The sequence below is a fragment of the Centrocercus urophasianus genome, unplaced genomic scaffold, assembly GCF_019232065.1.
Source record: "Centrocercus urophasianus isolate 14NV4802_14NV808 unplaced genomic scaffold, USGS_Curo_1.0 seq_7, whole genome shotgun sequence".
Classification (NCBI taxonomy): domain Eukaryota; kingdom Metazoa; phylum Chordata; class Aves; order Galliformes; family Phasianidae; genus Centrocercus; species Centrocercus urophasianus.
The window spans coordinates 3,696,710-3,768,123 of NW_024885310.1; the positions used below are offsets into that span (position 1 = coordinate 3,696,710).

Here is a 71,414-nt window from a genome sequence, read left to right on the forward strand (position 1 = left end):
GAGGATGGGGGGGAGCAAAGGGGAACAGAGGGAGCAGACAGGAGCGGTCTCCTCGCTCCGCGGGAGCGGGCTGTGCTCGCTCATCTCCCGAGGCCGAATTCGTTTTGTGTGTCCTCACAGAGAGCAGCAGCTCCTTCAGACTTACGCAGCCTTTAGTATTGGCAGAGAAACCTTTCGCTCTTATCGTACGCGCAGATTTCTGTAACAAACGCGTTTATGTACACATCAAAGAGGGCGATTTAAAAGCGATTTGTCTGAAGACAGCCTGTGAAAATTTCACTAGTAGCAGAACCCTACGGATGTTATTAATCTGTGTAAGGACAACGTGAAATTACACTCGGTTTCGCCAGTAACGGGCCGTTTCGATTTATTTTGTTGCAGCATTTACGCTTTCCAAACATCGTTTGGAGGTCGGCGGTGCTTCGCGGTAACCTTTAACGCCGCGGGGAATGGGAACGCCGCAGCGCGAGTTGCCACCGCAGGACATCGGGGCCCACCGCCGCAGCGGCAGGTAACCGCTCCTCGCGGCGCTTTTAGCACCGCAGCTTGGGGGAACGACTTCTCACCGGGACCGCGGCGCGGGGCTAAGAGCGCGGTCGGCCGGGTGCGGAGTGCAACTGGAGCGCAGCCACTCGCGGCCCCGCGGAGCTGTGACACGCGTGCCCTAGGGGCTAAGCCTTCCAACGGCCCGGTCGAGTGCTTCGGGAGGAGGGGGCGGGATCCCGCGCTCGGTGAGCCTCTATCGGGGGAGGCGGCAGGCTCTATCTGCGGGACGCCGGGGTGCGCCTGGCCGCGGCAGGCACGGCCGCGTCCCGGGGGCCTCGCCGTCCGCCCTGCCGGTAGGGGCGGGGAAAAGGTGGCGGCCCCCTGGCTGCCGGGAACGGCCCCCTGCCCGCCGAGTTGCCCGGGAGGGCCGCCCGAGATAATGCGTGAGGTGCCGCCGGGTTCGTGCTTCGGAGCCGCCGTCCGGGTTGGGTAGGGAAGGGAGAGTGCGGGTCTTCCCCGGAGCCGTGCCGGGTGAATCCCCGAAGCGGGCGCTCGTTGTGCCCGGTCCTCCCGCAGCAGCCCAGGCGCCTCCTCCCTTCTAGGCGCGGGCTGCTCGGGCGGACGCGGACATCTCCCGCGCGGGGAGAGCACCTGGAAAGACACTTTCCCTCGCCGGGTCGGCTCGCCCCGGGCCGGGTCACTTCCCTCGGTCCTGCAGGGGCGGCGGCTTCTCCGCTCGGTGCCCGGGACTGCGACCCCGCCGCCCTCGGGGCTCCCGCGGGAAGTGCGCGGGGCTGCGGGAAGCGGCGCAGCACGTACTTACGGGGCCGCCCGCATCCCTCTGGCGTTCTCGCCACGTCTCCCAAAGCGAAGGGATGTTAGGGTGAGATTTAGTGGCGCTTGCACCGGAGGAAGGGTGGGAGGGATGCGTAGGGAAGATATATTCTCCCACACTAACCTCTCCCACTCCGTCCCCGCGCCCCCCCCCTCGTCCCCCTCCCCCGGCTGGCCCGGGTCGGTTCAGCAGAGCGGGCTGTGGGCAGCCCCTCGACGAAGGTTGTGTGAATGGAGGATCGTCGCGGCTGACTCCTCCTCCCCTGCGAGCGCCTCTATTTGAGCTTTGCAAAGTTGAGGGTGAGCAGGCAGCCGAGGTGAGGCGTGCGAGGCGGCCGTGCCCCCCCAACCCCCCGGCACACACGGACAGACGGACAGACACACGGACACGGCCGCGGCCTCACGGACACGCGCGCACCCCGCCCTGCGCTGCGAGCGGGCGCGGCCCCGGAGGCGATCCTGGAGAACAACCTTTCCCTGTCGCTGCTGCCTGCTCCCGCCGGGCTGGACCCGGGGAGCTGCGTCGCGGAGCAAACCTCCCCCAAGGGGCTGAGCTCTCCGGCCTGGTGCCTGCAGCCGGAGCCGGCCTCCGGCCTGGCGGGCAGAGGCCAGGTGTCCTGGAATAAGTGCGGCCCGGGAGGAGACTGGCTGCCGAGCAGCAGGCAGAAGGTCTGCGAACAGATGGGGTCAGACGTCCGAGACCTGAACGCGCTGCTGCCCTCCGTGCCCTCCCTACCAGGCAACAGCAACTGCGCCATGCCGGTGAGCAGCGCTGCGCAGTGGGCTCCCGTCCTGGACTTCCCCCCGGGGGCCTCCTACGGCTCGCTGGGGCCACACTCCTTCATCAAGCAGGAACCCAGCTGGAACGGGTCGGACCCGCATGAGGAGCAGTATCTGAGCGCTTTCACCGTCCACTTCTCTGGGCAGTTCACGGGCACGGCTGGGGCCTGCCGCTACGGGCCCTTCGGCGCCCCGCCGCCCAGCCAGCCTCCCTCCGGCCAGGCCAGGATGTTCCCCAACGGGCCCTACCTGCCCAACTGCCTGGAGAGCCAGCAAGCCATCCGCAACCAGGGTAAGGGCGGCGTGCCAACCACCCGGCCTCGGGCTCGGCCCCGCGGGCACCACCGGAGCCTCGCCGGGCTGCGTTTGCCCCATGCACGGAGCCCACAGCCATCATGTGGGGTTCGTCGGGCCGGCTCCTGCCGCCGCCGCGTCCCTCCGGTCGTCTCCCCGCGGGCACAGTGAGACCCTGGCCAGAGCAGCCTCCTCTCTTCTCGGGGCCGTATTCGGACTGCGGACGGTCCCGACACGGAGATGGGGCCGCCGCTCCGAGCTCGTTCCTCCGCGAGCCACGCACTGGAGGGGTGGGGGTAGGGTAGTTTACCTCTGTGGGCAGCCCCTCGACCCGGACGCGTTGCTGCTCTCCAGGCGCTCGTCGGATCCACCTCGGGAGCGCCGGCTCCCCGGGCCGGGATCGCACCGGGCGGCTTCTGGTTCCCTCCCGGCGGCTCCGCGGCGGGCTGCGAGCACAGCGGCCCCACGGTTCGCTCTGCCCCGAGAAATTCGCGTGGGTGCGCGGCTAACGATCGGTCAGCCCCCGCCTACGGAACGGGGTTATCGCCTAATGGTTTTTCTTCCAGCGGCCGCAATGTAAACATCTGCCGGCGCTAAAGCGAGCAAGGAGGGAGAGCGCGGAGCTCTCGCTAGGGATCCCCGGGCTGCGCCTCCCGCCGCGCTCCGTCCCCGCGCTGCCCGGCCCGGGGGAAGCGGCCCGGGGGAAGCTGCCCGGGTGCGGCGGGGCGGCCGGAGGAGCGGGGCCGGAGCCGCGCTCTCGCAGCCGGCTTCACCAGAGAGGCTCGGGGCCGGCTCCGCGCTGCCGGCGGGCGTTCTGCCCTGCCGCGGCCCGACAGATAGCCTGGGGCCGCGGGCGTGGTGCTGCGGGTGGAGGGTCCGCCGGCGTTCTGCCATTTTGGGGTGCCTTTGCTCCCGGGCGGGCAGCGAAAGGAGGCGGGCCGGGGGAAGGGAGAGGAGGCCCGGACGTTGCCGGTCTGCTGTGTCGAAAAACTGGGAGCGGTGCGCGGGACCCGGCAAGGCTCGGAAGCTACACAGCATCCCCAGAGGCGGCCGTCGCTGCACGGAGCCTCTGGCGTTGTTCGGACACCTCAAAGTATTCTAGATAGCTGAGATGGTTTTAATGGCCGAGCAGAAGTCATACGAGAAGGGAGAGGGGATGAGCCTCGGCCTATGCGGGTGGGTGAGCGGGTGTCCTCTGATTGCTGAGCCCCTAAAAGCGAGGGGAGCCTTTAACGCTCAGAAGCGCGGCACCCATCCTGTCTGCGGCCTTAGGCCTGGCAGGGCTCCGCAGCTCTCGGGCACACCGTTGTTCCCCCCAAGGCAGCGGGCGGCAGCTCCCGCACTCGGTGAGCAGGTGTGTGCGTGGCCGTGCCCTGCTGCGGGGGGCAGAGCTCGGGCAGCGCGGCCCCTCCCTCCCGCTCCGGCCCGGCCGGGTAGCGCTCCTTCCCTCGGCGAGGAGGAATTCGGCGAAGGGTGCTCGTTTTTCTATTCGCTGATTGATTTATTTTCGGCGTCGGATAAAACGTTCTTGTTTTCGTTCTCCTCAAGGTTGAACTCCCGGGCTTATAGCCTGTTCTTCCGACCGTGGGAAAGACGTTACCTTGGCTCTGCGATGACACTTCAGCCGAGTCCGGGCCGGGGCGTGGGGGTAGGGAGCGAGGCTTTGGAAGCTCTGCCCAGCTTTCCCTTTCTGGGCCGCCCGTCTCTTTCACCCGTGCTGGGCTCCTCCACAGCCAGAGTCCTCGGTCGGGCCCCGTGCTGCAGCAGCTGTATGGCTTGCAATTATTTTCAGCACCTTTTAATCGGGCCCGGCTCTGATAACGCCCTAATTAAAGAGACCTCGCTATCGGCAGCTCGGTTCAGAACTCGGCTTTCTTATCACATTCCTGAAGCTTTGGGTCAGGCAGCACCGGAAAATGCGGCCAAAACATCGTTCTGCTCCGAGCTGCATTGTGAAGGTCACCAAAAGTCTGCGCCGGGCCAAAAGTAATGTAGAAAGTGTCAGTGTTTTCTGAAAGAAAAAAAAAAAAAAGAAAGAAAAAAAAGGCAGAGGGGAAAGGGAGTTGAAGGCTGAGCCTCTGCCCCGAGGGCCAAGGGAGGAGATAAGGAGCGAGAAGCAGCTGCGGGCCGGCAGCCCGCACGGTACCGCGCTGTCAGCGCCGCTCGCACCGCCGTGAGCGGCTCCGGGCGTGGGGAGGCGACGGGTCGGGGCGAGTGAGCCCCGCCGGGCCGGTGTCGGCTCAAACCCGTCGCGAAGGTGAGGGCTATAAAGCCTTAGGATTTTTCCCCCTCTCCATCACTCCCTTAATTTCTCCTGCGCGGTTCTGCAGGTTGATCAAATCCCGTGTTACGGCCGGGTCCAATTTATTGTCTGCAGAGACAATCAACTGCGGAAGCGGCACGCGGGTCCCTGCGTTACCCCTATGGGAACAGCTCGGAAAAGCGCCTGTGATTATCAGCCGGGCACCCGCGCCCCAAGGCAGAGGACCCCGCGGGGTGCTCGAGCGGAGGGAGCAGGATGAGACGCGGCGGGGCGCGAGAGCGGCCGCTCGGGCCGGCCTCGTTCATTTTCCCAGCCCGCGCCGGGCTTTCTGTTTTGTTTTGTTGGAAGAGTGACTTCGGAGCAGCTTGGTTCTGGGGGTAACTGCTGACGAGCCGAGAAGCCGCCGAGATAATATTACTTTGTAATTACTTTCTTAGCCGAAGTTGTTTAGCCAGCTCCAAGTCATTAATGAAAGTCGGTGTCCGAGCACCTGATTTACGGGCTCGCGGCGGCCCGGGGTCAGCAGAGGTGCTCGCGTTCCATCTGAATCTGCTCGGCGTAGGAAACCAAATCGGCTGTTTGTTATTTTGGAGAGCAATTTTCGCTGAAAGGAGGAGTTTTAGTTTTGCGTGTAACATTTTTCATTGCAGACTCCTCAGAAAGCTGCTCTTAAAAAAAAAAAAAAAAAAAAAAAAGAGATTAAAGGGTAACTTCTAAATTGGAAACGGCAGAGGAGTATACAGAGCAGATGGGAATCTTCCTCTTTAGTATGAGCAACAATTAATGAAAACATCCTTTTTATTACCGAAGCCGATCTGTTCTCTTGAAACGTGAACGAGACTTCCGACTTTCCGCCCTCCGGAGCGGGCTGCTTGCCTCGGCCCTCCCGCAGGGCCGCCCCCCTCACCCCGACGGCCCCGCACCCGACGGCCCCGCACCCCGCGGGTCACACGGCTGCGCCGGGGGAGCGGAGGCCGGGAGGCCCCCCGGCCGCGCCTCTCCCCGCGGTACCCGGGCGCTGGGGCTGCCCCGGGGACGTCTCTCACCCGACGGCCGCATGGAGCCGCAGTGCGGGGAGCGGGTGCGGGCCGTGCGGCCCCTGAACCCGCGGTGCTCTCTCCCGCAGGTTACGGCACCGTGGCCTTCGATGGGACTCCGAGTTACGGCCACACGCCGTCTCACCACGCCGCGCAGTTTACGAACCACTCTTTCAAACATGAGGACCCCATGAGCCAGCAGCCATCTCTAGGTAATGGGCACCGACCGGAGCGACGCGGGGCTGGGCGGCGGCCGCGGCACGGGCTAACCTGTCCCGCTTTCTCCGCAGGGGACCAGCAGTACTCGGTGCCCCCTCCGGTGTACGGCTGTCACACCCCCACGGACAGCTGCACGGGCAGCCAGGCCCTGCTCCTGCGGACCCCCTACAACAGGTACCTCCGCCTCGCCCCGTTCCCCCTCCCCTCGGTTCGCGCCGGCTGCTGCTCGGGCAGCTCCAGCGCTGGAGTGTTGTGCCGACGGCTTTCTGTAGCAGCGGGAAAAGAAGGTCGTGTCTGCCTTCCTCTTGAAACAAACAAACAAACAAAACCAAAACAACGGCATCAACAAAAAGGAAAATAGGATGCACGAGTTTAAGAAAGAACAAAAACTGGCACTGGCCCCGCACCCCAGATCCGCGGCGTCTCGGGCTTTCCCCGGCTGAGCCGGGCGCCTGGCAGGTGCCGTTCCCGGGCCATGGGGGCTCCCCGCCGGCCGAGCCCGGTCCAAGCGCGCCCCAGAACATCCCTCTCTGCCCGAGGCCGAGCCCGGTGCCTGCAGCCCCCCGCTCGGCGGCCCCGCTCCGGTCCCACAGCGCAGCCTGCGCTCGGCACGGCCGGTTCCGGGCACGGCAGTGCGGGTGCGTGCAGAGCATGTGCGGGATCGGGCGGTTGTACGACAGTTCCCTGAAAGGTTTCGGCTCCACTCCCTGGAGATGAGGGGACTGGACCACAGAGAGGCGATTTTTCGAGAATGGGGCAATATGAGGGCAAAGCCTCGGATTTCCTTGCTGGGAGAAAAGCATATGTGGAGTTTTGCTCCCGCGAACAGAAGGCCTGCTGCAATCGCGGCTTCCCTTCTTTCTGGTGTGGCGTGGGGGCTGGGCGTGCCTCTCGCAGTTTTACAACGTGTTTAGTGAGAAGTTCCCCAAAATTTATTCTTCAACTTTTTGTGAACTTGGAGCCGATCCCGTATCTCGGAGTTGCTAAGTAACTGCAGCACACAAAACAATATCCCTGAGCGGAGGAAGCCGCAGCGGCTCCTCTCATAGGCCGGCTCTATCGCCTCTGATTAATCAGCACTGGAAGCGGGACAACACAATTCTGTCACTTCCAGAAGCCGCTTCGCTAACGAACGTGAGTTGACGTCAAGGGAAGGAGGGAATGAGGTAATGAAGGAAGGAAAGAAGCCTATCCAGAGAGATTAGCTTGTAGAATAACCGGCGGGGAGAGCTCCTGGCCGAGGCGACCAAAGCGGCTGCCCTGGCGGGGCCGTCTATAAATAGGCTTTGCGAGCCCCTCTGCGGGGTTTCTCTGCCCTCGGCGGGACGGCTGCTCCGCCGCTCTGCTCTGCTCTTTGGCCACAGGTTCCGAGCTCAGTGAAGGCTGCAGCTCTTCCCTTGAGTGGGGACCCTCGGGAGAGCCGGGGAGAAACCTGCCCGACTCCTGCCGTTTCCTTAGCGAGCAGCTCTGGTTCTTCCGAAGGGTCTGCCAAGCACGATCCGAAGGGTTCTTTTTCTCTTGTTCCACCGAAGTGGTCTTTCGTCCGTGTAGTGGGGTGAGCCCGATCGCGGGACGTGTGAGATCGGCAGGAATGGCCACTTGTGCCGAGCGGCAGCCAGCAGGGATGCGTGGGGCAGCCCGTGGGTCGGGGCACAGCCCGCTCCGTGCCGGGGGGCAGCCCCACAGCACGCGTCCTGCTTCACATCGCGGCCAGAACAGGTGGCTCAGGCCGAGCAGCCCTTGTCCTTACTCCCACGGGCTCAGAGGCGTCCGGAGAAAAACGACTTCCCTTCCACTCAGGAGTTTTGCTAGGAGGTGCCGCCGCGGCAAGCGGGTGGCCAACTACCGTGCAGAGATGAGCCTGGCTTCGCTGGCCGCGTTTCCAGCTGCCTGAAAACCAACCACCCTCTTTTTGCCCGACACTGATTTGACGGAACCTGTGTTACTGTCTGTAAGCCTGTTTTCACCTCGTGCCCGTCTGCGCGGCTTCAGGCTCAGCCCCGCTGTGCCGGCGCTCCTTGCGGCCCGTGCCCGTAGAGCGGGCGCTGCCGGCCGCCTTTATCCGCTGAACGGGGCGGCGTGGCCGAGTGCGGGAGCCCGGCGTAGGGGGACATCGCCTCTTTCCCCGCGCCGTTCGCCCCGCACCGCCCGTGATGCGCGGCACGAGGCGAGCTGCGGCGGGGCTGCCGAGCCTGCCGCGGAGGGCACGCCGACCCCCGCCCCGGCCGAGCCTTCGGCTCTGCTCGGCCCTACGCTGTCCCGCCGGGTCCCGTTGGGCTCCGTCCGAGCGGGCGGGTAACCGCGGGGCGGCTTTTGCCCGGGACGCAGCCGGGCACGGGGCGGTGACGTGGGGATGTGAACTTTTCTACCTCGCGCTGCTCGATGTAGTAAACATGCCCGATGTTGAAAATTTACAGTGAGTCACACTTACAAAGACTTTAAAAGTGGAGGAGTCTCGGTTCAGATTATAGCTCTCTCTGTGCAGAGGTCAAGAACTCGGTAATACCGTGGTGCAGGCCAAAACAAACTCTATATGATCTACTACTGGTTTCCTTTTAAGTTCCCTTTTTGCTCCGCATGGACTTCCTTTTATTCCACTCCAACTTACATTAATCCCGTTGTAGAAACGTTCCCCCCTTCCTCTCCTTTCTCTTTAAAAGCGTCTCCTAATGAAAATAAGTTATATTTAGCGTCTCCTTTGTGGCCGTTTGGAGAGCCAACGATTCCGACCGGAGTCAATGCAGGCACGTCCCCAGGGACCCGCTTCCCTTCTCCCAACCCAAGCTTCATTCGAAGCAGAGATGTTGCCGAGGGCCGCTATCTCCACGAGCTCATCTCCCGGTCCCGTCAATAACGAGCCGCGCCGACGCGCGAACGGGGCCGAGGGACGTCCCGCACTCCGTCACGCGTGGGATGCGACGTGCTCCATCCTTCGGCGATGCTCCCGGTGTCCCCCCGCAGCCCACGGCGTGCCCGAAGGCCGGCGCGGCCCCGGCCCCAGCTCTCCGCCTGCCCCCTCGGGGCCGTCCGGGTCCGGCACCAACTACCGGGCGGCTCCTCGCCCCTCTGCTCCCGAAGCCCGTCCCGCCGGGCTGCCGTCGGGGCTGCGAAGCGGGGAGCGGAGCGCGGCCGGGAACCGGGAACCGGGCCGATGGGCGGCTGGGGGCAGAACGGCGGGCTACGGCTCGGTCCGGGGCTCTGGGTTTGGACGCTGTCACCCGACGACGGCGTGCGGCACGGTGGCTGCTGGCGAGTGACAAGATGAATAAGTGTATTGCTTTATGAAAAAGCAAAGGAGGGGAAAAAGTGGATATCGTGGGGGAGGCTCTTATAAATGAACTGTCAAGGGAAAGAAAGTTAAAGGGAAATCTCCTGCTGTAAATGCATCGGGCGGGCACTTCTAATAAAAATCAGGGTCCTGGAGGAATTAATTACGGCAGCATTACAGGAAGAATTCGTGGAATTGCAAAACGTAGTTGGCACAGACCAGCACGAGCTGCTATTGCAAATGGGGAAACTGCAGGAGAGTTTAACAATCCCCGAGCTGATATGCGGGACATTGTAGTAGCATAATAGCAGTTCAGACACACTAATGAATAATAGCGTCCGGTGATACTGACAAATGGTACCGCGCATACTTCGAGATTGAAGTCACTTAATTTGTTTTTATATGCAAAAGCTTCCCACTGGAATCTGACTTTTTTAGGTCGCTTCTACCTGCCACGCGGAGAAAAAAAAAAAAAAAAAAGAAGAAGAAGAAAGAAAGCCCTCTTTAGTAACAGGACGAGAGAAACTCGCTGCCTGAGCGCGGCGAATCCCGGCGCGATTAATCAGCCCCGACGCGCCTTATTGCGAACGCCCGTTCCCCACCCGCCGTTCATCGCGGCGCCCGGCGGAGCAGCCGCTCCCTCCCGCAGCCCCGGGATCCTCGGGCTCGGCTCCGCCTCCCGCCGGCCCCGCTCAGCCCCGCACCGCGAGCCGAGCCGTGCCCGCTCCGAAGGAGCCGCGGGTGCCGCCGTCGATGCCGGTTCCCAGCGCGCCGCAGCGAGCGGGCAGACATCAGACGTCCCAGCGCGTTCCCGTGGCGAGCTTAGTTTATCGCTCAGCCACTCCATTTTTCTTCTGCCTGTCAAGTCCCTAGATGTTGTGCCATCCATCACGAGTCACGATAGCTGTTTCACTCCATTAAGCACGTGATCTTTTACACTCCCGGTTAAAACAGTTAACAGATTTGCCTTTTTAAAACAAATAATCTGCTTTGTTAGCCCGCGGGTCTCTATTCTTTCCATTAATTTAAATGTGCCGATATCGGATGTGACTTTTGTGCAAGGGAAAAAGCTTGGTGTCTCAGCTTCCAGCCAGGCACTGACTTACAGGCTTGTAGGTTACAAGGGACTCCCTTCCCTTCCCTTCCCTTCCCTTCCCTTCCCTTCCCTTCCCTTCCCGAGGAACAAATGCTTACATCGATAAGACACTTACATAAGTAAGTGTTACTGTTTTTAGATCTAAAGACGATAACGAAATGTTGCTATTTAGACGAGTCGGTGCTAAACCGATGGCAGCGCGTTTGGTTCTAATTCTGGCTATTTCCACCGCAGTGACAATTTATACCAAATGACATCACAGCTGGAATGCATGACGTGGAACCAGATGAACTTGGGATCCACGCTGAAGGGGTAAGGCGCTGCGCTCTCGTCTAACCTTTCGCCCGGACCGGTCGCGTTAGGCAGCCGACGTCCCGTTTGATGCTACGGCTGGACTCCGGTGCCCGGCACGAGCAGCGGCCGCAGGCTGCCGGCACCCCTCGAGCCGAGCTCCCCGGGGCCGCCCGCCGCCCTCCCGAGGGCCGCCCCCCCGAGGGGCCGCCCCGGCCGCCCCTTCCTACCGCCCCTCTTCCCTTTCCCTCCCTTCGCCGGGCCCTGCGTCCTGTGTCCCGGCCCGCCGCCTCCCGGCTTCCTTCCTCCCTGCCATTGTCGCCCTCCCACCTGCGGGGAAGAGGCTCCGGCCCGCCTCCCCCGCGGGGCTTCCTGCCGCCGGCCGAGCAGGAAGGCCCCAAGGCGCCGCGGGGCCCCGCGGGGCGGCACAGCTCTGCGGTCCGTGCCCGTGCCCCGGCGGCGCTCCCGTGGGCCGGCCGTATCCCCAGGCAGCTTCGGGCGGAGGGAGGGGAGGGGAGGGCCGCTTGGCCGGTGAGCGAGAGAGCCGCCTTTGGATCCTAGTCGAGGCAGAGCCAAAGGCTGCCTGCTGCGCCCCGAGTAGCGGAAACTTCCCTCCTGAAGGTTGGTATCGCCGACGTGCTTGGAGACGTTCCCGGTGCCTAAGCGCGTGCGGGTAGTCTCGCTTGAGCAGCGAGGGGAATCTAGAAAATACCACGTACATCTGTGCTTTCACGTAGTTGTCCACTAGTGCTGAAGCCTTGGTTGGTACCGGCTTAGTCCATACAGAGCAGTGCTGCAGCATGAAGGAAACAACATCCTGGAGCTGCTGCTGGCTCACTCACAAAGGGTGCTGGAAGGCTGTGGGGACAGATAATAGCATGGTAACCCGTGTGTATTGGAGTGACCTGAGCTGAGGCTGAGGGGATCTGCCAAGGACATCTCTTGTCTTTAAGAAGATCCCCAGATTGTGCACAGTTCGGTGCCTTTGCTGCCGATTCTTTCTTCTTAAAGCTTATTTCCTACATTTATTTTCCATGACTCTTAGTGATTTCCTCTTTAATCTGAGCACTTCAAAGATCAGTCATTGCAATATTAGGCACTGTTTTGTCTCTTCTGAAGAAAATATCCTGCAAAATGGAGTAACGCATCAACCTTGACTGAGGTCCAAGTTATTAAAGCAAGGAAGAGGTTATTCTTTGGGGAACTCAGCAAAGAAAAAAAAAAAAAAAAGACACAATAGAAATATTGAAGGAGTACTGAGCAAAATAAATGGCTTTTTACTTGTCTGGGAGTCAGATTGTTAGCAGTGTAAAGTATGTAACCTAGAATGCATGAAAGAGGGAAAGGAAAGGGAAGGGAAGGGAAGGAAAGGAAAGGAAAGGAAAAGGAAGGGAAGGGAAGGGAAGGGAAGGGAAGGGAAGGGAAGGGAAGGAAAAGGAAGGGAAGGGAAGGAAAGGAAAAGGGAAGGGAAGGAAAGGAAAAGGGAAGGAAAGGAAAAGGGAAGGAAAAGAAAAAAGGAAAGGAAAAGGGAAGGGAAGGGAAGGAAAAAAGGAAAGAAAAGGAAATAAGAGAAAAGAAGAGAAAAGAAAAGGAGAAATCATGATGAATGATCTATGGTAAAACAAAGCTGAAAGTTTTGGTGTAGGCCAAGGTTGTAGAATCTGTGGAAAATCAGTGCTAGACATAGCCTCATCTCTGGTAATATGAGCCAAAATAGTTATCTGTCTTTTCTGGCCGAGAGTTACAATACACAGCACCTCCAAGCTCAGTTGCCATGAACATAAGGTATTCTTCCCAAGATTTACATCTCCAAAATATATGAACTGTTCATAAGCGATTCCCAGGCGCTTAGTATTTCAGATGCTTTTCTCAATCTTGTAATTGAAGAATTTTGGAATCAGTCTTTCTGTTGAAATACAGGACTTCTAGATTCTGTCCAATGATGACAGTCCTTGTTTAGCTCCTTGCCTTGGGTTCTTCCCAGCACTTCTTCCTGGCTCAGCTAAGGCTTGTGTGTGTTGTAATCAGGAAGAAAACATTACCAGTCAGTTCTGCAAGTAGTTAGAGAGTTCTGTGATCATCTGAAACTCAGGTATACGTGACAGTAGACTAGTTCAGTAGGTTGTGTTCAGGGTTCAGGGTGAGTTTATTAATACCTGGAGTGAAGTGGTTGCCGTGTAGTTTATGCAGAGATAGTTAGCAGCTTCTGTCCTTAACTCGTGAAGCAGTTTTTCTGGAAGCATTCTGGTTTCAGCTGTTTGCATTTCTTGCTAGTTTCTGATCAATCAGCTGTGAAATCTCACTTCAAATTAAAAGTTTGCAATTTGGCCATGAATGCTGTCAGGTGGTCAAAGCTGTGTCCGTTCCACTCATCATGACAGTCGTTCCTGTTGAGCTGTGAGGACAGGAAGCTTATTCATTTCTGTGTGTTCTAGTCTCTGGTGCCTTCAGTGTGTTAAGGAATGGCAGAAGGCATGGCCTGATGGAGGGGATGGAGCAGAGTGCCATCCTGGTACTGCTAACTGGTGGAGAGAGAAACACGAGGTGAACAGAGGAGTTGTCTTCTGACAGCACAGCGATGTGAAAGGGTGGCAAGTGAAAGGAAGAGATGCACGCAGGGAAATGGGCAGAGATGTTGCGGTCAGGCCGCTCCAGAATACGGAGTTGGGTCCTGAGTGTTAAATTCTAGACATTTCTGCCTGTTGGTAAGCCAAAATGAGGCCTGGTGGCCCTAAATAAGCATCTATTCAAGGAGCTGTTCCTTGAGAAGATGGCAACCCCCTGCTGCTGCTGTATAGTCCAAGTGACTCGAATTTTAGGTTTGGAATGCCATAGGGTTGAGTTCAAGTTGTGCTTGTAAATCATGTGAAGTCCTCAAGTGAGGGAAGAAGAGTCCACATGGGCTAACTTGTGAGCTAACATGTATTTTTTCCCATCCAGAGACTCCTCTGCCATTCTTGGTCTCTGAGCAGAAGAGAGGGCTGTCGTCTTCTCTGCAGGAGTTGCCACGTAAATGGGCAACTTGAGAGATCTGAAGGGAAAGCTTCAAGGTTAATGCAGTGAGCATCACTGTTTGCTGATGGTATTCTGTGGTACTTGGTTGGGAAGCTGGGACCTGGTTGATACTGCTGCAAGAAAGCTGTGGGTCCTCACATCCCAGATGTCTCAGAGTGGATGTCATAAATCTGCAGAAACTTTTTCCATCAGCTTCTGCCCTTGTATTACTTTTTTATTTGTACAACGTGGAAAATCCTATTGCCCTTCATAATAGTATTGCAAAGGCAGTCCTCACAACTTTAAAATCCTCTGATATTGTGACATGTTCTGTATAAAAGGGACATAGAAATAATTTATACTGAGCAGGAAATGATATGGTATGATAGGCAACAATAGGCACATAACCAATGACAAGGCTTTGTAGAAATATTGCATGGTTTTATCTTCAGCTGCTTGAATGAGAGCTGTAAGCCGTATTTCTGACATTAACCTGAAGTCATATATAAAGCCAGGGAAATGCAGTGGCTTTTTTTTTAACCTTTAGCTTCTGCTTGTGTTTTGAATGATCAGTGTGTTTGAAGGACATTTGTACACATTCTGCTTGCTCATGTCCACTGGAAAGAAAATCAGTGATGATCTTTAAAACTGCATCTAAAACAAGACAGGGAAAACTTATTTTGTCTAGGAGTGAATTGTAAAGGTTTTTCTGTTTCCTATAACAGCATTATTAGTAAAATATGGAGGTGTAAAACTTCCTGCTCAGGGTCAGTTCTGCAGTCAACATGGATTTGAGATGGACAGTGACCCATTGTCTGTGGTACTCCGTTTTCCCTTCCCCCTGATAGCTGAGGGTCTCATTTTGAAGGGAAGTGTTGGGTGAAATCCTGATTCTACTGCAGTCAAAGTAGGAAAAAAAACAACCCTGAACTGTTGAAGTCAATGAGAATAGGGTGCCCTGAAGTCCAGTGCCTTCCTCTCCAGCTGGTTTTCTCATTGAAGATGGCAGAATGGCTGCAGCATAGTGAAATAACATTTTTGTGATGTTCATTGCCTTGGAAAGTAAGATAAAAATGCAGCTTTACAGTCCACGCTCCGTGATGGTGTTAGACACAAAACAGGCAGACACATGATCTTCTGTATAGCTAATCAGAATCTTTTTGCTGTCTCCCTACGTATTTTTCCCAGGGTGTTAGGATGGTAAATATTTTAGCAGAGGGAATTAACTCTACTTCTCTTCCTTTATGTTCTGTTATCAACGGGACTAGCCCACACCCTCACTTCGCCTCATTTTTGGCTCTGTTTCTAAACCCTAAAATTCCTGTTCTTGCATTGAAACACAATTAAATCGAGGCTTAATGTGGTGCCTGTTTTATGTAATCTTGCTTTCTGGCTTTTTTTATTCTTCCAAGTCTGAATCTCATGAATCAATTTGTATTCGTGTTTTCATCTGAAATTTTCTAACTCTTCTCAGTGTGCCCTGAAGCTTCCCTTTTTTGGTTCATGAAATAATAATAAGAAGCTTAACTCTACAGATTAAGCTGTAACTGGTTTATACATTAGACAGACAATTTCAGGTTAACAAAGTAAAAATGGTGTGAGAGAGAAATTGCAGCTTGATTATTTTTTTTTAAATATTCAGATTAGAATGTCATCTTTTATGAGTTTTTTTTATAACCACTTAGATTGATATAACTCTCTAAAGCTGCTCTGTTTTTCATCACACATTCTCATCAGTAAAACCTTCATTTTTATTAATCTTTGTACGATGTGTACAACTTTGAGATTAATCATTTAAAAGAGCTACTCTCTGGGTGCTGGGGATGCGCTGGGCTAAGGGGAAATGCAGGCCCTTCTAAGGACTCTGCAACACTGTTGCTTGCTTAGCATTTCACCTTGCAAGCATCAGTCTTTGTTGCCCAGTTATCTGGAATTGCATTGTGTGCGTATGTTTCCAGGTCTGTTTCTGGCTGCCTAGGACCAGAGGACAAAATATTGAGTTGCTGTTTCACCAGCTAACGTGATGAATTGCAAATATTCGTAGTCCAGTTCTGCCCGTGTCCTGTTCCCATTGAAGTTAAAGGGAATTGTGTATTTACAAGCAGAGGCAGAAACAAACTGTGAAGCCAAGTCCTTCAGTCTTTACTCAGACAGAAATTCCTGCTAGATCCTGACAGGCCAGTTTGGCTGCATCCAGCCTTACTTAGCTCTTGAGTCCTTTTAGGACTTGTGGAGGGACTGGTCTAGTGTTTCTCCCAAATACAGCTAAGCCTTACTAGGCTTTTTTTCCTTTTCCTTCCACTGCCCGTGCCCTGGTTACCCCCCGGCCTCAGCTGAATTTCTCCTGGGGCTGCTCAGCCCCCGGAGCTTTGGCCATGCTACCAGCTGTGCTCGGGGGCACAACCCTGGGTGTGGGGGGCATTGCCCGAGCAGCCCACCTGCGGGAGGGAACGTGTGGGCCTGCTGGAGAAGCCTCTCTCTCTTGAGGTGTCAATGTTTACCTGCCCTGAACTCTCTCAGCCCATCTGAACAGCATGGCATCATCTCTAACATGCCATCTTTTTAATTCACAGTGCAGATGCTGGTAGAGGATCTGAGATGTGCAGTGCAGCCATCGTAGTGCTTTGCTGAAGGTGCGGAATGTTACCTGGTCTGGAGAGTGCACTGGGACAATTTTTTGTTATTACTTGTATAGATCTCATGACCTATGTGCATGAAGCATTTTCTGTTTGTTTAAACACAGAATGCCTGACACGAAAAGTTAAAAGCTGAGGGATCTCCTACCCTCTGAAGATTCTCATTTACTCGATGTACTGGAGACATATATCCATCAGTTACTTGCATCGCTCGCATGCAATCATTATCTTTTGTAGGCAGTAGATGTTTGAGTTCCAGCAATGTATTCAGGAGATTTATGTTTGCTGCTGGAGCTTTTATTTTAGCGTATCAGCTACAAGCATTATAAAGCAAGCCTGCTGTGTGAAGCATAGCATGTGTTTTGTGGCATACATCATGGGTACACAGAGCCAAAAAATCTTATTTCACAGTAAGGTTACTACTGATGGAAGGTGAAGTTCAAGAAAGCAGTAGGGGGGGCTGGTTTTGAAACCCCCCCTTCAGCATTCACGTTTCTCCATTCGTCAGGAGGAGCAGTCACCTGCTAATTTCTATCTCCACAAAGAACGGATGATTCCATAGTGAATAAATATCACCTTAAGCACAAAATCTCACTGTTTTGCGGTTATCATCTTATGACCAACCAACCAGCACTGATGAGATGGGAACCATGATTCCTGCTTGCTAGAACATTTCTCAAAGAGAGCTGTTTAAATAGATGCCTCTTCAACTCTTAGTGTTCCATGTGTCAAGAAGCTCTGAAAAGTTTTTATCTTCTAAGCGTAGCAGTTTTGTGTATAGCTATAATGAAGTATAATTAGAAATAATGGGGGGAAATACAAAAAAGGCTGTATGTTGAGGAAGCCATCCCAAACATGCAATGACAGCTGAGGAGGAGAACTATGAGTGACTCTTCAGGGCACTGGCAGGCTCTCTGTTCTGTTTCTTATTCTTAGGAGGAGTTACTGCAGAAGCATTCAACACTGGAAGTTGGAAAATGTGAATTTGGAGGGGAAGTTAGGTTGTGTTTGGTGCCATTTTACTATATGTTACTGTTTCTCCTTTAAAGTTTCAGCCCTGCAAATTCTTCTTATCTGAGTTGGTGTCTCAGTTGGTAGCACAGGAATGGAGTGATAACACACACAGCTACTCGGGGTAACTAGAGCTGGAGTTCATATTTAGCCTTTATTTGTTGATACATTACAGATCAGAGATGGTTTCAACTGCAGGAATTCCTCCTTACTGATATGCAATGTCATCAAATTTCTGTGTTAATTTGTAATTAACATGAGTATCATGATGGGCTTGGTTCCTTTCAACTTCTTTTTTATCAACTATGGGTTTTGCTGCTTTTTGAAAGGGTGGATAAAGCAGGACAAGGGGAAATGGTTTGAAGTTGAGGGAGAGGAGATTGAGGTTGGATGTCAGAGGGAAGTTCTGTACTGTGAGAGTGGTGAGGTGCTGGAGCAGCTGCCCAGAGAGGCTGTGATGCCCCGTCCATCCCTGGAGGTGTTCAAGGCCAGGTTGGATGGGGTCCTGGGCAACCTGGGCTGCTATGAAATGGGGAGGTTGGTGGCCCTGTGTGTGGCAGGGGGTTGGAGATTTGTGATCCTTGAGGTCCCTTTCAACCCTGGCCATTCTGTGATTCTGTAAATGGAGAGGAGAATTCAGTGCCGGTGGGAAATGCGAGTTGTGCAAATGTTATTTGTATTATGGAACAAAAGGCCACATCTGGACCCTGAGCAGAGAGGAGAACCTGTTTAGTTAGAAATGGTATGTGTCTAGAGAAGTGTTTAATGCATCTAAATCAGCTCACAGTATATTCCTTTCTCTTATTATTAAAGGTAATATTGCAGATCAAAGATACTTCATCGCCAGCACCCAAAGGCTTGTTTCATTACATCACCTGGTTGGCACCTAAAATTGAAACAAACAGAATGTGCTTTCCTAGAAAGTGCAGCCTTTGTTTTGAGCAGCCAGGTGAAGCCAGGATTTGAATCTAGTATTTGAAGCAGCAGAGGACTTGGACTAGAGGAACACGTGTGCCAGGTGGCAGCCTGCAGGCCGCTAAGTGGAGGAATACCGAGGAATGTGACCCAGTGCTGGAGTAACAGCAGTTCACAAGTAGTGCTCCCTTCCTCTTTAGCAAAGTTCACAAACTGTTGAAACATCTCCCGCATTCCAGTTCCACTGGCTGTTCTGCAAATCACTTAAGAGGTTTAAAACTTCCTTGTAATTCTACTCTGCACATGAACTTTGAGTGAAGAGAAAGGAAGGCACAGTGAAACAAGAGCCTGGGCCTCAGGGACCCCTTAAAATTGCTATTGCAAGCATTTGGCAAAGACTGGGATAACATCCTATGTATCCATCTTTGTCCCTAGCTCTGTGCCCTTGGGCTTTGTTCTGGGCTTTCTAATTTCTAGTGCAGTGTGAAATATGAACATTTACTGTTGCTGGTGTCCATTAATACATGTAGCAATGTCCACACTAATCTAACATACTCTTTTAAAGTATATTTATATTATTTCAACATTAAGAAAGCCACGAGCAGGAAAAAAAACCCACCAACCTGCAATATTCCTAATGTTCTAGACAGAAGAGTGTAAGATTTTGAAAAATAAACATAAATGGATAAATATGTGGCTGATTCACCCTGAAAACACAGCATAAGTTATTTTTTAAATTGTCATGTTGCTGCATAAGGAATCCCAACAATGTAGGCTTTTTTTTTTTTTTTAATAAAGGGTTAATTTGTAATGCATCCTGCAAGCTGATACGTGGGATAAATAGTTTGGACACTGATTTGTAATCTCTGTTTATGAGTACATGACTGCTGTTCTTATAAATGTCATCACTTGCTTGGTAGTATCTGGTAATATCTGAGTCATGAAGTGCTGACAAAAATCCACTGCACTTAATGTGAAACTTGAAGCATTTTGCTCATTCCAAAAGATATTAGCAATAGTCAGCCCCACATTTAGCTGATAAATAATGTGTACATGTGCACATGACACAGTTATGCTGCTATGTGGATTTTTCCCCCTTACCTAGAATCTTTGTGGAAGCACATCAGAGTTCAAATCATGAAGTGTTTTTTCTTTTTAATTCGTCTTTTTTTTCTTCTTTTTTTTTTCTGGACAGTCTTAAAGAATGCTGATAGTTGTGTGCATGGAGTCTGTGCACCATGCTATAAGGGAGCAGGTCCACGTGAAGGTGGAGCAGGCTTCCCTCGGCGAATTCCTCTTGAGCTTGGATATCCTGCCTTTGAAAGCAAACTCTACATATGTTAGCACCAAGTTAAGAAATTAAACCTCTCACATGGAAAAAAGTACTGAAAAATATTTCATTTCTCCATTATTCCTTTCTTTATTTGCAGCCATACGACAGGATATGAAAATGAGAACCACAGCGCTCCCATGTTATACAGCTGTGGGGCCCAATACAGAATACACACCCATGGAGTTTTTAGAGGCATACAAGTGAGTATAGTAGGGCATTATTCACAGAGAAGTAACACTGCTGCCTGTCTGTAATGTTTGTTTACTACCTTACTAGTATTTATGAATTCAGCTTTGATTTGAGTTTCCCTGTGGCACTGAGAAATGGTTGACATTAAGTGTTGTGACTTCACTGAAAAGACTGAAGTAAAATGTAAGATTTCTTTCTGACTCAGTAATTTAGGATTATTTCTAAAAGATACTTGTGAGGCAGTATTTCTTACCAGCTGCTCCAGATGGTCCAAAATAGATTCAGCTTGCAACTTCTAGCTCCAGCCACTTTGCCATGTGGAGCTTGTGCTACAATGGACTAAGTCTGATAACTGTGTAAGAAGGTGCTAGATGACATTTTGCTTTTAAGCATTCCAAAGCTTTACACATTTCCTTAGAGCAAAAATAATATAAGAAGGGATTGTTTCCTAATGATTAGAGAAAATATTTGGAAGGAATTTTTCATTCATGGAAGTGAATTTCCCCTTTTTCTGGCACAGTTATATCATCTATAAACACCACTGTAAAAGATACAGCTTCTTAAAACCGATGGAAAAGTCGTCATGTAACATTTGCCTCCTATGTGTTGCTCTTTCTGTGTAATCAGCGTAGATGGAAGTTTTCAGATGGCATTTTTTTCTCCTTTTTCTGGTCTGTATTGGTTTCACAAGTCACTATTCAGTAGCAAACTCTCAGAAACAGGTTTGTGAGCCAGCTTTTTGCCCAGTAAATGAAAGTAAGCAGCTGACATGCTTATGGAAGCTCGCTGTGTCAGGAGGAGAAGATGGTCTTTGGTGGAACATTTGGTGGATGATGGCCAAAACTCACTGAAGCCAATCTGTTCACCAGCTCCACCAGTTTTTCTTCTTTGATTTTTTAACAATCTGTATTAACCCAATACATTTATTTGCCTGCACCTTAATTTCATATGGATATTTGATGTTATACAATGTTAGTTTAGCTAATGCTCTTATCTACATGGCAGTATGTACTTAAAACTATTTCTTATGCCAGTCAGTCTTACTTCTGTATCTGAGGTCAGAATATTTAATCCTGCGTATAAATATAAATGAGATCATTTTGAGTTCACTGTTTCACCTTCATATAATGTTAATGCTCTGGAAATAGCAGGTTAAGATACACTGACGTTGTCTTTCATTGAAATATAAGTTACTGTTTGCGGTGTGGTGTATTTAAGCATTTCTTGTCATGGAGAAGTGCCTCTGACTGTTTGCCTTTCGATTGCTGAGCACGAGCTTGTGAACATTCACATCACATTAGCAAGTGTGTGGCATTGCAGGACGTGCGACGAGTGCCAGGCGTGGCTCCGACCATCGTGCGATCAGCAAGCGAGACAAATGAGAAACGTCCCTTCATGTGCGCATACCCCGGCTGTAACAAGCGATACTTCAAGCTGTCCCATTTACAGATGCACAGCAGGAAGCACACTGGTAAGTGATGGCATCGAATGGCGCGCATCGTGTTACGGTGGGCAGGGGATTTTGAAACAGCATGCGGTGCAAGAGATGTTCTACCAGCTCAGGGGCAGGGAGACTCTATGGGTTGAGGGGTGTGCGTGCTCTGTCATCTGGGCAGCCCCTCTTTCGGATGCAGAAGACTGTGAGTCTATTGAAGTCAAACATAGAGCAGTGCTGAGAGCAAGTCAATCACCTCCCTCCCTCTCTTACTGTTACAGGGCAGCATTCGGGGCTGTGATTTTTATTTTTATTTTTTAAATTTAGAAGCATCAAAGCTTGCTCCAATATTTAACTGTCATTAGCTATGAAGAAGTTTCTTCTGCAAGAGCAAGTGAGACATTTACTATAATCTCGTCTCCCTGTATAAACCTTGTCTGGTTGGGGTCGGACGCAGGGATTGGCAAAGGAGCATATTTGCTGTGGGATCATCCCATGAAGAACTGAGCTAGAAGCCAGTAATTTGTATGGTAAGATCTGAGTTCTCTCTGAATTCAGGCCATCCAGTTTGCATCTGAAAATGTGGAAATAAAATGCCCTGCTGTACCCTGCAAATGATTAAAAGGGACTATTTCTCCTATGTGAAGATTTATTGTGTTGAAAATATATAATGATAGCTTTAGATATGTTCCTTATGCACATTTTTTGCTGCTCATCACATTTCTATTTAGACAGCTTTCTGTGCTAATTAGAAACCTGTGAATAAAATCTGTAAATATGGATGTTCAGTCAACACTGACAGAAGATCAAAAGGATGAAACAGACAACAGACAACTGTTAAGACTTAGCAGATGACAGATATTTCATTAAAAATGGTTGCACACTTTTCCTTTTGGATATCATATGCTGACATTAGTTACTTGCATACAACAATGACAGGAAAGAAATGAACGTTACAAAGCATTTTTTATTTCTGAATATGCAAGTCATAAAATACACTGACAGAGATCTTCAGTTTTGCTAAAATTACAGATATAATTTAGATTGCAACTGGAATTTAGTCTTTAGAGCCAAAGGTCTACAGAATATTTTCTGTAAATAAATTTGAAACAGAAAACAATTTGGAGATCTTTTGGGGTGCATTAATGGCAGTATTTTTTTTAGTATTCCTAAACAGTTCTGAATCTTTCTCATAATCACAGCTTCTTTCATTCCTAGCTTGATTTACTCTTTACCTTAGCAATCACAATCGTTGTTTCTGTATTTTATTCCAGTTAGTTGCTTGGCTTTCACAGTATTATTTCTGGATGCCCCCACAGGAACTTCTGCTTACATGGTTTAATATTATTATTATTATTATTATTACTATTATTATTATTAAACTAAAGAGGATATCAAGCATTATATAATCTAGCCGTATAGAGTCACAAAAGCCCCAGACAAGATATAGAATAGGACTGTAACAGTCTAGCATCCCTAGAGAGACTTCTTCCCTTCTATTTGAGGTCATAAAGAGCCCTTCCTTCTCCTTTGGTGGAACAGAAGAGAGAAAAACATTTTTTTTTCCCCTCAGACATCTCTTTACAGATGTACCCAGATCCTTCTGCCATTATATTGTGTTATGTTGACAATAAAACTTGTTTTTTCTCCATTGAACCTTTGCAAGTTGCTTTCTATAAGTGGTGAGTTTGACACCCAGAGTTTGGCTTTGCTGATAAAAATGTCATGATAGATAAGACTGTGTGAACTTCCAAGGTTGCTTGAAGCTAAAGAGAGGAAGCAAGGGGAAATTGCACTACTGGTGTGAGTGTTGCTTATGTAATTGGTTAAATTGTGTGGCTGAGGCATTCAGGTTTAGGACCAGAAAGGAGTTTGCCCCTTTGTCAGAGTGGCAGGGACAGTTAGGTTTCCATCCTCCAGCTTGTTGCACGAGTACTAGCCATTTCCTATAAATATTATCTAGAAATTTCACTTACTCAATTCCAAGCTGCTTGTAGGTACATAAGACATGATGCCCTTCATTTCTTATATCTTCTTGTAGCCTGTTATTCCTAGCTTTTATGAGTGCTTTGTGAGCTGTACTTGTGGGAGCATGTGGAGTGGATAGACCCAACACTTCTGAGTTAACACATCTTCTTGGCTGCGTGGCACAGTGGAAGGTGTGGATTTGGTGTCCGTGTGGTCCTTGCCAGTGCCGTGCTCTTCTGTAATCCTGGGCAGCTGAACTGACGGTTTGTGGTGCAGAGCCATTTCCAGCCTCCTAGGTAACTTCATGTCTTTCTTTATCTGACCCTGATCTATGGCTTCTTGTGGAAAACCTCATCGTTGAAAGAACATGCGGCAGTGGCACGAGGCTGCACCAGGAGAGATTCAAACGGGACATTAGGAAATGTTTCCTTATCGTGAGGGTGGTCAGACACTGGAACAGGCTTCCTAGCAAGGTGCTTGATGCCCCGTGCCTGTCAGTGTTCAAGGGGCATTTGGATGACATGCTGTAACCTTTGGTTAGCACTGAAAGGGTCAGGCAGCTGGACTTGGTGATACTAGAAGTGCCCTTCCTACAGAGCTGTTGTCTCCAAGAGCAGATCAGTCACTGCTATGAGGAATGTGTGTGTTTTGTTGGTAACAGTTACGATTGCGACAGTGCACACTTACCATCTTTCTGTTCTCCACATCTTTGGTTTATGTGAGGGGATATCTTAAGTGACCAGTGTGATTAAGATGAGGCTGCTGGTATATGTTGATAATTATAATTAAGATGAAGCTGCTGGTATATGTTGATGATTACATAGCTGTGTCTTAGGCTCTCATGTCACTTTCCTGCCTGTAACACAATGAACTCCATTCCATCCCACTGCTCTAGAGTTCACTGCAAAGTATAGAAATTGGGTTTGCTGGAATCAGCATACTCACTTAGCTGGAAAGAGGCTGGTGAAAGTAATGCCTAGTACATACTACATCTTCTTCCACTCTGGTGTTCTAATGGGGAATCCTGACAAGCCATTTTGAGGTTAGAGAACTGTCAGATAGTAGCTCAAGTGGAGGATTGTTTGTTTGGGATCCCTCTTTACAGCCAACATATTTTACTCATTTACTCACAGGATTTTACTCATCCTTCTGTAAGGTGGTCCTGTGTTCACTCACGGGTTTGAAACCCTTCCCAGCTTTCTTAGTATAGTGGTAGGTCAATTTTTTAATTACGGACACACAATTTGAAAACAAGCTGTTCCACATACCTGATATTAGAAAAACAGATTATATCATTATGAAATAATGTTCACTTTTGCTTATCTTTTTGTTTTCTCTCATAAATATTTGCAGAGAACTTGGCTCATCAGATCTCCCATTCACTGGTTGCAGTATTGCAAAATCAAACAGGGCCCTGCCACACAGAATTGGTTTCTGTAAACTGTTTTTACCACTAAACAGGATTTTTTGTACAGAAAGTACTCTGCCTTATTGCTGGGGATATTCTTCAGCCTACATGTGCTCAAGTGCAGGTATCAGTTTGTACAATGAAGTATGACAGTGTGTAATTAAGAAAGTAAATACTTTATGTGGCAGGCGATCGCTATTGGAAGTGAATTTCTGAGGCTCTGGGCAGCACAAATAATGCAGATAAGTAACCAATTTCTTGCTAATCATCTCAGAACAATTTCTTTGCTTTGACTAACATAATATCTTTTCTTTATGGCATGTGTGCCCATGCTGCTAAATGCCTTACAGTCATTAACACAGTTCATCATTACAGTACCTTTGAAAGACAGAGCTCTATCTTCTGTGTAGGCAGAAGATAAGTGGGTGCTGTTGTGCTTGAGTTGGGAACTGCACAGACCCCTGAAGTGGTAGTGCAGTAACTTATATGATAGCACTTTTTGTCAGTGTTGCTTTGGAATAATGAAATAATCCCGTTTCTGTGGAGTGAAATAAGATTATTTATGTGTTTAAAATTTGAGATCTGTTTTTGCAAAAGTAATGAGATTGTCTCACACCTGAGCTCTGGTGTGAAAATGACAGAAAACATTACCTATAAATAACCTGTACTGAACAGAAAAACAAAAGTTTTCTGAGTTTGCTAAAGCAAACTGTGTTGAACAGAAACACATTAGTGTGCTAAAGCTGTGATGATGGGCATTGTGCTTGTTTGATTAGTTGGGTGTAGAAGAAAAGCAGCTGAAGTTGGTGAAGTGAGTATAGACAAGCTTTCAGATACTCATTAAGACTTGCTGTCTTCTGTTTCAAAATTGGCCTCCTCTCCCCATGTTCTCTGGTTAGCAGCAAGCTTCTGCTCTTGCTGTGTGCCTTAATGAAATGAAATGATTATGAATATTTGTGCAACTGCTGCAGCAGTGGGAATTTCTGTTTTCCTGTGTGTCCGTGCAAATTAATTTGCAGCAGGGATGTGCATGCTTCCTCTAGGTTGAGTTAACCTGCTTTGAGCAGAAAGGTTTGTTTTATTAAGTGTATTTATTGCAATGAATGCAAAGGCTGATTCAGACTTGTTCTGTGATTTTTGAGCTTATTTTTCTCTAAATATTTTTCTGGATAGCATTCCAGTGCTGCTGTTCCATCCTTCCTCTCATTAGACACAAAGCTTTGCCCTCCTTCAGTAATAAAATGTACGTAATCGTGGAATCCTTTGAGTCACAGGTGAAAGGACTGGTGAAGCTCCATCTTCTCCTGTTTTGTTTTGAAATTGTATATGGTCACATAGGAAGGTGACAGTATTACGGGATATTTTTTGTACATCGAGAGGCTCAAGCCTTTTACTGGAGGGGCTGTGATAGGTGGAGGGAAACAAGACACTGGTCTAACCCCTTTCTGCATAGTGACCTCATGGGGCACCAGCAGGTTTCTAACAGGGGACGACTCGGTGATCCTGTTCTTGTGAAACTGACTGAAATTAACTGCTATGTGGCAGCTGGCTTCAGCAGGCTTCTTTCTTGACACTGGTTGGCATGGAAGATGTAGAAGGAAAGAGAAGTTAGGCTTTATGGCCAAATATTGTGTTGCCTCTTGTTCATTTACTGTTTGTTTTCTGTAGCGTCAGTCATATCTCTGTGTAAGCATATTGGATTGATTCCTTTAAAAAGTACATTGCTTCAATTTGTCCTTAATTTAATCATTTATATTTCAAAGTACTTGAAGAAATTCTTTAATGCAAATGCTAGCAGACCTGCTGTACTATTTTATTCAAAGACCTCCTTAACTATCTTCTGCATTTACACTGCAATTAGCAGACAATCATCCTATCACTGCATTCTGCACTGCTGACATTTCCCCTCTTAAATCTGCCAAAGGGCAGAATTCCTTGGAAGTAAGTGGTTTCTGAAAAGCAGGCACCCCCCTGGGAGCCCTTGTGGTCAAAGTGTGCGGAACTATTTCAAACACCTGTGGCAACTTTAATCCTTGATGCTAATAAATTAAGCGCAGCAGACGTGGAAGTTGTCCGCACCTAGGTTTGAGAATCTGTAAACTCCTTTGGGTGATTGCCACAGGAAGTCAACTTGTTCTTGCAGATTTAGCTGCTTTTGTGAAATCTTGATTCTAACCACATCGGTATGAGTTTGGAATTTCTTAATTTGCTGCTTATGTTCTTACCTAGATCAGAAGGCTTCTGCTTTAAACTAAGATAGTAACCAAAACCACAGCTCCAGTGTCTTCAGCTGATTTTTGTTCTCTAGATCCTTCGTGCTGTGTCTTTGTTTTGTATCTCAACTTTCTACAGTAGACAGAGCAGATCCCAGCTGTTCTGATGTGCATCTTCCAGATAAAACATGGGATTGGCCGGCTTTGCAGTGAGAGGTGTTTCTTCGGCCTTTGTGCTCAGTGAGGCTTCTCTGCAGGGCTGTGGCACTGGAGACAGATTTGATGTAGGTAGAAGTGCAGTTATATCTTAGTCTCTTGCAGGATTGCAGTGTTGTGCAACGGGGCCTTAGACTAGATGATAATGAGATCTGAAATGTCACGCAGCTCCTCCTGTAACAGCACACAGATTAGGGTTTTTTTTTATGCTGAGTGAATTCTCACAACTCTGTGGTATGCTACGTTCCAGCAACCTTTCCCACTTTCCTCAGGCTCCTCAATTGCTCATTTCTTCTTGCATCTTTTTGTGTTTGGTGAGTCTTTTTGCTTTAAAAAAAACTTTTGCCTTTAAAAGCTGAGTTCACAGCCTTGCCTGCAGGAGGTGTGCAGCAAAATTCTATTTAGAATTGCCTTGTGGAAGATACATCATTTGATTTTTGAGGAAGAATGCATTGTTTTGTAGTTGAGTTTTGCTCACTTTCTTTAATTCATTTAGTGTGATGAAAATTACCACATAATTTACTTAGTTTTTGCTTGAAAATTGATTTAGAGCAAGCAGCCAGTTGTTCCCTTGTACGAATTACTTTTAGCTGGAACCATTGGCAAGGGTTTCTTGTGGATTCCAAAGAAATATAGAAAAAAAAAAACTTTTCTTTTTCAGCAGAAAACAGAATATCTTACAACCTAAAAGTTCTCATAGCTTTCATCTAGTGGACTGTTTTTTAGAGTGAACAGATTCAAGAACGGTGACAATGTGGTAAATTATGCCAGCCTTTATCCACTGGGTCCAGCATAGTTGTATGGATCTATAGCAATTGAGGCTGTCCTTCCTTTAAATTGCTTTAGGAAGTGGGGAAGCCTACATTTCTTATGGTAGTGCATTTAATCTGCTGATTCTACCTGACACGCTTCCCACTTTGGCCACATTTTCAGCTAAACTGTTTGTACTTTGCAGGTGAAAAACCATATCAGTGTGATTTTAAGGACTGTGAACGAAGATTTTCTCGTTCAGACCAACTCAAACGGCACCAAAGACGACACACAGGTAATGCTGGCAGTGCACCTGTACTGCTTAAAAGAGTCCATATCTCTATTTAAATTGGAATCCAGAAAGTGTACTTCTAGACTTCTGATGTATCTGCTAATGCACAATGCCAGTAGTGACAAATTATTAAAGTTCACTTTAGGAGGGGGTTGTGACTGTGTTGCGTTTCTTTGTTGTTGGCATTTAAGCACTACTTTGATTGTATGTGTGCCCTTTTTATCCTATCACCATCTTTTGAAATAGATTTCTAAATGAAACTGCTTGCTATACAGTATTCTGATGTAATACATCTACTGTTTTTTAAAGCCAGAGAGCTCTGCAAGGAAGAGTTGCCAGTGAGTAACCAGATAAGTGCTGCTGTAGATGTTCTGATGTTTGTGTGGCAATGACACTATGTGCAGCATGAAAGGCTGGTGAACTTACTGGGCACTTCCATGTGGAAAGCAGAAGGGAGAAGGAAAAACCATAGCAAATAAAGTACCTAATTCAGCAAGACACTTAATCTTAGATTTCAGCCTTTCCAGAAGGGTTCTAGGAGTAGCAAGGAGAAAAACGTCGAAGATCTGGCTGGTTGGATTATACTGGAGTGCAATTGACTAAGAATAGCAGGAAAGTGTATAGCAGATGTTAATGTGCAGTGGAGAAGGCAGTAACAGTCATGATCAGGACTGAGCCCTGCCTACATTCGGCAGTCCTTCTTGGTGAATCACTTACTAGGTTATCATTTACTGATATTCTGAGACAGCCAAACTATTCGTGAGTTCATTCCAAATTCATCAACATTTTTTTATGCTTGATATTTGTTTGAAATATCAAGACAGCCCATTTCAGCACTTCTGGAGTTCTTGGAGGTCTAGATGAACAGGCTAGACAACTGCTCTTCTTAAAATCACAGAAAAGGAGATGGTGATGACCATGGCCCCCTGCCTGGGAGCTGGAACACGAGTGCACCCTGCGTGGGACACGAGAAGTTCCAGAGCAGGACCACAAAAATCCAGACTTCTGAAAATTCAGAAATAGCTGATGTCATTCAGCCTTCCAAAAGGTGTTGGGTTCTAAAAATAGATTTTTTTCCTCTCTCCAGGTGTGAAACCCTTCCAGTGTAAAACCTGTCAGAGAAAGTTCTCCAGATCTGATCACCTGAAGACTCATACCAGGACTCATACAGGTAAAACAAGTGCGTAAACTTTTCTTCACATTTATATTTCATTATTCTTTATAAGTTTAAAATAATATTGTTGTAAATTACATGATTAGAAAGTTTCTTAACAAGTATTAAATGTTCTAAACATCAGAAATAATTTCAGAGTGCACTGGCTTGCCAGTGTGACTATATTCCCTAAATATCACGGTCACTTTTTGCAATGGGATTTAAGTGACTTTTGAAACTATGCTTTCTTTTTTTTTCATGAAATTTCAGCTTGGTAAAATATATTCTGTTAGCTATAGTGAAATGAACATCATGGCCTCAGCCCACAAATGTCAACTCCATCTATTGTGTTCCCTGAAAAAAACTGCAAGAAAGAAATTTTAATTCCAGCTCCAGCTGAAGGTCTGTAATCTAAAGCATTCATGCCTACCTGTGCTTCTCCTAAGTGTCACTTGAGCCTAATGCAGTGTAGCACGGCAAAGATCTTGCTGCTGCTGCTTTGTAATCTCTCCAGAAGATGAAAGGAGTGCCTCTTGCAAATTCATATGGACAGACACTGAAGTAAAAGCTTACTCAGATATTCAAGGACCTTTGTGCAGAAACTATATTTCATAGCAGTACATGGAAAAAAAAAAAGCAGGCATTTTAGTCTACTCTGCCCTCAAGTAAATATAAACACCATTAAGAAGCAACTGCAATGTCATCTGTATTGTAAGCTTTAGAATTATTCTTGTGAACTGACACTTTCTGTTCCCTTCCATTACATAGGCAGTATTTTTATGAAGTAGTTGTTTACCAAGCATTTTGTCATGTCATTAGACATCACAGTATTTGCCATACTGAGTTTAACCTTTTAGATTCAGTTTCTCTACTGAATGACAAGGAGCTTGAAAATCCTTTTTCCTCTGCTAAGGATTCTTTCTTCTCTTCATGATCATAAAAACACATATTAAAGACTTTCAAAAATAAATGAGAAATTTTCATAAAGGAAGCAATTCATCTAAGAATAATGGCATTTTCTGTGGCACCAACTAGATAAATGCATCAAGCAGTGGCAGTATCAACATTTGCAACTTGCAGAAGCTTTGTAGCTCATGATGAACTGTAGGACCTGGGTTTGGTGCATGTGCACGAAGAAAGATACTTTCTTAATCATCAAGAGGTAACGTTCTCATGGAGACAAGATGGCAAGTGGTTGCTACATGTTAGCAAGTTAGGAGAAACTACATTCCCCTTCCCATTTTACCACTAGCTGATCTGCTAATTCAGGGAAAGACTCCATACTTTCCTGACTTCAGCAATTTTTTTAGCCTAAGCCAGCTAAATCAGTGAAGAATCACTTTCTCTAGTGAAACTGATCTCCCCATTTTACTTCTTCCTTGCTCCACGCAAATCCAAGCCCGCACTTCCCTTGTTGCTGAAAGCAGCCCTTGGGTGCTGATGGCCTCATAGCCCCTCTCGCTGAGGTTCTGTGTGAGCTCTGCAGCCCAGTTGCTCCTGCTGTGATGATGCTCCCATCGGCAGCTGGATGTTGTGCTCTTCTGACTGTAAAACACACATAACCTGAGAGGAACAAGCATGAGTGATGGCTGGCGATTCTTCATGTCCATCTTGCCCTGTAGCTTCATTCCTTTCTTTTCATGTTCTCTAACTCTTACAACAAAATAATTAACTTGTTAACTTGTTCCATGTTAAATTTTGATGAAGCATAGTGCAAGTGACTTTTATCTGTTGTGGGATTAAATGTAAGTCAGTTCTTAAACTATTTGCTCTCTTGTCTCCGCAAGCAAGTTTACTGTAAAAGCAATCTTAGCTCTAAAAAAGCAACAGAAGAATCCAAAACAAAAGCTCCACACATCCATATACATTTTTAGCAATCAAAAAGTGATTCTGGAACCTGTACAGGGAAGCTGTAAGGTAGTTTGTGCCCAGCCCAGAACTAATAGATGTTGTCCCTGTCATGAGTGGACAGTCATACTGCTTATGAAACAGCAAAACTGCATGCTGCTTTAGTGGTGGTGCTTTGGTGAAAATCTCCACAGCTCACATCAGGTCACAGGATGATATTGCAAATGCAGCTGAGATGAAAGAAGACCACCTGATACAATCTGTGATTTTTATCAGTAGCTCTGGCAGCTTTGTCCTATACTGTTTTATGCACTCGTGAGATGGTTGATGCTTTTGCCAGCATATATGTGACATGGATAAAATAGATTTTACGTAGATTCCCCTGCTTTATGTGATCTGTCTATCTCATGGGATTTTGCAAACAGAAATACACAACTTTGGTGCCACTCCCAGATTCCCAGATTTTTGCCTGAATTTGGATGTATGTGAAATGTACAAAGTGTGAGGCAAAGAAGAGAAGAAGATGGTTGGATGAGCTTGAACTACCTAGCCCAGGTGTCCTGAGATGGAGAGTACGAGGTGTGTAAGATGGCATGGAAGAGTCCTGTCCCAGAGCTGAACCTACTATAAAATGCTGCATCTATCTTGAGCTGGGGGGAAGAAAAGGCAAGCCTAAAAGAAACAGGAGTCACCGGGCACTGCTCTGAGCTAATGAAAGCATTCCAGCAGCATTCCTGCAGCATCAGACACAAGGCCTGAAATTCCACATAATGTTGTGAAAAATCGAGACAGCAGATTAAACTGTAAAAAGGTGATGGCATTTCTTGTCAAAATTGCAACCACTTTGCTTGGGGTCATTTTTAGTGGCTATTATTTATACTCGTGGGAATGTTATAAAAATACTAGGTATTCTGGTCCTTTAAAATCTCCTGCAGGAAGGAATCTAGACAGTAGTGGGAAACTTTCAGTCTGGTTCAGCAACTTCATATTGACTGACCACTCACCCTCACCACCCTCACCATCACAGAATAACTTTGGGCAAAACTTACTGAGCTCGCAGGAAAAATTCTCCTTGACTAGAGGTCAAGCTCTAAATAATCACTGACAATTCTCCTAGTGACTGATAGTCAAAGGTGTGACCGAAACTTCTGTAGGTGCCAGAGTTACTTTTAAACCAGTTCATCCAAGAACTGAGAGTAAAGTATACGTGACACTAGGATGTTCAGTAAGGGCCTGTCTTCAGGAATGATCCGTTGCAGAATGCAGTGCCTCGCCTGCAAAGGCTGTGGCTAAACATCAGCAGAGTGGTCTGTAAGAAAGCACTGGGTGCTGAGGTGAGCAGTTATTGAGGGCACGGCCACAACCTCTGAGGATGGCCCAGCACACCTTTCCTGGTGGAGATCTGCCTAGCTTCTCACAACGCTACAGAAAGAGAAGGAGCAGTGATGTCCCAGGCGAGCTCTTCTACCCAGTTAATAACAGGGTGTTTTGTTAACAGGTGAAAAGCCTTTCAGTTGCCGATGGCCCAGCTGTCAAAAAAAATTTGCCAGGTCTGATGAATTAGTCCGTCATCACAACATGCACCAGAGGAACATGACTAAACTGCAGTTGGCCCTTTAGGCATTTCAAACAAGTGAATAAACCAGATGGGACATTATGAGCTACTGCAAACTTTATCAGCCATCTTCGATCACCTCTGTCAGAGAGCTGCGGCTGTCTTCGCATCCCATTTGACACAAGTTAACTAAACAGTAGGATTCTGCTCAGCTTCCATTTCGACATTCAGAATTCCCTGTTCAATAACTTCAAACTTTATTTGCAATTTCATTAAAAAACGAGCAAGATTACCGCAGTTTCAAGATTACTCTAAACTATGCTTACATTCTGTAGGTGTTTCCAGTTTCCTGTTCTTATTTTTCCTTGAGCTGTTCTAGGTGCATTTTACTGTACTCTTTTTAGTCCCGCTGTGGGTAGGGCGAGTAGTGCCTGTTGAAGGTAAGCTTCACGCTTACTGCTTTTGAGCACATGCTGAAGTTTCCAAATGCTAGAACCTCTATCCTCACAAGATGAGGCAGAACAATCAGCTGAGATACTTTTTGTAAACTTTGTAGTTGTGCTGCCACAGGGCAAACTTTTAAACTTGGAGGCAATGCTTCTGAATTTCACAAATCAACCCTTTTTTAAAAGAACTTATTTCTGGAGCAGCTAGAGCTAGATGAACGAGAACTTCTGTATAGAAAATAAGAATCTTACCATTAAGTTAACTTGTTTTTTAAATAATCACATAATCGATCCCCCCCAAACTGTTTTACTCATCAAATAGCTCTATTTCTCTCTCTCTCTTTCTGTTTTAATGTATTTGTTTGAATTTATTCCATCGTGAGATGCGCAGATCTCCTTTACACAAAAGTGATTCCAATCATTGTAGACATTTGGGACTTGTTTACAATGTAAAGCCACACTGGTTATGTGGCTAGCAAGCTGTATAAACTTAAAACTGAACTTTTAATGGGGCTGGTCCAGGATCTCCATTAACAGATTACTCTTAAGATAAGTAACTTAAAAAGACTCTTTGTCAAGTATATGTGAAAAAGACATTATTAGTGTAAGGAAATATATTGTTTCAGGGTTTTGGGAGGAGGGGTTTATTATTTACTTTTAATTGCTTGAAATTGTGTGTATATATATATATCTGATAATGTATTGCTCTTAGACATCTAAAATTAGAAACTGTATAAATATTAGATGCATCACTGTTCTGATGTTGTTGCTGTTACAAACTATTGATAACACTAAGAATGTAACCTGCATTTTTCACTGAGCTTTCAATTAAAGCCCATTCAAAGAGAAACAAATGAGAGTCCAACAGATGTCTTGTTTCATGTCTGGTATTAAATTTCAAATGCCCTGTCCAATAGAATCCTTTTTTTTTTTTTTTTTTTTTTGTATATAAAGGTACCACCAGCACTGATGACCACTAGTTAACCTGTCCAGGTCTTGACCACAATTTATCCATCTCACTTGGGAATCATACTGGCAGCAGAAAACAGTGTCAAGTTTCATATTGCGCTATAAAACAGTTGCTTCAATCGTTCGTCTTCTTACAAAACTATTCCTTTTCTTGAAACCTGTAAGATTTGTATAGGAACTTCACAGAGCAGTAAAATCCACTTTATAAATAGCAGTATTGGCCTTCTGTAGAACTGTGCTGAAACCACGAGCACAGATAACTTCTAAGATTAGGATGCCGTGCAGTGACTTTTACTTGAAAGTTAACTTAGAGTTGGGGTGGCTTAAATCAGTTCAGCAGGTTGAAAAAGACAGTCCTTCTTACATGATGAAGTGTGAAAATGGAGATAAAAAAAAATTATTGTTTCTTTGTCATACTGCCTGCTTTTCTTTGGAAGTAAGTACAGCCTGCCTGAGAGCCCTTTGACCTTGCAAAATATTTGTATCTCTTCAGCAAAAATCTTTAATGTATCTTGCCAAGCTTTTTTCTCTAATGTACACAATGGAGTTCTATGATGGGTTGAGCTTTCTCTCTTAAAGTGCAGCTGCATCGTCAAGAAAACTCAACAGTTAATTCTTCAAGTCCTCTTTTTCGCTGGGGTATTGCATCACTGTTAATTACTGTTGGGGTACTGTGACTCATTTGTATCAGTCAACTTTATCTTTTGCTGCCAAAAGACAGCATCTCTCTGGAGAAACTCATAACAAGTGTGGCAAACATCAAATAGTTGGAGTAAATGGTGTATATAAAACTGCACAGAATTAAAAAATAAAGCAACTCCTCCTTCTTTCTCGAGAGAAAAGTTCAGTCGTAATAACAATGTCCTCTGATTTACCCAGCAGTGTTCTGCAACTACAAAACAATGTTCTTCAGCCTGCACCCAAAATAGAGAGCTGCCAGAAGTGTTTATACTGAAAGCCAAAGAAAGAAAAATCAGCCTCCAGTTGTGCCTGCATTAGTCAAACATAAATAAAACTATCTTTTGTGAAATATAACCGAAACTCCGCTGCAGCACAGACCAGGCTTCCAGTGACCTGTAAATAACTGCATCCATACCTTTTCTGCTTGGTCAATTGCACGCCAAATAATAATAATGGTAGACAGCAACCAAAAATGAAGCGTGGGGTGATGAGTGACAGAGTATGTCCCTTCGCTTTTGCTGTTGCCCCTTTTCCAATGAAAGCACTTGCTGCAGCTCTGCTGTCTGGTGCTCATTACGCCCTCCGACACTCCGACCACGGTGAAGACAGCGGTGACGTTTGGAAGATCTTTGTTATTTTTATTCCTAGTCATCTCAGAGTCTTTGTCGTGAGGCCTCTTATGTCTCTCCCTCTCTTTTTCCTGTTTCCAAGATTCTATCAGCAAGGTAAGCCACCTTTATTGAAGCGCTTTACTGCATGAATTTCTCAGAAGCAGCCCCCAGATGCTGTTTCTTGCAGCATGCAATTCCTCATTTTGTGGCAAGCAGAAATTGCTCAGCAGCCTGAGTTTCTGTGGGCTTGATCACCATGTGAAAGATGAGGGGACTGCACGCTATTCTATCTTACAAGTATCTTTAGCTCTCTGGAAAATTTTCAATCTCACAGTCAACAGCCTCTGATCTGTGTTCATGAACTGGAACTAGTCAGCAGTGTTATTTTGGCTGATGGTTAAATGTCTACTGTGACTGACATACTTTTTCTGTTCTGTAGCTTTCATCGCCCCCCAGAATACAGAATGTTAGTGACACAGTGTTGTGCTTTTTCTTGTCACTTTATGAGGTACAACACGTGTTGGATAGGAAAGGGAACATAATGTCAGTTCTCTGATGTTGTCAGCCAAGATTAAGGATTCCCTTGCACCGATTAAGGTAGATGCATCCAAGTAAGTCCAACTCTCTGCTTGCTGAAAACTTAAGACCTAACATGCCTAGATTGTAACCACCTGATCATATTCTTGGTGCACGTTGTATTCTTTATGAGTACTGACCAAAAAGTAGGTCCCAAGACATTACTTTGCTACAGTAAAGCAAACAACATAAAGGCAGTCCTATTGTTCAGGCATTCCATCGAGGGAAGTGAGGGACTCGCAGAGAAAAGCTCTTTGTTTCTCTTTCCGTGGTGATTCAGGCAAGTTGTTCATTTTAGAAACCAATCCAACTTGGCCTATCTGTTTCAGGATGTTAGTAGGACTATTAAACTGCTCCACCAACCAACCTTACGGCTACTGAGAACGGGTCCTGAAGACACAGGTGGGTGCTTAAAACCAGTGTTTCTTCCTCCCTCTCCTGCAGGCAGGCACTGAGAAAACTGTATCACATGCAGTGTTTTCCAATCATCAGTGTGACCTGACAGTAAAACCAGCCCAAGGCTTTGGGGTGGACTGAGGGCCTCCAAGAAGATACCTGCAGCTCTGCATCTTGGAGCTGCCTGCACCTAGTGAGGTGGGTACACAAAGGCAGCCAGCTGGCAGAGATGGGTTGCCAGAAGATGGTCAGAGCTGTGCTGCCCAGTCCTGCTCGAGCCCTGCTTGTACCTCCCTGTGGGGCAAGGATGGGCAGGGAGAATCACTCAGTGTTTGAGCTGGGGAACTCTTCCACGCTTTAGGAAACTGCTCCCCCCGTGAGTTAACAAAGATGTCGTTAAAGGCAATGTATGCAGTTCAGAATGGCACTAATGGACAAGAAGATCCAGCTGCAATATTTGGGAAGATCCAATAAAAGATTCATTAGGATCCTTTTAGTTACTGGAAGTCCAGATGACACAAAGGAATCTACTGAAAATGAAGATGTGGTCACAAAAGTGGTGAGTTAAAAAAAACCCAACAAAACAAACCCCAAACCCAACCCCACTGACACCATTCTAAAAATTAGACAATTAAGAGTAAAACCAGGAATGTAGCCAGAACTATTCCACCTCAAATAATAAACACAAGGATAAGTTGCCAAGTGAGGTCAAAGAAGCAAATGGTAAAGTGAGTTTAAGAGACAGCTAGACACTTTTATGGGGAGAGAGAGGATTGAAGGATACAGTGACAAAACCGGGGGTAGAGCTGAGATAACTCAGAGGACAGGCACGGTGGGCCAGTAGCTTGGAGAGGGCTCCAAAGCCCAGCTCCAGTGAGGAGTGGGGTGGCTATGGGTGTTGTGAGGAGATAGATGCACCAGGGCTGTCTGCAGTGCCCTATGAGGATGATGGGAGGCGGTCTGGGAGGGAGTTGAGCCTGGCAGGTAGCAACGGGTGCACTCTCAGGTGCAACGGCTGTGACTGCTGCCTCTGGGTTCCCTACTGAGATGCCCTGGCAGACTTGCTAAAAGTGCTTATTTTTGAGGAGGTCCTACCTGAGCAGCTTGTTTTGTAGTAAGTTATCAGTGCAGAGCTCATACAGAGACACCAAAAGGAAGAAAAAAAGCACGACTTTTTTTTTTAGTTTTCATGAGAGACTACTTGTAATGTAGGAAACAACAGGGTTGGCTAGGATATGATTCAAATGAGTCAAAGACAAAATATACAGAGATTATGTTCTTCTCTGCTTGTACGAAGCTGCATACTTTCACGTTGACATTGCCAGCACAGCCTGTGTCAATTCCCATAAAATATCCTGGCAGAACTTCCGTGGCTTCAGATAGCAGCGTGATGAAGCCCGGTTTTAAGTGCTTGGTTTGGCCATCAGCTAGATAATCTTTAAGGTCCCTTCCAACTCAAACCATCTCTGCATTGACAAGCTGATGTGGCTCCACCAACACAAAGAGGTTCTGAAATAATAGTGGTGAAGGAACAAAGACAAGCTTGGCCACTGGAAATAAGCCAGAGCATCAGTTAATTTTAGTACAGTTTTCCATAGAGTGTGAAATCCAATCAGAAATGCCAGCTTTGAATCCTTAGAGGGCCCTGAGTGTTGAGTGGTGGTCTGAAAGGTGGTATTCTTGTGGAAGTTGCACATAACACAGACAGGTCTTGGGCTAAGGACTGTAGGAGCTCAGGAAAGTGCTGCCACAAACAGTTTGCAGGCCATCCGTAAGGTGTTCAAATGCACGGGTTTAAAGGCACTGAACATCTTGAATGATAAAAGCACAGTCCCAGGCAAGGCTTCTTTAATCCTGATGAATAAAATGCGTGTCACAGAGGTGTAAATATTGTTTAATAGCATCACAGGGTTTTCTTGTTTTGCTTTGTTTTTATTTTTAAGTGAAACAGGCTGTTTATATTCTGGGTAACTCTTGCAGAGCCAAGATCTTAATCTGCAAAAATAAGCGGAACAGAAATGGGAAGATCTGTCTGATCATCCTGGCTTGACTGGCTAGATGGATCTGGTACAAAATGAGGCGCCCTCCCCCAGCATTACAAAAAAACTCTTTTGGTGCAAGAGGATTAAAAAAAAACACACAGGGCACTGAATCACCTTAGTGTGGCAGTGCAAGAGGGAAATACAACTGTATTTATTTTCAGGCTGTTTCTTTTTATGCCTCATTCGTCTCTGAGTCATGTCCCAGAACTCCATTCATTTCAGTGAAATGTTGAAAAACACAACTTCATAAATAAATAAATGAAGGAATAACTTCACTGCCTGCGAAGAAATCCTGCCCCAGAGTTTCTCGGGAAACTGTGTGTCCTTGTGAATGTGCTCTACTAGTACTAATGTACAAGTAGCCACATCTGCTTAATGTTCCCTCCTGGAAGGGTCTCTGATATTTTTAGCTACATCATTGAGCTTTTTAGGTTAAGCTATGGGCCTCATGCCACAGCAAAGGTACACCGTAAATGCCAATAAAGAGGTTTTTATCTGCTGCGCGGTAAGAAATCCAGCCCGACAAAGAACTTGGAAGCTTTTTCGTTTTCAGACACTAGGTGGCTCAGCATGGAAGGTTTCCCTGTTTACAGGACAGCTACATTTCTGGGAGCACCACACAGCTGAGCCACCCACTGCCGCTGATGGAATTTCCTAACTTGCAACACAAAGTTACAGCGCTTGCAAAGCAGCAAGCCGAGCTGGAGAATATAATGTAACACAACTCAAAATGTGTGTCAGTACCCCAAGCACTGTGCTGTTACTGCTTTCACAGCCTTTCTCCGAGTGGATCTGGGTAGCTACTGAGAATTACAGCTTTTGAAATCTGGTTGCTATTTGTCTCTGGTATCGCCCGGGGCCTTCTTTAATGGCCAAGATCCTGCTGTCCCTGAGCTTGTTGCCTAGAATGTGCTTCATGCTCTGAAGAGAAGTTCACCGTGAATCACTCACTGCTCCTTGCCTCGCTTTCTTTCTATTACTGGCAGGAAGAATTAACAGAGTCAAAGAAAGGAAAGGCCACGTGGCAGCAGGATTCGAATTGCCTGCAGTGAGTATTGTCCACTGGGCTGCTAAACATAGGATCTCAGATTAGTGCTCGTACTGCTGTGGGATGAGTGAAACTTCCTAGTGACAGAGCTGCTTTCTCCCTCTGCCCCGGGCTGCAGGGCGTCAGCATGGCGTGCTGCACGCTTCCCCTTTATGAAGGCAGTCCAGAGAGAGTGAACTGCAGCGTGCAATACTGAAGGTCAGCACACAGGACAAACAACCTAACAACAGTCTAATATTTCTGAGCTGTGTAAATTCCTAGTGTCTGCTTCAGGCAGAATCCAAACACTTGTGTCGATTCTGTACCAAGCCCCAGACTGCCAAGAACCATTAATATAAGCATATTTATCTGGGCTGCAGTGTGTTACAAGAATTCATTAGGACAATATGTGATATGGTGCTGAAACAGAAGGCTGGGTTTCTCTGGCCAGAGATGAGGAAGTCTAGTCCCTGCTGAACTTTTACTACTGATAAAGACAATGTCTGCTGGCAGCGTTCATTTTTTACTAGGCCATCTGCATCTAGTCAAGGATAACTCGACTTTCTGAAAAAGCCATTCATCAGTATCAACCCCGTACAACTTTCTCTTGATGAGTAAAGCGACGCAAAGAAAGACCAAGATGGTTAATAAACTTCTTTGGGAGCAAAAGGTCAATGCTGGTGTAAACAAAGCAGTGTCATAGTACTACACAGAAGCATTGAAGTTTTCTGTCTGTTTATATGGCTGATGCCCCATTTCTATTTTATCAGTGTTTGTTTTCATTTATTTTGCTCTGCTTTAGCTGATCTATAAATCTTTATAACGGTGTTCTTTATTTTCTTAATTTTGTCATCTCTCTTATCGGCTTTTATCACCTGTTTGTGTCCAGCATGTTTGCTACTCTCTCTGCCTGATGGTTGCCCACAATTGCTTTGTTAACCCCGGAGCCCTCATCCAGCTTACTCAGGCCTAATGGCTCTGCCTTTCAGAGACTCCCTTCCTTCTAAAGCAAAATCAAGACGTTCCCACTGTACCTTGAACAAATGGTGATGTACTAAAGAAAAAAAAGTAACCAGTGTACAGTGAGGAAATTTTCCCAGCTCCAAATGGTAGAGCCTTGTTTTTAATTACACAGCACACGGAGCAGGCAGTAGCTGTGTATATTTTCGCATCAAGCCTTCAAAGCTGAACTGCAGATCCAAACTGGATAGTCTTGGCCTTGCCCTTTGTCATCCTGCCCTCCCACTCTCTGGCTCTCACGCTTCGTGGATGTGCTTGTGCAGGAGCTGGGCACTGGGTTATGAGCGTGGGCTACATTAAAGTCAGTCAGCACAAGGGAGACTGTTTCATGGCCACCATGACAAACGTGAAGCGCCTGATACCTGAGTGATTTTTCCTTCTTACTGAAGACCCTCTGTAGTTCACCTGCTTCCTCTGATGCGTGGTTTTGAGTAACCAGATGACAGAACGCTTTGTGCAGGCTGGGTATCTCAAATTATATGAAAAAAATTGCACTGACCCAAAGTAATTTTCAGGAGACAGCCTCTGCAAAAAGTACACTGTTCTTTTGAAGGTTTTACACTGTTCTTTTGAAATGTTTTGTTTAATAAAGACTTATGCAATGTAATTTCTAATGGCACCGGAGTATTTACTGGAACTGGGTACTGCAGGGAAACAAAAACGACTACAGATTGAATTTCCCAATTAACTATGAATGTTGAGGCTAGCCAGTTAAAACATTAATCTCCCTTGTTAATACACGTAGTATAAGGCAATACTCCAGTAACAGCCTCTGCTGAATCCGCAGTCTTAAATCCCTACTTAGAAAAGAGAAGAAGGTCCCATGTTCCCAAAGTTAATAGGAATAGGGCTTCATCCTGACCCAGAATTGCCAGATTAGGTTCTAGAAAGCACCAGTTAGTCCCAATTTAGCATACTGGTTATTGCAATGAATATGCAGTTTGACTATGGAAGAAAGTATGTGACAGGATTATATTCTGTACAGCACTGTAGTTCTGCTGTGTTCCAGTACGTCTCACATGCGATTCTGCATTTATCACTATGAGATTTGAATGTTACTTAAGTAGAACATAATTTTATGCAACAGAGAAACCCAGGGCAGTATTTTTATTAAAAAAAAAAAAACAAAACAAAACCAAAAAAACCCACAACTTCCCCTCTCTGCCTGGAATTAATCTTTAATGTAAGAGGATAGGGCTGAGCTAATCACGAGACTTAGCTGAAATACTAGCTCAGAACGTGGACTCATTTTAGGAGCAGTGTAGTAAATAGTCATGAAAAGTATTACATTTTTTCAGTCAGGGGGAATTTTGTCATTCTGTGTTGTTTAAGTTGGCCATTTTCTGGAAATAGCTAAGTACATTCCTGGCTCTTTTTACAGAGATCCATCTTTAAAGGGCAGAATTGTTGTACACTTAAAATGTTTTTATTCAGACATATACTACACTTGGAAAAAAATCCTAAGTAACCCAGCTGGATTTTTCAGTTCTGCTTTTAAATCTGAGATTAATGTGTTTGAAGTTTAAGGTTTTTTTCTTTCTCTTGGATATCGATATAGTAAGAATTCTGACCTTTTCTGAAAACATTAGTAACTGGTAAAAACAATTTTGCCTTCTAGTGGAACCTCTGAATTTCTGTGCAGATTGCCTGAGCTGACTGGCATGAAATTTAATTTGCGTTAATCGGCCCAAGGCAAAGGCAAAATGAAATGGCTGTGATCTGCGAGGGTAGAATTTTAGAGTTATTTACAAAATTATGCTTCTGAGCAGTGCAGAAAAGCAATGGCTGAGGTAGGGTATGTTCTGTCTGATTCATTAAGTGAATCACCCTAATCCAACCTGGCTGTCAGGAGAACTCAGGCTGCGCTCCTCGAGCAAGAGGCCCTTCAGCTGTGACTTGACAAAGAACATAGGGTGTGATGGGGAGGAGAATTTGCCTCAGTGAATGCAAATTAAAACATTCCAATGACAGCAGGTGTATGTGCCCAGCCCCAAGCACCCACCTAGCCAGCCACCAGTGCTAATGCTGAGCTGGGTAAAGCCCCAGAGAAGGGCAGGTCTGGTTTAACCACCTCTGCATGCTGTTGGTTATGGTGGGTAAAGTATTTTGAAGACGTAGAATTTAATTAGGCACTGCCAAAATTATATATACCTTTATTTCCAGCTGAGCCTTGTGAACATTTAATAGAGCTAAACAGTATGATGGTTGTTTATTGCATATGATATTGCATCTGGTGCTGCTCAGCATAACTGCGAGGAAAAATATCGCCGCTATCTTACTACAGGAGGTATTCATTTCTTCCATAACATTAATTAATCTCAGCTTCTCATGTGGACTTAATGCTTTGTTGTTGCATTAATGTGAGTTTGAACACTGCAACATTGCTATGTAAATTATATTGCAAAGTTAATTAAGGACGTGAAGTGATTTTTCAGAAGGGCAGCCGTACTTTTCTGTCCCGAATACCTATTTCATTGGGCCAAATTTACGCATAGCATCTCTCTCTCTTTCTTTTTTTTCCTGTTTTTTCTTTTTTCTTCCTTTTGTGGCAATCAAATAGTGAAAACTGCTGTGCCTAGTTGAACAAAGCGTTTCTTTGAAACCCCAAACTGAATGTCTTGTTTCAGTATCTTGTGAGAAAAGCACCGAGGGTTGAAGGGTACAGAGCAGCTTAAAGAAGACATCTTGTACTAGGAGCTATGAAATGGAAGCATTCAGGTTGCAGTGCGTGCAAATTCCATTTTTCTCTTTTGTCTGGAGGAATTCCAGTGAATCATTTTCATAATAAGAAAGTAAAATGTAAAAATTAGGCAATCAAATCCCGTTTTAATTTACAGATATAACAAAGCTTCTGTGGTTTTTTTTGTGTTTGTTTTTTTTTCATTGCACCAGATAAATCAGAAAGAAATGATACTGGTGGCACTGGAAGAATTTGGTTGGTTATTACCTGCTGCTTACCTGGCAGGGGATGCAGCTCAGTGGTACAACACATGCTTTGCACGTATGAGGTCCCTGGTACAATCCTACAATCCCCAGCATCTCCACCTTCTCCATTCATGTTATGGAGAAGAATTCTTCTCCACAACCAGAGAATGCTGACTGGCATGGAATATGGAGAGGATTAGGGAAAGTCTTAGAAGAGTGGGGACCTGCCGTGTCATGGCATTTCACTCTTTGAACCTGTGGAGACCTGTGGGATCCCGAGAAACTAAGCAAGTATTTAAGCCAGGGATGGTGCAGCATACATAGATCTGAGGTACGACTTATTTGGGGCTTGGCTTGTGCTTACTGAGCTCTATATAGTACTATTCTGGAGAGGAGTGTTTCCAAGCTGAGGCTGAGCCCAAGGGGGAAGTCTCCAAGTCAGATCTGATCAGTCACAGGAGACACCAGTAACAAGGTCAGCTGCCCCTGTGGAAGAAATTTGGACAGGGCTCACTACCTTGCAGGAAGTGCTTATCTTCTCTATTTGTTTCCATTATGCAATGAGCGACCCGTAATAAGCATTATTGCCTTATTTTTTTCAAAGTAGGGCCTAGATATGCATGTATGTGTCAGTTCTTTGTGGGGAAACTTATTCTTCTTGTGGAGGAAATATGTCTGTTAATGTACAGAAACATTTTAATAGAACCATAACTAGGTAATCTGAAAGGGTCTTCTTTGCTGACTCCAAAATAATATGGAAGCAAACAATTTTCGCAGATGACATCTCCATCTGCACTCTGCTCTGGTATTTGTAAAGGATCACAGCCATCCTTCTTTCAGAAGATTAATTCCTTTTAAGTAGAGCTGATAGCAATAGAGCAATAGTTGACTTGAGCTGATCAAGGCGTTAGGAGGATAGCTAGCCATGTGTCACAATATACTAGACAAAAGATTATACTCCACTTAAGAATTAATAACATTTTAAACCTCTACATAAACTTTTTTTTTTTTTATCAATAAACATGTTTCTGTCAGAAGGCCAGATGCTCTCACAGGTCTTAATTGTTCAATCCAGTGACTAATCCCCACTTGATCAAGATTTTACTGACTTTGCAGCTGTCTAAAGAGTGACAAATTTATGATTCAATTGCAATTTCATCTTAAACTTGAAACTGCATGATCATTTGTGGGAATTAGCTACCTGATAAGATAACGAGGGCGGAAGGAGGGCAAGTAACTCTGTGCAGCAGGATCGGAGTGTTGCAGAACTCCTTAGGATGCTCTGGAAAGACACAAATGGCCATTAAGGGATTAGCCCATCACTGATTGAGTGGTTGAACAGAGTTGAGGTTTACTAAATCACTGGAGTGGTAGGTCATTATCCTTGGATACAGGAGACAGTCGAATCTGTGTCCAAGTGCACGAGCAGTAAATTGGAGTGAATGGAGTGTGCCAAAAATGAAAAATAAAGGAACGCTGAACCCTTGTTCTTCAAGTGTTCAAATTTCCAGGTCATACCCCAAGGTTTTTTTTTCTTTCTTGGCATGAAAAATAGTTTTTCAGTGCCTTTAGTATCAGCATATTCTTGACTCCATAATCTGCCTTGAGCATATTCCTTCCCCTCAATGCTCTCAAATTTGTGCTTAGTTAACAAATGCTGAAACTTAGATAATGTTTTAGAAAATGATTAGAAAAGCAATGTTAGGACTTTCCTTCTCCAGTCTTGATGGCTTGTGACCAGTTGCTATTAAATATGTGCTTAAGATAGATGTGTCTTTCTCATTTGGGTTTTGTAATGATGGGATTTTGGTAAATCATTTTCTTTAATTGTTTTATGCGCTGTCAAACTGAGTTGAGTTTTCTGCAATAGCATCATTTACTTTGAAGAGTTTGAAAAAGTAACAGATTCATTTAAAATATCATTTTTTCTTAGAATGAAAAAAGTCATTTTTTTTTTTAAAGGGAAATAAAAAAAAAAATGCTGCAGGAATGACACAAAACCCCCTGCCTTCCTTGGATGCGTGTTGATGCATCTGCTGAGTGGAACTAACTGCTGAGCAATTCCACTTCAAGGGCCTGTGGCAATACGGCTGAAGAATATTTGGCAAATCAAATAGCTTAAATACATCAAATTTGGGAATTTGCTGTGCTGGCTATGGCTTGAATGAACCAAGGATCCCTTGGGGCTTTTTCTCTGTGAGTTGAACTTAACGATCACTTTTCCCAAGTATAGATGCATCTAATGTTGTTCAATTTATCTCAATTTAGGGGAGCACGTGACTTTAGAGGGTCTCTTTTTCTGAAACAGGTTAATTTTTGTCATGCAGTGAGCGATTTTCCAGGAACAAGAACAAACAAGGGCCAGCATAAGGTTGGAGAAAATAAAATATAAGGATAATAAAATATAAAGAAAAAATAAATATGAAAACAAACAAACAAAAAAACCAACAGATGAAATGCCTGTTTTCTGTATTTCAGTTTAACTCCTGTGGTAAACTTGAAGGTTTAAATTAGCTGAAAATCTTTCTTTATCTGCATTTTAAAAGGAATTGGAATCGTTGGTTAAGTCTACTTTCAAAGATTCAACTGATGTCCAGAAGATTTGGAAAAGTAGATGGTGAACGGGACAGGGAGAACAATCTAGGAAGAGGGAAAGTACAAGAAGAAAATCAATCTGCCAAATTAGACAGAGCAAAGGAACAGGAAGAAAAACAGGAAATAACCTAATAAAATATAGTAGAAAATAAATAACTTCCAGTGGCCCAACAATTTCCTCTCTCAGAAAGCACTGGCAGTATAAAGTAAATTGCAGGCACGTTTCTGCCTGGCTATGGAAATGAAGTTGTTTAGGGATGACGTGTGGCATTCTCCTCCCCGTCACCCCCAGCACCGTGCAGAAGGTCCCACAGGTGCAGGTGAGAACACAGCGGTGACCCAAACAAGGCCAGGTGAAATGAGAACGGATGGCTAACGAAGGCAAACTTCTGAGGTGCAGTCATGGAATTTTTGGACCATTTTGATCAGTTCTGTTTCAGGGCTGCCATTGCTGGGAATCCAGGAAACCTGAAGCAATGGGGGTAACGCTGCTATGCCACAGCAGACTGCATGTCTAGAGGTCTTCTGGGCAGCCAGACACAGTGGATTTTTGGGACTGGAGCAGAGAAGGACATGCATCAGCTAGTTTTATAACCAGCGGTGCTTATCCTGTTAGGTAGCAAAGAGGCCGAAGAGACTCTGTTCCCTCTCCCCAGTGCTATCATTTATTTAGGAATGGTGCCACAATGCCAGCTGGCCAGTGCCACCAAGATGTTGCAGCACCTCCCCCAGCAGTTACCTACGCAGATACATCACTCAGTAGCAAATCCTCTTGCAGGAGATTTAGCAAATAAGTAATGAAAGTATTTTCAAGCCTTCTGTCATTCTGCAGTCTTTACAGTTTTTGTGCTCTACGGAGTGTAATTTTGAAGAGGCTCAGGGCTTGCTTCAGCTTATTAAACTAGAGTAAATACTGTTGCATTAGTTATTTGCCAAAACCAACAGGAATATAATTAACTGGAGTGACTCCTTACTAAGCAACCGCATGCATGATTTACTCTTACGCTGTGTTTGTACTGATCTTCCATGGAAGCAGAAAGCATATTCACTCCAGCTCAGTCCCATGAAACCAAAATATGTATTTTACGTGAAGCTGCCGTTCATACGAAACATTCCACAGGTGAATGAAGAGACAGCACTAACCGTGTCATTTATTTACATGAGTTTCACCCTGTGCAAAGGTGCTGTGGGATATGGAAGAAAATGAATTGCAATTAATGTGAATCCAAACTGCTGAATGGCTGCGACTATAGAATCCTTAAAAATGCACAGGCATTTTCAGCTTCAAATTTATCATTCGGTGGAATAATACAAGTGCCCTTCACAAAAAGAGCTGCTTTTCTGTTTACATGGCTTCTAGTTTTAAAATGACAAAATGAACCAGGGCGTACCATGCTACGATTTCACCCGTTGACACAAATGAAAAGGATTGAACAGACATAATACATCTGGTTTACGACTTTTAATTGCCTTTGTGACCCAGTTCATACCAAATCCTCTCAAAGCAAAGTCTCTTTCTTTGTATGCATCGTGGGGCTACTTCTCTATCTGAGATATGTTGCTTAAAAAAACACCACCACGTTAAAAAGTAGCAATATTTCTTGCTCACATAAATCTTTCGTACTTGCAGGTGACCTGAGAAAGTGAGAAGTGGAGAGTTCAGTTGTCTGGTAAATGAGTATGTTAAACTTTCCAAATTAAAGCTGCTCCTAAAGCACCAGATTCTTTTAGTAATTAATCACTATACTGTTGTTTATTAAGAAGACACGCCTGGAATTTTTTAGTAACTCAGGTAACCTTTCATGGCTCGATGGATACAAAAGATAACGGTGTCTGCTGTGATTTAATGAGGGTCTCTGATGTAATATGGTAATCTGTGACTTCTGAGTGTCTCTGTTCTGGGAATAGGGAAGGGATACTGGAGGAAGGCATGTGTACAGAACCACTGCTATAAAAACAACCTATTGCTAATCAGTTATCAGACATACTTTTTGTGTCATGGAGCAGGCCAAAACACACTGCTGGGATACTAAGCCTGGGCTTCACAGGACTCCTGGAAATCCTGTGGCAATGTGGAGTAGTTTCGACAAAGGTAGATCTTATCAAATTAAGAAATTATGGTTGTGGTCGGTATAATATGCCTTGGACATACAGGGGCTTTGACTTCTCTGAAGTCTGAATGTTGGCATTCTGTAGTGGGAAGTATGGGTTCTAAAACTCTTAGCTGTAGCCAGTGGGTAAATCACAGCACGATGCTGTGGAGCTGCCATCAGACGCCGATGACGGTTATTTTTGTAAAGGTATGCTGATTTCTGGAATGTAAACCTCGTGTGGCACAGATGGGGCTCAACTGTGCACTTAGCCAGCAGTGCCAGCTTCCCAACAGCAGTGTCACTATGAGGGCTCAGGCTATCAGAACATCAGATGTAATCTAACGAACTGCCATCTCTTTGAGGCAGGAAGAGATCTCTTTAAAACTGATTTTCAGCTCCCAGTTTCCTGCTTCGTAATGCCCGCATTCAGGTAATTACTGCTTTTTACTCATACATTCAAGTGCAGTCTAACTTTCAAAAATGGGAATGTAAAAATACTCCTTAAAGGAACCTTAAAGGATCCTACAGCTGTATGCAGCAAACTTACTTATAAACAGTGCATCTCCTATTGTTTTTAATTCCTGGAACAGTTAACCCTGAAAAGATGAAATATAGTTCTTGTGCTGCATGAAAATAAGTATTGAATATATTCCAAGTCTACGATCTGCAAGAAAACATTCCCATTCAGAAAACAGCTGAGTATCTGTGTAGTCTACGCACTGCTAAAAAGTGATGGATTTGCTCAAGTACATTCCTGAATTATAACATGGGAGGCTGAAATGAAGGTGGTGAGCTCTCACAGATGTACCTGAGCAATTATTGTCTGCTCTGATGTGAAAAGCATGAAAAGTCTCTCTTGTAAATATTAAGATCCAAATGAGCTTGAAAAGCTGGCGGGAGAAAAGATGAGAACTTCTTGGCATGGAGGAAAAAGAAGCCGGCTTTAAGAATCCAGTGGTGGTTTGTTTTATTTTATGCCCAAATTATTTGCAGTGAATAGAAATTCTAGCTATCATTTTTAAGTAGCCAAGCAGGAGCATCTTGAAAATATATTGTTTTCTGAAAGGGAATGTAATGTTTTTTTAAGGTACTCATTTCTCCCTTGAAAAATGACAACCTTTTCAAAATATTTTATATTGCAGAACCAGAATCAATGCTTCCAAGATTCACAGTGCTGGTGAATCAGGGAAATGGGACACATGTCAAAGTATTGGTATTTTAGAGATGGCAGAAGCAATAAATTCACTGAGATTTTGGAATTCTGCAGATTCCTTAGCTTCTCAGCCTTTGCAAAATATCTGTCCCCATTTGCAAAGGCATAATCTGCCAACGCTTTTCCAGCTTTGTCATGTTAATGTCCCTGGAGCCAAGAATACCAGTTCCAGATCTCTGTAAGTTAAGAATGAGTCTAAAATATTCTGTGAGAAAAAAAACATCTGTAAAAATACTACAGTCTGAGAACAAGTGTGACCAAGGTACTGGTTCACAAACCAAAACAGAGAATAAAACTTAACTGCAGCATAGTGTGAGTTACATCCTACTGAATGCATGACAGGAAAACAGCTGACGACCACAGCATTTTCTGGGAGATAAAGGACAATTTGAAGTTAAGGATTCGCAAAATTTGTAAGAATCTCTGGTGTGATTTTTTGATGCTCTAGTTAATATCATTAAAAAATAAATTACCATTATATATTCTTATACCTTTCTCATCTAGATATTTAATAGAGATTTTCAGTGCTAGAATAAGATTTTGATTTCAAACAAGCATGAATTTATGCCACTGGACACAATCCCTTTCCATTTGTAAGTATCCAGAAATACTTGGAACCTCCCAGGTTTTGTTTCTTACACGGCTGTCCCAGCACCTGCTGCTTCCAATAGGCGGCAACAGCTGCCGAGGCTGCAGAAGTGCTTCTAAGAAGGGGCTGTTCCTTTGCAGTTGCCCCATACCGGGACTTATTCTGAGGTCTCCTGTGCAAGTGAGAAATCTTGACTCGCACATCGGGTGTGATGTCCCTGAAGGTCCCGCTGAGCGTGCATCCCTGCCTGAGCCGGCGTTAGGCCAGTGGGTGGCGATGCACAGAGAGGGTTCTGCAGGTAATGAAAATGACAGCCGGTCATCAGCACATTTGTACAAGGTAAGGTTCTAATTTCTCCTTTGCAGAGGACAGCTAACCAAAACTAGCAGTCTGAGCAAGTGAAACTCCTGTCTTTCCGTGGGATCTGTGCAAGCATTACAGTAGTTGGGAACTTGGCAACGATGTACAAACTGTTTGTGTTCAGGTCGCCTTCCACGTCTTCTTTAACATACTGCTGTGTGACAAAATGGTTTACATCTTAATTCATTACATTTATTTTTTACTGTAAAACGAATGATAATGAGTAGCTCTTTAAACTAATGTTTTATTTCCAGAGAGTCAAAGTTTTGGCATAAGTTTAATGGAAAAAAACATTAATCTTCACAATCAAAAAAGAGAGTTGTTGACTAAACATGACCTGACAAAATTCTTTTTCAAAACTGCTCACAGATCTTTCTCGTCAAATTTTAGGCAATGCATTTCTTGTTGCTGACTGCTAAGGGCTAACAATTATGTTTTCCATTAAGGTTCAGATACTGAGTCATTCGAGAGATTTATGTTCAGAAGAAAGGTATATTTTAGTATCTACTAAGATGCTCGTATATGTATAAAGAACTGTCACGTGCAATAGGAACAAACATTTGTTAGTTATATTTAACCTTTGGTTATCTAATAATGATGTGAGCTGTAGTTCAGAGGAGGAAGAAATGTTTGTTCCCAGCTGTGTAATACAGACAAGCCTTCAGGGCTGTTGTGAAGCTCTTTGAATTATTTTTTCTCCTCTTTCCTGCTGGGAAATGTACAGAAATTGATACAAGACCATGCTATCATTCATGTGGCAGCAGACTAGGAATGACTGCTAGAATATCCGGGACATGCTTTATGTTTAGCGCTGACAATCTAAGCAAGACAAATATGATTTATGGGACAATAGTTCAGATGGGGAATGAATGGAGATGTCGTGGTGAAAATATCAGCATAAGTAGGTTATGCGAAGGAAGTAGGTTTTAAGGAGGGATCTAAGGGAGATTTGGCATGTGGCAGATGGGAAGTTATTCAAAGTATAAAAGGCAAAATGGAAAAAGAAGCAAAGTTGAGAGTGGGAGAAAAATACGAAAGGAGCAGTAGAACAAGAGAGACATTTGAAAATTCTGCCATTCCTTTCCACGTGTATCTAACCAGAAATATTTTCATAGCCTGAAAGTGTACTGCTGTAGAATTCTGGCTTTTCCCCATAGATAGGAATCATTGACGTTTTGGAAAATGCCACAAAGTCTGTCAAACCTTGTTACTCTTCCTGAACAAACCACGAGTTTACAGTCTGAAAAACTCAGAAGTCATTATTTTTACTGCTGTAGCACTTTTATGCAGAGGCTGCCCTTGTTCTGAGGTGTTTATTGCCTGACTGGACAGAGAATGGGCAAAGGGAAATATCAACAGGTTCCTACTGAAGAACAAGAAGGAGACCTGCCAAGATCAAGTGATTTGCCCAAGGATATGGGGGAAGCCAAAACCAAGCTGAAACTGAGACTCAGTATGTGAACCTTCAATGTTTCTGTCAAATGATGATTACAGGACCAGCAAAAGATCACTCATACTCATTCCTGTTTTGAATAATGGACTCCATCCACTCACACTGTACATTTTGTGAGAGTCCTAAATCACATCTGAAGGCTAAATGTGTATTTGCGGACTGCTTCCTTGCCAACTCTGTAAGGAACTTCTTATATTCCCACAAAAATTTTCATGTTCCCTCAGTAACTTTCTTTCCCTCGCTTAAACGAGGGTAAGCTTTGCTTGTTCCTTCATAACTGGTGTTGTTCCTAGTCCTTCTTCCCTTCCACGCTTCGCTGATGACACAGGCTTTATGAAATCATTTTTTGCTGTTTTTCCAGTTAGTTCTTCAGGCTGTGCTGTGCTGATCAGAAGCAGGCTAACCCTTTCTTTCAACTGATCTCTGTTTTCCAGCCCCTCGCCTCCTCTAGGTTCGCTTTCTCCAGCTTACCAACCAGTGCTCATCATTCTGCCAAGAGGTGCATGGATAGAATTTACATGTGTTTAATAGAAAAAGGAAAGGATATGAACATCATCTGTCTGTGAAGGATTAGCTACACCTAGTTACCACCCTTAGCTGCTAGTTACTAGTTACCACCCTTTTTGTGGTTACTTGGTTTTCTTGAGGGAGAGCTAAAAACTGAATGCCAGAGGCAAACAAAAAAAAAATAATGGGTTAATAGAATGTCCACATAGATAAAATCAGAGAGGGAAACATAAAAAATACAACAGCTGAATTGTACCCAAACTCCAGAAGAACAAAGGCTGACAGAATCCCCAGAAGTGTAAGTGTGCCAGGATTTACAGCCCACAGCAGCACACTTTACGAACAGCAAGCAGTTCAATTTACCCTATTACTTAAATAACTCAGTAAGGAATCTTCTGGTTTGGGGCTAGTGTAGCAATAAAATCTTTCTCTGCACTATTCTGAGAATGAACTTTAATCCATTTCTTATCTCCTGCTTGAAAATGAACATCCTTTCTATTCTTATCATGTTTCTGCTTTTTCTTGTTTTTTTTTTTTTTTTTTTTCCTTTTGGATTTTTGAGCATTAGCCATCTTCCTCTTGGCAGATACACGGAGTTGTTCCTGCTCGGCTGTTTGTTGTGCTGAGTTACCTTTGAAATCCTTCCCTCTTTTTATGACTACACTCCAGAGGCCCTTTTAATAACTGGCCCAGGGCTAATACTTCCATGAAAGCCAAGCTTGCTCTGATACACAACCTGCTTTCTCCTCAGCTTCTACAAATCTTTCACTGGGATGCAACATAGTGCATGGTTATCTAACAATTTCTGCTCCTTGAACGATGGATCTGCCTCATGCTGTCAGCTAAACTGGCCTCGGATCCGGTGACAGCACAGACATTATCTACTTCCTTACATCTAGTGGAGATAAAACAAGTGTTGTTTTTCCATGCAGGCGCATCTGGGATGTCAGTGCTGTCTTATGATCTTGGTTTCATCAAGCCATCTTTGTTGCAGTTTGATGTACCGTGTACTAAAGTGCATCTTGAAACGCCTCTGGTTTGGAACACAATCATTTTTATGTATGTATCAGCCCACCATCAATTTAGAACAAGCTATCCTTTAAAATAAAAGGTCTCTCCTTCAGATTATAGCATTTTCCTGATGTAGCGAGGTCAAACGCAAGGCTGTATTCCCTAAAATGCACCTTTGAAGGATAAGACCGTTGGTGTGGCTATTGGCAGGTGGGCAGCATGGGGCCGTGGGGATGGAAATGGCCCCACTGTCGTGTTTTTGGAGTGATTCCACGAAAAATATTCTTTTTAATTAAACTGGATGGCTGATTTATTGGACCTGCGGTTCGGACTTTGCTGTGCTGAAGGGATTTCCTTGCATTTCTTTCATGGTGATCATGGTGTTCTCAGCTGGTCAAAGTAACTCCAGCAAATCTGAGGAGTTGAAAGAGCTTGTGGGTGTTGTCATAGTTTAATTTGGCTCGAGTACTCCTTTCAATTTCTGAAAAAACTTCAGGCTGATAATAAGGAGAAATAAAACAGAGTTTTTGGACTGGATATAAGGAAGAAGTTTTTTACAATAAGGGTGGTGAGAGGCAATGGCACGGGTTGCCCAGAGAGGTGGATGCCCCATCCATGGAGACACCCAAGGTCAGGCGGGACAGGCTCTGAACACTGATGGAGCTGTAGGTGTCCCTGGGGATGTTGGATAAGGTGACCTTTGAGGATCTCTTCCAACTCAAACCATTCTATGGTTCTATGAAAAAAGTGCTTATTTTCTTTTTTATTAGTTGGATGGGCATTTCACGGTTGTTTGTTTTTTATCATATCCAACTTGGTGAGCAGTACCATCTGCTCCATCAGGCTCTCACTGGATTCAAGCTGGCTTCTGTGGAATTTGGGTGGGGTTTTGAGTGTGTGGATTTCTTCTAGAATGTTGTTTTTAAAACAGAGTAAGCACTTGTAAGAATATTTGCTGTCTGATGTTTTACCATTTGCTCTCTAAGAGAAGCAAGACTTATTTCTTGGATGCAGTAGTAGTGCAAATTTATCTATACACACAAGTACTGATTGAAAATCTGGATTAGAAATGAGCTCTGCTTCATTCTTTCAAGTCTGTCTGTCTGCCTGATGATTTTTTTAGTTTTTATATTAAGTCGCATTTGACACTATAGAGTGAGAATTTACCACTGTAATTTAAATTATTGTTTGAATTATTATTATTTAGAATGTATCATTATCATTAATTCCAAAGTTTATGTTTGAAATAGTGTTTAACTGTAGCAACAGTGATTCCTGGTCACAGACAGAAGATGGATGTTTTCAGCAGTACAGGCCTGCCTGATTGGGAAGGTGGTTTCCAGACAGCAGGATGCCTGCAGTAACACAGGAAGTGCTACAGCTGTATTAATCTGGAAGAACATCAAAGTAACTTGTGACACTGAACTTGGGTTGGAGATCTCTCTCCTAGTTTCTTGGTAAGGATCAATTTCGTCAGCTAAACAACAGAGTTTAGAAGAGTTGATGACTTACAAATGCATTTCAGTATATTTCAGTGTGTATTGCACCTTACCAGTTCCCTCAGAATGGAGGAACAGTTGAGACTTAATGGTCTTTTGTTGTTTTTTTTTTTTTTTTTCGTTGTTGTTCTTGTTTTTGTATAATACTTGAATTGAAATACAATGCAGGACTGCACAGAGACTTAGATGACACCCTGATGCCTTGCAATTTACTTAATTTGCAGTGTTGCTGTATCACCAAAAATAAATAATTGTATAGCAGTTCCCTCCTTTCCACAAACAGTTGGATGTTGTGACTTGAGGGAACAACAAGCAGATTGTGAGCATCATTTCTCTTCTTGCTTTTTAGAAAACAGCTGCAAATGTTGTGATGAAATCGCCAGGGCTGCGTTTTGGAGCGTGCATACAGAGGGGCTTTGGATGAAGCAGGCTTTTGGTGCTCAGCAGATGATTGCCGGTGAGTTTGTTTGCTTCTGGAATCCTCTGTCTGCAGTCGGCTGGGGCAGCCGGTAAGCCCTTCGGTAAACCTCTATCTGAAACCTTAGGTAGGGTCGCAAGCTCTGTTAACATTACCCGACTGCTCCCCCTTGTGCCAGCAACTGAGGGTTCTGTCTGTACGCCTTCGTGTCCGCGGGCTTCGTCTAGAAGTGCGTTCTTTTGCACTTCTTTGGAAGTTTTTATTGTGGATTCATGCTGTGCACTGAAGAGCTCTGCTTTCAGCCTTGTTGCATTCAGCAATTTCACGTGGGGGGAATGATGACCATCAAGTTTCTGATGACTGTGTTGTGTCTTTATGTGTTTTAATGGGATAGATGTGTATTGCACTGAAACCCGTACACTCAGTCCCTAAGTGGCTTTATGAAAACAAACAGGTTTTTATTTAAACCAGCAGCGTTTTATCTATGTAAACAGCTTTCAAACATAAACACTTACCCACATAAATTTTTATGATGTTTGGTTATGTTCCTGCAATTCTGTCATCGATGCGTATTTCTTCGTTGGTAGAATGATGTTCACAGAATTAGCACTTTATGATTAAAAGTAATAACATTTGCTGCCAGTTTTGTTGTTGGTCAGCAGTGATGTTTTTGGGAAACACCTCCATTCCTGAAATCAGATGATTTTACAGAAAATACGGATGAGGAGAGCTGTAAACCTAAATAGCAAAGCTTGCGATGCTGTGGAAGGAAGGAATATGTTTCTGAAAATGTAGGAGCTTTTAAGATTATGTGCCTTATCAAATACTTGTCAGATGATAATTAGTTAAAACCAAGCGTAAATTGTGGATGAAATCAGCTTTATCTTCTCTGCACGTTCTTTAGTTAAGGCTGCAGTTGCACCCGTTGGGCAGTAGTGGTGAGGCGGCAGCAGTGCAGACCCACGCAGGTGTAGGGGAGCCTTTCTGTGGGATCCCTCTGCAACCCGAAGCAGGTTTTTGTTGCTACAGTGCAGTCTGCCATCTGATGGTGTGCTGTTAACATTTGGGGCACGGTTGCTCACAGCAAAAGTAATTTAGCAAATGACGAGTCGAATGCTTAAATGCTTGCAATGGATTAATCCAGTGTATTTTTCAAATTTTTATTATTTAAGATAAAGGGGATCTTGCATCCATTTGGTGTCTTTACTGCTGGAAAAATAATGATGAGCAGAAGTTTTGTGTGTTACTTTGGTAAAAGATCCTCTGGAAGTCAAACACTATTAACTTTAATGAAGTAGCTTTGATGGCAGGGAAGAGACAGCTGATACGACACTTCCCTAACAATAAACCACACTGACAGATAAAAACAAACACGTGTGCAGTAACATATAGCATTTCAGAGAATGGAACAGAATCTGATGCAGCCCCCTGTGTGATCTCTTTCTTTTAGAGCCTCTTACTACTGCTGAAATGATTATTTCTGAAAATAGAAAGAAAACAATTCTGCTGATATGACAGATTTCTGTCACCTTACCAAGAAGGCAAAAGCAAGTGGCTATATTTCCCTCTTATTCTGTTTGTAATCCTTAAGAAGCAGTTTTGATCTCATAAGGTGATTTTACTTAATCTTATACGCTACTTGTGGTAACTTAGAAGAAGGAAAATAGTTTTTGTTCTAATGATGTGTGTATTCCCTTCTCTCCATTTAATGCTCTATTTTCATGAACTTTTTTCTGGATGTGCTAGAACTTTTTTCCCCTTCATTTTGAAGACCTCTCTTGTATTTCATTTATTTTTCATTTTTACGGAGTTTTGGACCTATAAAAAAAACCAAGCACTTTATAGCGAAGGCTGTGTTGATAGATAGTGACCAGGGACATTCAAAGCACACCCTGCGGGGATGCTTGCTTTCATTCATGCTGCATGTAAAAGGATTTGTTTTCTTTTCACCCTTGAGTTCACGGTAGATGCTTTTCTTTTATCCTGCTATAAAACAAGAGTAGGTAGGAGATGGACATAAGCCAGGAACCATTGTTTTGGTGATCAGAGCCTGCGTGTGTTCCTGGGGTGAACCAGGAGCTGCCTTCCCTACTGTGCATCCTGCTGCTTAGAGTGTTGTGTGGAAGGTGAAAGGTGTTCTGAACTTCTTCCACTGAGCCGGCTGCACTCAGAGTTCTTGCTATTTTGTCACTTAGGTGACTGTTAGAGCACCCACTGGTTTTCTTTACTTTTAAAGAAAAGCGAGCAGGCTGTTTGTGGCCCACAGGGTATGGACATTTGAAGGGCAGGAGAGGGTTTTGAGGTGTGGTGATGCAGGTGGAGTTTCAGACATGCCTGAACACCTTCAGCCAAACATCTTGATGCTGAATCCTGCTATGTTTATGCCCTGCCATGACCCAAGCCACACTGCCAGATGCAGCACTGATGGTAGTGACCTGACAGGAGTGTCTTTCCAGTCCAATTACTCCTTTTTAAGTTTATTAAGAAAAGCAAAGCATTTGTTCTGGAAAAACAGAGTGCGAAGATCATTGACTGAAGAAGTATGAAGTCTTGTAGTGAAAGCTGTTTTTAGGATTTGATGTATCCCAAAAAATCTACCAAATGTGTACTGAATCTATGCTCTAACCACACCTGTATGCTGTAGCCCTCTTTAGAACAGATTTCTTCTGAAGAGTTGATGTCAGTCCCTATTTTCATTTCTGTGTATCTTGTGAGCTGCTATTCAGGTTAAATCTTTCTCATCCAGGCTTCTCAGCAGATTTCTGTAGGCTTCCCCTTTCGCATGAAGACAGGTGGTGTTAAACCAAGAAGACAGAATGTTTTGCTTACATGAAATGCCAGTATGGTCAAAAAGCAGAATTTGTCTGCTTTTCCTGCTGGCATTACTGCGTGTTGTAAAAGCACCATCCTTGGGCAGGCAAATTCATGGACTTTGTTGCTCTGAAGGCAGGTGTGAGACTTTATGTATGGCACTGCCTAGTTCAGTAAAATGGCATGGGCTGCCTGCTGAGGTACTGCTGCTGTGCTTTTCTGAACAAGGTGATGTTCTGTTTCGAAGACTTAACGCAGTGAAGAACCCTGCATTCTCATTTTGTCCCCTGTGCTTACCAGGTTTATCCAAACTCCTTATCCAGGATGCTTTATGTATTAAGGATCTTCACGCGTCGGTGAAGTCAGATTTCCCGAAATAGAGATTTTAACATGTGCTACATCTTGCTTTTCCAGGCTCAGATCTATCTTTGCCATTAATCTCGTGTTATTTTACCAGCCGTATTTCAGCTTTAATAGAGTAGGTGAAATGACGTGCACTTTAATATTTCTGATCCGTTGCTTTGCCTTACTTTGACATGCAAGCTTTGTGCAGGGGACTGGTTTGCAAGTAGGACAAATAAAGTCTGAGACAGCACAAGAGCTGTGCCCTCTTGTGTTCACTTAGAAGAGCAACCAAAGAGTAAGAAAACAAAGCAAGCTTATGGAAATCAAGTTGGCAGAGACTGAGATCACACATCCTTTGCCTGATCCGTACAAGAGGCCTCAAGCTACAGAAGTGGTGTTTTAAGATTTCAAAATGTGAAGGTTTCCCTTCTCCATTCTGAAACAGTACAAATTTCAGAGGAAAAGAAGGTGAATGCACAAAGCAATAATATGTAAAAAAATAGTTGCAAAATCATAATTGGGTCAGTTTGCCACCCACAAACATGTGACAGGCAGTGCTGAGAGCACAGAGACAAATTCTTCTGATAATTTTCTGGGTTTTTTTTTGGGGGGGGGGGGGGGTTTAAGAAATTATTTGTTGTGCTTCATTCTTGGCCAGTGGAATTTTTGATGGTATGAAGCATACTGTTAATTCAATCCTTTTGTACTGTAAGTTAATAAATTCAAATACAAAACTGGAATGCAGTGAGCTGTGTGCTTGGCTTGTTTTCAGTGGGGCTGTGGGTATTTTTCATTTGTCTCCATTAGGCTAAAATCATTATCATCATCTGTAATTAGATTGTTCTCATGTTTGCCTAGCTCTGTTTGAATTTCTGTTGGTTTATTCACAGTTGCAGTGGAATACACTTGCATGGATATATGGTGGGTTTTTCTGCTGCAAATTTTAAAATATTAACTTCAAATTGATTTGCCTGCAGTGCACTCTTCCCATAGTTTTCAGGCTTATCCTGAAGAGAACTGCAATATGTCTCAGCCATGTCTTAAGCTTCCTCTTTCACGTGGAGAATATTTGAGTAACGTGAAGTAGAACTAATTTTAAAAAAATTATATTTTGCAAATATTAATCTTTTTTTTATTTCTTCGTCCTTGTTTTTCAATTTTGTTTTTCAGTGAGAATTATAATTGCAGTGGCTTTTTGGTGTTTCTTGCAGAACTGCTGAGCAGCTTTGTATCAATGCCACGTTACATGTAATACCTATAACATCTCAGTAAGCACTTACTTAATGTGGATCAGCTGGTTATTGGTACTATGTGAGGGAATCGGTCTGGAGAAGGAGCAGGTTTGCTTCCTTGGGATTATGATATGTAAAACTGGAGTGGCTCAGATGTGATTTTGGTGTCATTAGAAATCAGAAACAGCCAATTTGGCTGAGTCTCTGCAAAGTTTTTGCCAAGTCTAATCTGAGTTTCTTGTCAGCCTGACTCACTTCAGAGGTTTTCTTCTGCAGGAAATTGTACGGTGTACTCGCCTTTTAGGGACTTCAACCCAGATAGAGAACGTGTGTATGAAATGAGATCATTTACTGGCTTGCAATGAACATCGTTGAATGGCTTGGGTTGGTACTCTGTCTTAAAACAAAACAAAACAAACACAAATACCCCTGAGATGTAGGTTATGTAAAGGACTGATAAATCTTGATGGTTGAGAGCTGAGGCTTGCAAAGAACTTTCCCATTTTGCTAAGAAGTTAAACTTATAAACCTGCCTAAGAGATTCAAAAATCACATTGAGATTGATAGTATGTGTTTGAGCAGCATTTCTGTGACAACACTTTCTTGTTTGAGTGTAACAGATGGATCAAGGTGTAAAAAAAATCTTTTTCAGGAATTGAGTATAGAAACCCAGATGGTATAAATCTGATAATTCACTCGAGTAAAGATAACTGAGATAAAGGGAGTAGCTGAGCAAGAAAATATGTTTACCCTTTCCCCTCACCTTTGCTGGTGCTGCATGCGAAGATGGGTCAAAACAAAGCTGACTCCTTGCTTCTTGTTTATTTTCTTTAATTGTGGGACAGCTTTGCTGTATCTCACTAACTGAGAGTCTGGCTCTGGGAAAATCTCTGTGTCTAGCAGAATACTGTGCAGACCAAGTCCTTTCCAATGATACTTTAGATCACACATGCTGTAGCAGAAAAAAGCCCTAAGTGAACAAAACCAAATGAAGAGATAATTGGTGGAAACATTCACTGTGGTTTATTTAGTGCTTGGGATGCGCTCAGGATAAAGCATTTGCCATCTTTTCTTTTTTAGCTGAAAGCAAAAGGTAGTTTGAAACATTTGTTTCCCAGCAGAACCTGGCAACAACGAGATTTTGGCCACGGGCTGAATAGAAAGCTTCTTTTTCAGCTTTGTGTGTAACCACTGGAGTTAAATCAAGCACTGCTCTAAGCACTGATCTGAGCTGTTTATATCACCAGTTTACACCGTTGTTTTGTGGCTTGTTTCCTCGCAGATTTGCATGATTGGAGAACCTAGTTTGCAATTGCACTTATTTATGTATAACCTGTCTCACGCTGTGGGAAGATGACACCTCCTGTCTGCATGTGGGACAAGATTTCCAAGACTTCCTTTGCAGGAGGCATGGTTCACATAGAGCTGAACTCTGTCTACTCTTTCTTTATTCACTTATTTCAGTGAATGATGGCTTCCCTGTAAGGCAAAGATATGAGTTGGAGTGCTTGCAAGAGAAACTAATTTCCTGTGTAAATCTGCATGTTGTTTCTTTTGCTGTTTCAAGGCATGTTAGATTATTATTTCTCTTCAGATATTCCACACAATCTCTTTCAGTTACCCACACGTAGTTAAACAGATCATATAACCCTTTGCTATGATCCTCTTATCCAGTAAGCTGAAGCTCTTGGCGTTGTTCTGTGGTTTGATGAGCATCTAAAACTTCTCAGTTTAATGCACCAAAGAAAAAAACGTTGCTGCTGAGACCCCAGGCTGGTGTTTGGTTCCCGACGAAGGGCTGTTGGCCTACAAAATGAAAACTCATGGTCACAGTGGTAAGTTAATATTGTCAGAGCTGCGCTGTGTGACTTGATATTTGTCACAGCTGTAAGAGCTTGAGCAAGAGTGCAGTGAGATTGGTAGGTGGAGCAGTCTGTTGGTTAGTGCAGATTTTCATGAGCAAAGTTTTTGTCAAGTTTAGGAGTAATCGAAACTGACTCCTTCACGGGGAAAGAAAAAGCAACCCACCATTAAAAATAATTTCCAATCACCTGTGGTTTGTACTAGTCAGTCAATTAGAGTGTGAATGACTATTTCTAAATTAGTGTGAAAAGAAATAGTTTTACTTCTGGAATACCATCAAAGGTGTGGAAAAGCACTTTGCTGGTTGAGACTGGACTATAACATTCAGGAGTCTATGTGATCCTTAAGCTAGGTGTATGCCTTCTGTACATAGATCAGTCTAGAACTGAAACTCAACGTTGTCAACATGGTTTCAATAGCAACCCCAAGGGTCCTTTTAGTCTTTGTTCTCTGAAATAACTTGTTCTGTGCTTTAGAATTAAGGGTTGGATTGTTCGGTATTTTGCTTTTTAGGATGAAAATTACATACTGCCGCATTAAAAATATACCAAAATGCTGAGAAAGCTCAAAACAGAAAGAAACCGATCTGTTTCCTGGTCCATCTAATCATAAACAAGGCAAGGAACTACACCAAAAGTTATTCTACTGCTGTCTCTTTTGAATCAGCATTAATTATATTTGGCTTTCTGTGATGACACAAACACGATGGCTTTGAGTAGATATTAAAACACACACATAAATAACGTTAGATGGGATGGGGATGGGTTACATCTCCTTATTGCCTGCCAAAAATGAAACGCATGTCCAGCCTGTGTACTCCATTTGGTTCTGGAGCTCTGCAGATATTAGAATTGCTTACTTCTGCATGCTCCAAACTGTTCCCATCTTTATTAGTATGGGGCTTGTTTAAGGCTAGCTGGATCCAAAATCATTACATGGCCAGGAAAGTGAGACACCCAACTTCAGTTTCCTCTGCAGTCTCGTGGTGGTGTGAGGTTCTAGAACTTGTTTTTAGGTCCAGGAATTTTCAAGGCTAGTGCTTTAGCTTTTAACCCACCTTCTATGAGATGTAATTGTAATTCTGCTTCCACTGTGCTACTAGCTTCTATTTGTCTTTTTTTGTTAGAAACCAAAACGTGTACATTGGTGTTAGCAGCAGTTCTCTTTTCGCCTGCATACCCTGATTTGATTTATAATCTGGATGTTGTCAGCATCTGACTCTAATTAACTGGATAAATGAAGTTGAGAAGATCTTGACTGAATTAGCAGTTGAAGAATGCATCTTACCAGAAGCAGATGGAGAGAAAAAACAGTGTGTTTAGTTTATGGCCATTCCCCTGGTTTATGGCCATTTCCTATTTTAAGGGGAAAAGTTCTGCCAAATCAATTCTTGTCAAATGCTAATTAAATTATAGCGATGATTAATCCTGATGTAAATACATTATTTTCAATGTTTAGGAGACTTATAAATAGTTAGAAGACTTAAGAGCAGTTGTGAGCACATACTTAATCTGGAGTGCATTTGGGAGAGAGAAAACGCCAATTAGATAATTCAGTGACAGTTTATAAAGTTTAATTTATCCTTTGTAAATAATGTTTGTTGTTATTAGCCTTTGTTGTAGACAGAACTCAGCTAAATCTTTTTGTCGGTGAAAAATTCCTTGTAGTGACATTTGTACTGCTCTTTTTTTTAACATCTTGCTTCTCTTACAGACATCTTAGCATATTATATTAAAAAAACAACAACACAAAAACAAAGCATTTGTAGGCTGTGGAAAAAGAAATGATGAAGCAGGAAGGTACTCCCAAGGGTCACCAAACAGGCTCAGAATAAAATCAGCATCCAGCATCCAGCTAGCTCCATCCAGTGCTTAAACGCTGGGGGAAGAGTGTCCTTTCATGGCATTTTCTACTAACTGTGCCAGGAAGGCGTATAGCTGATTCTTGCCTCTGATTACTATGTGTGGGAGAAAAAGTGTGAAAATAGTACTTCACTAATTAAAACAAATCCCAGCCCTTGCTTTCAGAACATCTTCTCTGCTGGGGGGAGAGGTGAGCCCCTTAGTGAAAGAGGCGGCACATCTCGGTGAAGAGCTGTTAGCGCCCTTACTGTGCTGCACAGCTTTTTTCCAGCCAGCCGCTCTGGTCACCAGTCAGTGCTCCTCAGGAATGTGTTTGGAGGCAACCTTTAGGGAAAGCTCCATTCGGGTTCCAGATTGATGAGGTAAAGCAACAGACCTTAGCGTTTCCTTAGTCCATCACAATGGCGCCTGCAACACCTCAGTTCACCACTGTGCTGGCAGATGGATAAAACAAAGTTTGAGGTTAATTTATTGATAGTGGAGAAAAGAGATCTCTGCTCCTTCATCTGCAGCGTTCTGTGAATTATATGCTTATCTAAGGTGAAATGCTGACTTTTTTTTTTCTATTCACCACAATTTATTACGCATCTACGGCTAATAGATAAGAGGCTTGCAAGAGTTTCAGTGGTACGGGGTTGTGTGTGCAAGCTGGAAGTAAATACCTTTTGGCTTTTGCTGGGAGGCTCAAATTTATCAGAAATTGAAATGTAAGATAATTCTAGACATTACCAGCATCTGCAGCCTTAAAAACAAAACAAGCAAAAAAGCCCACAACCCAATATTTTTGTCAGAATATACAGCTTAATTAACATTAAAAGTATAGTTGCTTTCAATAAAGAAACAAACTAAAAAACCACCTCGTGGTAGATGATTGCATCTGCCGCAGAATGGAGACAAATAGCATGTGTGTGAAAGTGACGGCTAGTGAAAAGAACATAACAGTATCCTGTTTCACATTTGCATCAATTATACAGGGCAAAACATCGTGTCACTGAGGGAGCATTCTGTGGTGGCCACCAGTGTTTTCCTAGGTGAAAGGGTAATTATTTTGCTGTTAGTTCTTAATTTATTAATAGTCAGCACCAAATGTTAGGGTAAAGGATTGTTCCAAACACAGTGACAGATCAGCTGTGTGGAAGATGTAGTGATTTTGCTGCTGATAAGATAAGCTATTAGTGTAAAGATAAAGGTCAGTTAGGAAACCAAATGCCACTGACTGGTATTTAAGAGAAAATGAAGAGTGAATGAAACCCTGTTCTGGAATAATGCAGCACAAGTATATGGAGGTAAGTGAAACTACCAGCCATGCCACCTTGCCGTTTTAGCTGTATTATAAAAGAAACAGCCAAGAACCCAATTCAGCTTACATTTCAATCAGACTGAGTTTTTTTCGACAGCCCTATGCATGTGTACTCAGACTAATGCAGATCTTACTAACGAAGTTACAAAGTCCGATACAGATTAAATGCATGTTTCCTCAAAGACTTTTCTTGTTTTATAACTGTTAAATTTTGAATGTGATGTGCTTTAAAAGCCCAGCTCTTTTGTGATTTGAATTCCTTGTGCCGACAGCATTTCCTTAACTCGCAGTAGATGTGTGTTCTGTAAGTAACACTCACGTATTTTTGTTAGATTTTCAAATTGCAAGTTAATCAGTGGAGATTTTGGGGAGACAGAAAGGCTTAAAATACGAGTTTGTTTTTGATTATCTCAGATGACCCGCTTTCTTCAGGTTATATGCCTAAGAAAGTTGCTGGGAAACCAAAAGCTCTTAATCTTCCACTAAACTTAAACATGTCTGTGTAAAGCGCTTGAGTGTAAGACTGTGTTGAAGATTGTCCAGCAGGAATACAGAGTCATTGTGTTCTTGCAGAGGTGGTATTTAAAAGGTAGAAGAGTACTTACCATTAACCTGTTCTCATTTGATCCGAGTGCTCCAGTCATGCAGCTTTTTCTACTGGAGAAAATATGAACTGGTTTTGACTTTACAGATAAAGAAAACCTGAAAAATTTGTTCTACATTTGGCCAAGTTTCTGCAGTATTAGATGTGGATGACGTGTATGCTGGATAGCCGAGTGGGATACAGCGTTCACACCTCATATGTACAGTGCATAGCTCCTTAAACACTTCGGTTCATGTAGGAACAACAAGAGGGCAAGAGGGCTTTTATTCTTGGTTGTTTTTGAGCTCCAACATCTATAAAATTCAGTGGGTGGAATGCAAGAATTGCATGTCTGTTTCACTTCTCTAGGCTCAGTTTGTTTTCATCAGATTAAATCCAGGACCACTTGGGTAAGATGAACATCCAAAGTGGAATAAAGAAAGCATTCAGAAGTCTAGGCTTCAAGGGGTGGTTTCATGCTGGAAGTGAAAAAGCTACTCACTAAGTTGTTCTGAAGGATATCTCCATTTGTAGTTGCTGCTTGCTTTTATATTCTGGCATCAGCGTCCGTAAACTAAAAGCTGGCACAAAATAATTTCTTTGCCATGCTGCATAAGCCTCACAAAAACAAACTTCTGCTCAGTTTTTCTTGAATGTTTGCCATCACTGTGTGGGGTGAGTTCAGGAATCTCTCATTCATACACCATGTTTTTTGTTTAGTGATAGATTTATATTTAAGGTGAGAGGCTATTCAGGAGATGTAGGGAGAGGAAGTGAAAGATGTATAGAAATACATTATTTGATTTTAAAAACCGTGGAATACTGCCTTGCCTAATGAAGAACATAACAAAATGCCTCAAGAAGTCATTACCTCTCCCTGTCTCCTCCAGGCTGGTGGAAAGGAGCGAAGGGGTTTTGCCTTCTTGTAAACACTTGGAGATGATGGCCAGGGCAGCAAGGTCGTTCCGCACAGGCACCGCTGAATAATGGGGCAGTGGGACAGGTCAGAGGGGATGGGATTAGCTGTCTGGGAGGGGGGCAACAGAGGAATGGGAATCCTGTAGCCTAGTACCAAGTTTAAGCACAGTTCAATAGTCGCAACTGAAGCACGCTCAGTCATTTCTGTCCTTTCACAGATCCAGTAGCTTTTTAGTAGCTGTGTGCTATAGGCCACCTTAGGTAACCATCATTTGTAGAAATTCTACATTTCTTAATTTTGAAGAGCCTTAAAATGCTCAAATCCTGTGTAGCAGGATAGGAACAAGCATTATTTTCTGGTGAAGTGGCGTTCTGCCCAAGCTGAATTGAATGGAAAAAGGAGAGTTTTTGGTGAGGTGCCACCTTTGTTGTTGCAGATTGATCTTTCCTTCAGGATCTTCCTTTGCATACAATTGCTGCAGTGTTATGTTGTTTGTGCTCTGCATTTTACTTTTTTTTTTTTTAATTTTGAGATGTCTAATAAGTGCTCAGCATGTCTCTGTGCTCCAGGTTTGATCATGCTTAGCCATTTGCTAGCTCTGCCAATGAAAAAACCACAGGGGGTTGGCAAAGCTATTGACAATGCCTTTTGCAGTGTCTGAGCACAGTAATAATAAACTGGGCATTGCCCTTCATTCTGTCTGGTTGAAAAAATCACCTGTGAATTTACAAACCAGCTGCTGTTGAATTTGAGTCCAACCTATGACCTTGCTTACCTGAACTGCTTTTGATGTTCCTAAAACAGCTGGATAAACACACTGTAGGTGACAGCTTGAGAGGGTAAAGGAAAGAGGATATGGTGCATATGACGAGACAATCACATAACTTTTTGTTGCAGTTACTGGAACTGATTACATGGAAAAAAGAGTATTTAACTTCTGTTTTGCTTCATTGAATGCAGTTAAGAGAGAATAATGACAATTTAATACCGTGCAAGTCCAGGTCACCTTGATAGCTGCTAGGATAAACAATTCAAGGCAAAAACATAACTGAGGATTGGATGAATTGGGAATTTTGCAATTAGGTGTTTTGAGTGCTGGAAAAAATACTAATTTATTACACGAGTCTTATGCACGTTGATGCAGTTGAGGAATTCTGCAGAAGTGGTACTGCCTTCCAAACAAGCATTGCTGTGAGTAACAGTATATTTTGTGATAACAGCTTGGCCTTCGTTGACGTTTCACTTCAGGGATATTGATAGCACCTTGTATGGGAACTGCTGAGTCACAGCCTGAACCTCTGATTGACCACCTGAGGTGAGCCATGAGTCAGCCAGAGGAGCACAGGTGAAGGCAATTCACCTAGACCTATTTAAGAGCTGGCTACGAGTAGGGAAGGAGCTCTTCTGGAGATCTGCTCTGCTGGTGTTTTGTGAGTGAGCCTAGGATAGGGGTAAGCTTTCTATTTATTCTCTTTTGTCATCGTAGTCTGCTTTGCCTAACTCTTTTGTTTATTTTGTGATTATAACATCCTAATATTCTTTGATTATACACACCTTGAGGACCCTTGCTGAAACGTGGCTGAGCAGTAAGTCTCCTTGTAGCAGGTGGTTTTCAGTTTCTGGCATTATGAAACCACATGAAATGGCTGAAAGCAAGTGCTAGCAACCACAAAGGCTTGTTTCATGAAATAGAGCTAAGAATTTTTATTTTGAATGCAACATCCCCAGTCCACTGCTGGATTGTGCAGCTAATTCATCATCATAAAGCTGTTCCAATGAAACAAAACAGCATGTGTTATAACAAAACAGAACTGGTTATAATGCCTGGGAAAATACTTCTTGCAGGTAAGCAGAAATGATTCAGGTGGGTTCAGGTAAGTGAAAGGAGTGACAGAAGCCTATTTGAACACTAGAGATGTGCAGCCGTTACTCCAGTTCCTCAGCCCTATGCTTTTGGCCTTCATAATTTGAGTACACCAGTGAGCATAAATAAGCCACATTCTTACTTCACTTATCAGCCTTGTGAAATGTATCAGAGGTGCCATATTGCTTACAGCACAAAGGTATGTTTAAATAGTGAGAAACTGAATCCTGAACTCGGGTGCTGTCACAGATGCCAGGATTTTTAAATACCGGTGGGACCTTTCTGTTCAAATGGTTTGACCTGCGTTACTTTGTGCAAGCATTTTTGGCTAATAAATCATCATGGAGCTTGGAATTCCTGCTTGAACTATAACATCTCGATTGGGGAAAAAGCCTGAAAGAAACTTCAACTGATGAAGAATGCTGGGTGTATCGTTCCAATAATTAATCACCATCACTGTTAAAGCAATCTTCTCCTTTTGTGTGAGCTTTTCTAGTTGTGGCTCCTAGCAGCTGCATCTCGTGAGTTGTCTTTGTTTGTTTGTTTCCTGGATTAAAGATCCATTGCTTATGAGAAGCCCCACAAGTGATGGTGGGCTCTGGTGCTTTCCCAGTGTCTGAGGACAGCATTCTGAGAGATGTAGTTTTGGTGCTTTGCATGGACTCACTCCTTTAAAATCACTGCTAGCAAAAATTTTGTACTGATCCATTTCCTCTGCAGTCACTGATGAAGGTAGTGGTGCTGGCTGTAAGCCAGGTCTTTGAGACCACTAAGAACATCCCTCTAACATTCCACTTTTTTTTTTTTGTTTTCTTGCCATCTTTTCACTGATTTTTTTTTCAGTCTTTTTGTGGTGAAGCTCATCAATTTTTGTACAGTGACGAACTTTGTGTTTAAGAGAAAATGCCATAGTGTAGCACCTGTTGCAGACTGTATTTAGTGTTAACACAGTTACCCTTATCAGTTGGCTTTAAGTATAACAACGTTTGTAAAGATTTACTTTCCATATAACTTTTGGCTACTGTTAATTATGCTGCTATCCTTACTCCTGTTTGCATGCATTATTTAAAATATTTTCATTTTGCCAAGTGTCTCAACTATACTGTGTATATTTTGTTTTGTTTTATTTCTAGTGCTTAGTAGCAAAAGCTTAGATAATTTGATGCATCCTTATTTTGGAAAGTAGATCTTGTTCTATAGAATATTTAAAAGCAGTTTGCAACAGTAGTTTAGCAGTTGTTTTAAAGCCTGAGTGTCTGAATATGTGCTTGTAAGAGTGGGAGCTGGGGGAGGGGAATACAGAAACAGGAGCTGCAGAAGTGAGATAACCAAAGTTATGTTTATGTTAGCAAATGTGGTGTGGTAGAAATGTCTCTATAGATTAGAGAAATCAGCGGTGAGCTCTCCATGTCTATACTGTGCATGTTTTGGGGTACTTTAAACCAGCTCTTGTGTGGTACTGCAAGTGGAATACCTGCATTTAGAAGGCAGGTTCTGGTTCAGTTTCAAGAAACTCCATTGATATGTTCTGAGACTGCTTGCAGTTCAAAGAGAAGCATGGTAGGTGAGAGCAGCAGCTGAAATTCACTTTGAAAGCCCATCGGTGATCTTAACTAAATGTTAATACAGACAACCTCCAAGTTAACACTGCTTGGGCTGTACAAGCTAGTCTTGGATTCTCTGTTGTGCAAGATAGGATCCAGTTACCATGCTGGTAACTTTTTGTAGTCTTATGTGAATGCAAGCAAATGTATTGGGAGGGTGCATCTCTAAAGAAGGAAAGCTCTCATTTCAGAGAGGCACCTGCCAGCACCTCCACTGTGCTGTGTAACAGGCATCGTGTTGTCAAATGTACCAAGAAAATAAATTCCGTGCAGTAAGATCAACTTCAAACATTCGAAGAACAAAATGTAGCACATGTCTCATTGTTAATTCTTTTCCTGAAGGAGAGTAGCTGTGGCATGTTTTGCAGAGCACATACCAAGCCAACTCTTCCTATGGAAGTTGAGGTACACTATGAATACTTCATGAGCTGGTTATTTATTTATGATAGTTATGGTTTCATTAAAAATGGCACTACCTGCTGGGCAGCATTGCTATGCTTTTAACAGTTTTTATCAGGTTGTTAAAATTACAGATAATGAATATTTCAGCAGTAAGAAAGAGCAAACCATAGAGCTAACTACATTTGTTCAAGACACTGTTGCAAAAATGGCAGCGCCTGTTAATTTCTGTAAATAACAAAAGCTGTTTACTAAGAACAGGAGGCTGAAGGTTGCCCACAGCAATTTCAGTAAGTTGAAAGAGTAGTAACAAATGAAGGAACAAATTAGAGATGGCTAGAGTAGATATCTAGAGATGACTGTAGCTTGTATTGAGCATATCAAAATGAATGCTCCCAGAGAAGCAGATCTAAACAGTGGGAGAATGATTTTTAAATGATTAATTTCATTATTTCCCCCACATCAATAAAATTTTCTACAGTACACTAGTAGAAAAACTGTATAATAGATATGGATTGCCAGCTTTGCTGTTTGCTGTGTATGATTGGAATTAAGAGTGTTAAACTGTTACTATAACATGATTTTTTGTTGAATTAGCGCAGTGTAGTTTTAACAATTTCCACTTGGTGGAGCCTTATGATTGAATTTTTAATACATACAATTTTAAATATTTGTCATTCAGACTTAGTTTCTCCACTGTAATGAAGCAAAAGTAACACTGGAAAAAGAGAAATGAAAAGTAAATTCCAGATATTAAGTGCTCTCTTCCATTTGATTCTAAGATCAAATGTTTTCATACAACATGATCATACTACACTTCTTGAAGTGATCAATTTTATCCTGATTTAATGTCAAAATCAGCCCTGCTGTAAGACGATGCCTGGCCCAGGTAACTTTCTGAGACCCCTTTCCACCTAAATTAATGCAATTCAGAAAGGCAAATGATCTGGTATGGCTCATGATGACAGGCGCTAAGTCGCCGACCTGACTGTTTCACACTTTGGTTTAATTGATTTGCAAAGTGGAAAATTTTGGAACAAGTAACGTTTGGATAGGATTGTGGAAGAAGGAGGAATTTAGCATGTAATTAAGGAGAAGGTTGTCTCTTGAGAGCAATTAATATACCATACACTAGAGAATTACTCTACCCACCATCAAATTATATCTGTGTAAGGCACAGTAACATTTCAACAGGTGACAAACACTGTTTTTCACATATTTTGTAGCCTAGATTAACATTGCTGTGGGAGACCCTATTTCTCTCTTATGCACATTACCTGTAGTTTAAAGAGAACAAGCCATGGAGGGCTTTCCACGCCAATCTTCCCATTGATTTTTCCTGTTTTCTGAGTGATTCTTCCATTCCTTGTGTCCCTTGTTCAGACTACTCTCATTTTCTAGAGTCCTAATGATTATCTTAAATACTTACCTGAAATTAAAATTGTTTTTTCCTCAGATAATGTTTTATTTGTAATGCTTACTGTATACATTATTTTTTTTTAATAAATGACATAGAATCACAGAATGGTTTGGGTTGGAAGGACGTTGGCTCTGGGCAGCCTGGGCTTGTGGTTAGCGACCCTGCACATAGCAGGGGGGTTGAAGCTACATGATCATTGTGGTCCTTTTCAACCCAGGCCGTTCTGTGATGCTTTGATTCTATGACCTTGAAGATCATCTAGTTCCAACTCTCATGCTGTAGGCAGGGATACTATAA

At 44.1% G+C, this 71,414-nt stretch overlaps 1 protein-coding gene across 5 annotated transcripts; it reads left to right on the top strand.

Annotated features, from left to right (window-relative positions):
- The first annotated feature begins 2,001 nt into the window (after positions 1 to 2,001).
- Positions 2,002 to 33,771, top strand: WT1 (WT1 transcription factor). Of its 5 annotated transcripts, none has more exons than XM_042837343.1 (9): positions 2,002 to 2,392; positions 5,784 to 5,906; positions 5,985 to 6,087; positions 10,512 to 10,589; positions 19,555 to 19,657; positions 20,967 to 21,117; positions 27,842 to 27,931; positions 29,016 to 29,108; positions 32,428 to 33,771. In XM_042837343.1, the coding sequence occupies exons 1-9, from the start codon at positions 2,002 to 2,004 to the stop codon at positions 32,547 to 32,549; spliced, it is 1,254 nt and encodes a 417-aa protein (XP_042693277.1). In that variant the 3' UTR covers positions 32,550 to 33,771. The 5 variants fall into 5 exon arrangements, with proteins under 5 accessions (XP_042693277.1, XP_042693278.1, XP_042693280.1 ...); XM_042837344.1 differs by having other exon boundaries at positions 29,016 to 29,099; XM_042837346.1 differs by lacking the exon at positions 10,512 to 10,589.
- Positions 33,772 to 71,414: the final 37,643 nt, after the last annotated feature.

What these genes read in the sequence shown, in the direction of transcription:
- WT1 (XM_042837343.1), top strand. Translation starts at nt 2,002, where the DNA reads ATGGGGTCAGACGTCCGAGACCTGAACGCGCTGCTGCCCTCCGTGCCC. An exon ending in GAGCCAGCAGCCATCTCTAG is followed by an intron (nt 5,907 to 5,984) that starts GTAATGGGCACC and finishes CTTTCTCCGCAG; the next exon opens with GGGACCAGCAGTACTCGGTG. An exon ending in TTGGGATCCACGCTGAAGGG is followed by an intron (nt 10,590 to 19,554) that starts GTAAGGCGCTGC and finishes CTTTATTTGCAG; the next exon opens with CCATACGACAGGATATGAAA.